Below are 72,089 nucleotides of genomic sequence, written 5' to 3'. Positions count from 1 at the left end.
AATATTTCTTCTGTTACCCAAGGATTTCTACTAGCCCTTGTCTTTTTACCTACTTGATCCTCTGCTGCCTTCACTACTTCATCCCTCAGAGCTACCCATTCCTCTTCTACTGTATTTCTTTCCCCCATTCCTGTCAATTGCTCCCGTATGCTCTCCCTGAAAGTCTGTACAACCTCTGGTTCTTTCAGTTTATCCAGGTCCCATCTCCTTAAACTCCCACCTTTTTGCAGTTTCTTCAGTTTTAATCTACAGTTTATAACCAATAGATTATGGTCAGAGTCCACATCTGCCCCTGGAAATGTCTTACAATTTAAAACATGGAACTCAGGTGATGCTGAAGGAATTAGATTAGGAAACAAGTCACTTAAAGTAGTAGATGAGTTTTGCTATTTGTGCACCAAAATAACTGATGATGGCCTAAGTCGAGAAGATATAAAATGTAGACTGGCAATCTACATCTACATCATACTCCGCAAGCCACCTAATGGTGTGTGACGCAGGGTACTTCCGGTACCACTACCTGATTCCTCCAACCCTGTTCCATTCGTGAATAGTATGTGGGAAGAATGATTGTCGGTAAGCCTCTGTATTGGCTATAATTTCTTGAATTTTCTCCTCGGGGTCAATACGTGAGTTGTATGTGGGGGGAAGTAATATGTTGTCCGACTCCTCCTGAAAAGTGCTGTCCTGAAACTGCAATAGTAAATCTCTCTGTGATACACAATGCCTCTCTTGTAACGTCTGCCAGTGGAGTTTGTTTAACATCTCTGTAATGCTCTCTCGCCATCTAAACGATCATGTGATGAAATGTGCTGCTCTTCGTTGGATCTTCTCTATCAGTCCTACCTCATAGGGATCCCAGATAGATGAACAATATTCAAGAATCAGGCGAACAAGCATCTTATAAGCCATTTCTTTCGAAGATGAGTTACATTTCCTTAAGACTCTTCCGATGAATCTGAGTCTGGTGTCTGCTTTTCCCACTATCTGTTTTATATGATCATTCCATTTAAGGTCGTCTTGATAGTTACGCCTAGATATTTTATGGCAGATGCTATCCCCAGCTGTTTGTCATCAACAGTTTAGCTGTACAGTAGTAGATTTCTTTTCCTATGTATGTGCAATATGTTACATTTATTTACATTCAGGGTCAACTGCCAGAGCCTGCACCATTCATCAATTCTCTGCAGGTTGTTCTGCAAATTCTTACTATCTTCTGGCAGTGCTACTTTGGTATAGACAACTGCCTCATCTGCAAATAGCCTTAAAGAGCATCCAATGCTTTCTTCTAAATCATTTACATATATTATAAACAGCAAAGGTCCTATCACACTTCCCTGTGGTACTCCAGATATTACCTTTACATCTGTCAATTTAGTTCTGTTAAGAGCGACGTGTTGAGTTCTAACTGCAAAAAAAGTCTTAAATATAATCGTTGATCCGCTCCAATACTGCATAAGCTTGTATTTCTCCATTAAACGGCAATGCGGGATGGTGTCAAATCCCTTACGGAAATCAAGGAACATGGCATCAGCCTGAGAGCCATTGTCCATTGTGCTGTGGATCTTATGGAGGAACAGAGTGAGCTGAGTTTCACAGGATCTCTGTTTTGTAATCCATGTTGATTTTTATAGAGGAGATGTTCATTTTCCAAAAACGTCATAATTCTCGAGCATAAAACATGTTCCATAATTCTACAACAGATTGATGCCAATGATATAGATTTATAATTGTGTGGACCTGCCTTACAGCCTTTCTTAAAAACAGAAATGACCTGTGCTTTTCTCCAGTCATTAGGTACCTTTGGTTGCTCAAGCGATCTATGATAAATTACTGCTAGAAGGGGAGCATAATCTTTATAGAATCTTATAGGTATCTCATCTGGTCCTGAAGCCTTTCCACTACCAAATGATTTTAGCTGTTTTTCTATTTAGTAATTGGTTATCTCAATATCTGCCATTTCAATATTTGCATGATGACTGAAAGGAGGGATAGTGTTACGATCTTCCATGGTGAAACAACTTAGGAAGACCGAATTCAGTATTTTGGCCTTCTCTCTGTTATCTTCATTTCAATGCTAGTGTGGTCGCTGAGAATGAATAGATGATTTTGACCCACTTACTGATTTTACATAAGACCAAAATCTCTTAGGGTTTTTACTCAGGTCAGTTGATGTCTTACTTTCAAAATCATTGAATGCTTCTATCATTGCTCTCCTTACTCTCATTTTTGCTTCATTCAGCTTTTGTTTGTCAGCTAGGTTTTTACTTCTCTTAAATCTGAGATGAAGTCCTCTTTGTTTACATAGCGCTTTTCTAACATGCCTACTTAACCATGGTGGATCTTCCCCATCCCTTAAAATCTTACTCGGAACATACTTGTCTAGGGCATATTGAATCATGCCTTTGAATTTTTTCCATTTGTTCTCCACATTTTCGTCCTCATCACCGAATATTTGATGCTGACTGCTGAGATATTCTAAAATTTGTATTTTGTCACCCTTGCTGGGCAGATATATCTTCTCACCTTTCTTAACATGCTTGTAGGACCCATCATCATAGATGCTGTCACAGTCTTATGATCACTGATACCTTCCTCTACATTAACTGACTCAATAAGTTCAGGTATGTTTGTTGCCAGGAGGTCTAAGATGTTACCCTCATGAGTTAGTTCTGTAACTACCTGCTCAAGGTAATTTTTGGACAATACGTCCAGAACAATGCTACACGATTCCCTGTCTCTTACACCAGTTTTGATAACATAACACTCCCAATATATACCTGGCAAACTGAAGTGACCCCCTATTACAATGGCATAATCAGGAAAACTACAAATGGTATTGTGCATGTTCTGTTTGAAGTATTCTACAACTACAGATCCTGACCCAGGTGGTCTACAAAAGAATCCGATCACAGTTTTTGACCGTTCCTTGGTACTCATTTTCACCCAGATTAATTCACATTCGGCTGGCCAGTGTGGCCGAGCGGTTCGAGGCGCTACAGTCTGGAACCGCGAGACCGCTCTGGTCACAGGTTCGAATCCTGCCTCAGGCATGGGTGTGTGTGATGTCCTTAGGTTAGTTACGTTTAAGTAGTTATAAGTTCTAGGGGACTGATGACCTCAGATGTTAAGTCCCATAGTACTCAGAGCCATTTGAACCAATTCACATTTGGAATCCGTGATAACCTTGCTAGATTTTATTGAATTTTTTACTGTAATAAACAAGCTGCCACCATTGGTGACTAACCCATCCTTATGAGAAACATTTCAATTGGAACTTAGGATTTTGTTGTTATTGACGTCTGGTTTCAACCAGCTTTTTTTCCCAATACTATCTGTGCATTGTAACCTTCACTAAGTGATACTAATTCTGGGACCTTTCCTTGGATGCTCCTGCATTTTACTAAAATCATATTAATCTTTTCTATCTCTGATCTGTGAGGTCGCTGTGGCTGATTAAACAGGCAAATCATCTTTGATCCCAAGGGAGGCATTCTCTAATGTTTCTTGTCATTAATTTAAACAGTCCTCCATAATGATCACTATTGCCAACTAGTTTTATGGTTTCACCAATTTTAAAATAATGCTTTTCTGTTGTGAATAAAAATGTAATTTTTTGATTTTTTTTATCTTGTGTTAATAAGACAGAAAACACTTACTTTTAAATTTTTTAGTACACACCATAAATCACTTAAAGTGATTTTCATTTACTGCTGCTTCCATTTCTATGGTGCCTTTGCAAAAAGCCTCAACAGTATCACAATTTGCTGTTATAACTGTATGTGTTGCAGTAAATGGTTAAAGTGTCTTGAAAAATTCGTCAGTATTGGTGGTATGACTTGTTGCACCATTATTTGCAAACCAGCTAGCAGTATCACACTCAGATAATGGAACAACCCAAGATTCAGCAAAGAGAACCATGTTCATATTTGGGGTTTCATCAGCTTCCGACACATCATTTATCTAATGCTTTTGTGAACTACCATCTGCAATCAACTTTCAGCATATCTTGATCATGATTTGGCTTCTTACAATCATAAAAAATAATTTCCTTTTTAGAACTGTCAAGTTATCAGCAGTCCTACCACTTTTTGACATAAGCATCAATCTTGATTTGAATGAAAAATACTCAACCAGTAGTGTGCTTAACATTTTACAAACTAAAAAATAAATCTGGCAATTCTGGATTATTTTCTACATCTTTGGCCATTTCTTGCTCCAAATCATTCCACATATTTTTCAGCTGTGATATATGATTTGCTGCATCATTAGAATGTTTCACAAATTCAAAAAGTCACAAAGGTCATGAACTTTATCTTAAGAAACACCATTAAATAATTAATGCAATTCTGGCCATACTTCTCATGATATATAGGGCCCATTATTTCCTGCAATGTTTCCTCTGTCATATTCATAGTCAATACAATTAAAGCATTGCTGTCTGCCTTAAGATAATTATGCAATGTGTGCTTATGTCTCTTTTACTTGACCAATAGCATCTTCTGCAGGTACTACCTACCTTCAATAACACCAAGCACTCCAGGAATATCACATACACAGACATATGCTTTGTATTACCATTTATTGCAGTTTGATTGTCATTCTAGCAAATCAATGCTTATCAATCTTGTTGAATTCACAGTAAAAATTCACAAGCTGCCAAACATTATGCCGACGTACAAAAATTGCAATAAACTTATTTCAAAATCTACTTCATTTACATATGAAACTTACAACTCATGTTTCTTCAATTAACTTTAAATATGCAGTAGCACACCTGGTCCCATAACTTGTTTGATTATTTTGGAGTAACATGTTTCTCTTCATTCAAAAACATTGGTTTATTATCTACACTTTAACACTTAACAGTGATAAACAACACTTCCATTGCACCAAAGAGCATAAAACAATATGTGTCTGATAAGACAGTGATAGTTAAATGTCATTCTGTTAAATAAGACTGTTTACAACACAAAACGTTAACAAAAGATATTATGAAGTACATACTTTAAATAAGATACAACCATGATCTAAATAAGATACATTACAATGCCCATAGTGGTCGTAGCCTTTATTTACATAGTAAACAATCCTAATGGCCATCTAATTCTACATGCTTTTGCTATTATTTATATTTTTTTCTATTTTTGGTTTTATAAATTATTTTCTTTCAGACTGGGTTTCGATCTTGCCTTTGGTTTGACTTGAGGAGATTAGGATAAGATTATCTTTAGTTACAGATTATTATTTTGTTAAGTTACATTCTGTATATGTGAACATTGCTTGTTGTCGTCATGTTTTTCTCATTTTAATACTGAATAAAGTTTTATTATTATGTATTACATTCAAGTCAGTATTCCATTTTTCACACTATTATTGTGTTATTTTTCTGATATAACACGAAATCAGGGTTGTCATTTTTACATTTCTGCTTGAGAGAGGTTGGATTTTTTTAAAATTTATAAGTATGCCTCACCATCTGATCTAGTTTCATGGGAAACCAGGAGGAAACTGTAAAAAAAAAAAAAAAAAAAAAAAAAAAAAAAAAAAAAAAAAAAAAAAAAAAAAAAAAAAAAGGCGCACAGTGTCATGAGACATTTACTGAGTTCCATCAAAAAAGGACTTTTTTTTACATAACTGTAGTATCCACCAGAAAGATCGCGGGAGACGCACATTGGCACGGCGCGTCACGGACGGTAGTTGCCGCAAGTAGAGTCCCGTCCACCAGAGGGCACGCGAGAATTCGGACGCGACCTCTGCCGGCGTAACAACAAGAACAACAACAACTCCGGCAGCACGGGCCGTGCCCAGTCAGTCAACATCGGGCATGCCTAGGACACAGTCCCGGTCTACACTACGTGAAGTGCGACGTAACGTGAACAGTGTTACTTCACAATTGGCGACGAGTAGGGTCGTTCTTTCGCGTGTTGCGTCGTTGTTCCGATTTCGCAGCTTCTCCACGGCATGGAGGATTTGGTACGGGTTTTGGTGGTGCAGCAGACGGAGCTCATGGCCACCACGAAACAAGTGCTTCCGGTGTTGCTCTCCACGCCGTCTGCTCCGGCGCAGTTCCCTCCTCCCTTTCCCCCGTATGACGAGACGGCGGAGGATTGGGACGCATATGAACATCGCCTTCGGCAGCATTTCCAGGCGTTTCATGTTGCCGATGCGGAGGTATGTCGTGCTCTCTTCTTGTCTTGGATATCTCCCTCGCTGTATCAAGTTTTGCGGCAGCTAGCGCCGTTGCAGGAACCCTCGTCCTTGTCTTTTGACGCATTGTGTTCGTTGCTGTCTTCATATTATCGCCGCCGCACGCATGTTGTGGCGGCTAGGGTCGAGTTCTATCAATGCAAGAAACAGCCCCATCAGTCTTACCGGGCGTGGGCCGCTACCCTGCACGGTCTTAGTCGCAAGTGTCATTTTGTCACGGAGCAGTCGCGAGAGTCGTACGCCCACGTTATGGTACGCGACGTCATTGTTCGTTCGGCCCCTGATAGGGAGGTCCTGCAACGGGCCCTGCAGTTAGAAGACCCTTCCCTCGAAGAAGTCCTGTCCATTGCTCAATCGTATGAAGTCTCTCATGCAGCAGGTCAACAGCTGGAAGCGTGGTGCGACGTCGCGGAGGTTCAGGGCGGCGCGGCCGCGTCCACTGTGTCCGGGGTGGACGACGTACGAGCGGTACCATCCGGCCGCACGGCACGTAAACAGAATTCCGGCCGCCGGCCCCTGTTGCCGTCCTGTGCGTCGTTCTATATACATCATGATCGGTCAGAGTGCCCCCAGCGTTGGGCCGTTTGTCGCAAATGTAATAAAGATCACATTGCTAAAGTTTGCCACTCAGCCTCAAAAGAATCGAAAGAAGCAGGTACAGAGGACATGGACGTTGACATTCAGGAAGTTTCATCGGGCCAGGCTCCCGACGCATGGGCACGCAAACTCTTTATCGAGGTGTCGGTTCTGTCGCGCTGGTTACAACCGCAAGTAGATACGGGCGCGGCAGTTTCGTTGTTGAATGCACAAACTTATTCCGACCTCGGATCGCCCCCATTGGCGCCAGTTTACCGGCGTCTACGCGGTTATGGTAAACAGTTCATTCCCCTACTGGGTCAATTCACTACCGACGTGACTTACAAATCAGTCACTCGGCCTATTACTTTTATTGTTGTCAGTGATGCGAGCTCCGCTAACCTTTTTGGCCTGGATGCCTTTCAAGCTTTCGGTTTTTCTATCGCTGACACCATACAGTTGGTCTCCGAAGACGTTCCCTATCACTCATTGGAATCTTTGATCTCAGACTTTCCAGATATTTTTGAGGAGGGCCTGGGGCGTGTTTCCGACTTTGAAACTCACTTAACGTTGAAGGCGTCGGCTCGCCCGCGTTTTCTCCGAACGAGGCAGATCCCCTTGGCTCTCCGCCCTCAGGTAAAGGAAGAGCTAGACTGACTGACAGCCCTAGGGGTCGTTCTTCCCGTTTCTTCCAGTGAGTGGGCTTCGCCCCTCGTTATTGTCAAGAAGCCCTCGGGAAAATTACGTCTTTGTGGCGATTTTAAGGCCACCATTAATTCCCAATTGGTGGTGGACACCTATCCTTTGCCTCGTGCTGATGAATTGTTCTCCGCCGTGGCGGGAGGCCAATATTTTTCGAAAATCGATCTGTCGGAGGCTTATCATCAGATACCACTTGATGAGGACTCCAAACGGCTGGCGGTCGTCAACACCCCGTTTGGCCTTTACCAATACCAGCGGTTGGCCTTTGGAATATCCAGTGCCCCGGCGATATTCCAGCGTTATCTTGAGCATGTCACGTCGACAATCCCTCATTGTATTAATTACCTGGATGACATAATTGTCACAGGCCGCAGCACGAAGGAACACTTGCACAACCTTCGCACCCTCTTTCTCAAATTCAGGTCTGTGGGCTTGCGTTGCAACCTGCATAAGTCAACCTTCTTCCAACCGTCCATTGAGTATGTGGGCTACACCATATCTCGGCATGGCATCCAGCCACTAGGAAGTTTGGTCTAAGGTATCGTCAACCTTCCTCGGCCCACTTCGCTGAAAGTTACAAGCTTTTTTGGGCAAGATAGCCTATTACTACCGGTTCATTCCCAGGGCTTCCACTATAGCCCACCCCCTGTACTGCCTTCTGCACAAGGGTGTTCCTTTTGATTGGTCGCCTGCATGCGAGCGAGCGTTCACCTCGCTGAAGGGCCTCCTCACGTCAGCCCCTTGTTTGTCTACTTTTGATCCCCATAAGCCGTTGGTCCTGGCTACAGATGCTTCGCAGTATGGGGTGGGGGCGGTCCTGGCCCATTGCAACGCCAATGGTTCCAAGCAACCACTGGCGTTTGCGTCGAAAACGCTTAGTCCCGCGCAGGCCCATTACTCCCAGGTGGAAAAAGAGGCTTTGGCCATTGTCTACGCTGTTACCAAGTTTCACCCTTTCTTGTATGGCACGAAGTTTCAGTTAATCACTGACCATAAGCCGTTAATATCGTTATTTGGCCCCGCCTCTCAGATTCCGGATAGGGTGGCCCACAGACTACAGCGCTGGGCCTTGTTCCTCTCTAAGTACCATTATGACATTCATTTTCGCCCTACAGGACAGCATGCCAACGCCGACGCTCTTTCCCGTCTTCCGGTGGGCCCGGATCCTACGTTCGATCGAGAGGAGATTATGTGTTTTCAATTGGATGTGGCATCCCGCCAAGCAGTTGATGGCTTCCCGATCACTAGTTCTCGAGTCGCCAGGGAAACGGCGGCTGACCCGGTTCTCCGGCAAGTAGTTCGCCTCATTCAGTAGGGGTGGTCATCCCGCCCTCCGGGCCGGGCCTCAGACCCTCTTCGTAATTATTTTCTTCTACGAGACCGCCTCTCGGTCTTGGAAGGAGTTCTCCTTCTGGCTACCGATGATACAGCTCCTCGTGTGGTTGTTCCTGCAAGTTTACGCAGGGAGGTCCTCACGTTATTACATGCGGGGCACTGGGGTGTTTCCCGTACTAAAACCTTGGCTCGCAGACATGTGTACTGGCCCGGTATTGACAGAGAAATTAAGCACTTGGTGGCTGCCTGTTCCCAGTGTGCGAGCCAACAAGCATCTCCCAGGGCAGCGTTCTCTTCATGGCCGCTGGCAACCCAAGCATGGGAATGTGTTCACATCGATTTTGCGGGCCCGTTTCTCAATGGCTTTTGGCTCATTGTCATTGATGCTTATTCCCGATTCCCATATGTGGTTCGCTGCTCCTCAACCACTTCAGACGTTGCAATCCAGGCACTAGCAAAAATCTTTTCTGTGGAAGGTCTGCCAATCACCCTGGTCTCAGACAATGGACCGCAGTTTATTTCGCAGACCTTCCAGGATTTTTGTAGGCGCTTCGGTATTCGGCACGTTTGCTCTCCCCCCTTCCATCCACAATCGAATGGGGAAGCCGAGCGCATGGTGCGTACATTTAAGATGCAGATGAAAAAGTATGTGCACGAATTTCCTGCTGAGGAAGCATTGACGTTTTTCTTGACGGCATACCGGACCACGCCAATGGGAGGACGCAGCCCCGCAGAGCTCCTCCATGGGCGTCAACCTAGGACTCTGCTGCACCTCCTCCGGCCTGGTCCTCGCCAGTCTTCACAAAACTGAGTACCTGGCTTTCCACTGGGTATGTCGGTCTGGGCCCAGGGGTTCGGTCGCAATCCACGTTGGATACCGGCAGTGGTCCTGCGCCGAAATGGCCGCCGGCTCTATACCTTGCAGGTGGGGGGATCGGGTGGTACGTCGTCACCAAAATCAGCTACGTCCACGTTCGGGCACCCACCCTCCGACCTCTCGGACACCGGCTTCCCCATTGCTGGCACCTGTATTGGTTTCACAGGGGACGTTACCTCCTCTCCCCGCTGTGACTGCCGCACTGCGATGGTTCTCAGCCTTGGCAGCCTCCAGTAGCTCCAGCACCGGCATCACCATCTTTCGAGATGCCCCTGCGAGAGCCAGCCCCCCTAGCAGGCCCGGTTTCTCCGGGGGCTAGTTCACCTGTGGTCGCCCCTTCCCCTTCGTCCCCGCCACTGGGTCTTGCCCCTCCCAAGGTGGACCAGGATCCGGAGTTCGACAGCTTGTCGCCCGTTCTGTCCCGGGCTCCGGTTGTGGGATGACGGGGGCCTCTTCGTGTGGGTCACTTCCAGCCGTATTCGAAGGTTCCGGCTCGAGGGTTTGCAGCTCCCATCGACTCCGGCCATCCAATGGATGTGGAGGTCATTGCTCCTGCCCGACGCTCCACCTTCCGACGCAGTGGATCACAGTGGCTTCACCCCCCGAAGGAGGGGGAGTGTAGTAGCCACCAGAAAGATCGCGGGAAACGCACATTGGCACGGCGCGTCACGGACGGTAGTTGTCGCAAGTAGAGTCCCGTCCACCAGAGGGCACGTGAGAATTCGGACGCGACCTCTGCCGGCGTAACAACAAGAACAACAACAACAACTCGGGCAGCACGGGCCGTGCCCAGTCAGTCAACATCGGGCATGCCTAGGGCACAGTCCCGGTCTACACTAAGTGAAGTGCGACGTAACGTGAACAGTGTTACTTCAATAACAATTTCACATAAATTCCAAGTAGATTAGATTAGATTAGATTAATACTAGTTCCATGGATCATGAATACGATATTTCGTAATGATGTGGAACGAGTCAAATTTTCCAATACATGACATAATTAAGTTAATTTAACAACATACTTAAGTTAATATAACAACTTTTTATTTTTGTGTTTTTTTATTTTTTATATTTTTTGTTTTTTTTCTTAATTTATATCTAAAAATTCCTCTATGGAGCAGAAGGAGTTGTCATTCAGAATTTCTTTTAATTTCTTCTTAAATACTTGTTGGTTATCTGTCAGACTTTTGATACTATATGGTAAGTGACCAAAGACTTTAGTGGCAGTATAATTCACCCCTTTCTGTGCCAAAGTTAGATTTAATCTTGAATAGTGAAGATCATCCTTTCTCCTAGTATTGTAGTTATGCACACTGCTATTACTTTTGAATTGGGTTTGGTTGTTAATAACAAATTTCATAAGAGAGTATATATACTGAGAAGCTACTGTGAATATCCCTAGATCCTTAAATAAATGTCTGCAGGATGATCTTGGGTGGACTCCAGCTATTATTCTGATTACACGCTTTTGTGCAATAAATACTTTATTCCTCAGTGATGAATTACCCCAAAATATGATGCCATATGAAAGCAATGAGTGAAAATAGGTGTAGTAAGCTAATTTACTAAGATGTTTATCACCAAAATTTGCAATGACCCTTATTGCATAAGTAGCTGAACTCAAACGTTTCAGCAGATCATCAATGTGTTTCTTCCAATTTAATCTCTCATCAATGGACACACCTAAAAATTTGGAATATTCTACCTTAGCTATATGCTTCTGATTAAGGTCTATATTTATTAATGGCGTCATACCATTCACTGTACGGAACTGTATGTACTGTGTCTTATCAAAATTTAGTGAGAGTCCGTTTACAAGGAACCACTTAGTAATTTTCTGAAAGACAGTATTGACAATTTCATCAGTTAATTCTTGTTTGTCAGGTGTGATTACTATACTTGTATCATCAGCAAAGAGAACTAACTTTGCCTCTTCATGAATGTAGAATGGCAAGTCATTAATATATATTAAGAACAACAAAGGACCCAAGACTGACTCTTGTGGAACCCCATTCTTGATAGTTCCCCAGTTTGAGGAATGTGCTGATCTTTGCATATTATGAGAACTTCTTATTTCAACTTTCTGCACTCTTCCAGTTAGGTATGAATTAAACCATTTGTGCACTGTCCTGCTCATGCCACAATACTTGAGCTTGTCTAGCAGAATTTCATGATTTACACAATCAAAAGCCTTTGAGAGATCACAAAAAATCCCAATGGGTGGTGTTCGGTTATTCAGATCATTCAAAATTTGATTGGTGAAAGCATATATGGCATTTTCTCTTGAAAAACCTTTCTGGAAACCAAACTGACATTTTGTTAGTACTTCATTTTTACAGATATGTGAAGCTACTCTTGAATACATTACTTTCTCAAAAATTTTGGATAAAGCTGTTAGAAGGGAGATTGGACGGTAATTGTTGACATCAGATCTATCCCCCTTTTTTATGCAAAGGTATAACAATAGCATATTTCAGTCTATCAGGGAAAATGCCCTGTTCCAAAGAGCTATTACACAGGTGGCTGAGAATCTTACTTATCTGTTGAGAACAAGCTTTTAGTATTTTGCTGGAAATGCCATCAATTCCATGTGAGTTTTTGCTTTTAAGCAAGTTTATTATTTTCCTAATTTCAGAGGGAGAAGTGGGTGAGATTTCAATTGTATCAAATTGCATAGGTATGGCCTCTTCCATTAACAGCCTGGCATCTACTAATGAACACCTGGATCCTACTATATCCCCAACATTTAGAAAATGATTATTAAAAATATTTTCAACTTCTGACTTTTTGTGATTCTTGAGTTTCTCCCGGCGTATTTGATAATCAAAATATCCACGGGTGTGCTGCCGGTCTATAGTGTCCAACAGTCACTACGGTGGCGCAACTTTTCAAATTTCTTCATGCTGCGATACATCTCCTCCCCGTAAAGGTGTATGATGTGATTCTTGAGTGTCTCCCGGCGTATTTGATAATCAAAATATCCACGGGCGTGCTGCCGGTCTATAGTGTCCAACGGGCATTGTAGACCGGCAGCACACCCGTGGATATTTTGGTTCTGACTTTTTGTTCGTAAAGTTTTCATTCAATTTGATGGTAATACTGTCTTCCTGTGCTCTTGGTTGACCTGTTTCTCTTTTAATAATATTCCAAATTGTTTTAATTTTTTTTATCAGAGTTGCTGATTTCAGACATGATCCACATACTTTTGGATTTTTTAATAACTTTTCTTAATATAACACAGTAGTTTTTATAATGTTTGATAGTTTCTGGGTCACTACTCTTTCTTACTGTCAGATACATTTCCCTTTTTCGGTTAAAAGATATTTTTATACCCTTAGTAAGCCATGGTTTGTTACAAGGTTTCTTACGAGTATATTTAACTATTTTCTTGGGGAAGCGGTTTTCAAATGCATTTACAAAAATGTCATGAAATAAATTATATTTTAAATTGGCATCAGGTTCTGGTACACCTCATCCCAGTCCAACTGCTGCAGGCTTTCCCTGAAATTTGCAATTGTTAAATCGTTGACTGAATGTACTACTTTGGAGGACTGTTTAGTATTGCTGAATGGAGCTACGTCATATATTGTAACTAGCTGTGCACCATGATCAGAAAGACCATTCTCAACAGGCTGAGCATTTGTCTGGTTAAACTTATCTTGGTCTATAAAGAAGTTATCTATCAGTGAGCTGCTATCCTTTACCAACCGAGTAGGAAAATCGATAACGGGTGTCAAATTGAAAGAACCGAGTAATACTTAAAGGTCATTTTTCCTATTACCCTCTTTCAGAGAGTCTACATTGAAGTCCCCACAAATAATAATTTGCTTCCCCCTGTCTGTCGGATAGCACAACAAGGAGTCCTAATTTTTCAGAAATAGATGAAAATTTCCTGGTGGGGACCGATATACAGTTACAATTATAAATGTGCCTTTATTTAATTTAAGCTCACAGGCACATGCTTCTATATGTTTCTCTACACAAAACTTTTTTGTTTCTATACTTTTTGCACAATGATAACTTTTGACATATATGGCAACTCCTCCTTTCTCCATATTTTCTCTCATTACATGTGTAGAGAGTTTATATCCACTTACATTTACCTTATCCATATCAGTAACAATGTGATGCTCAGACAGGCATAGTATATCTATATCATCCTCAGCTTCTAAATCTTCTAAACAAACCAAAAGCTCATCTATTTTATTCTTTAAACTCCCAATATTTTGATGAAATATACTTACATTATTTTTAATTATACTTTTATGAGAACCTTTCCTTATTCTAACATTTGCAGTACTCTCCTGTCTCAGTTTCTCATTGTGCTTAGGCCTAGTTCCTATACCAGTGGTCACATGGTGTTCAGAGAGGCAGATTATTTCAACTGGGTTGGGTGACTTTAATTCATCAATGCAATTACCTAGGACTGAGATACAACTTGGTGGAGATAAAATTTCTGGTGATTGGTGAAAATTTATAATTGAAAGCTGTGATTGGTGATCCAATGTGCTGGAATTGTACTGTTTAATTTCTTTCCTAAACTGAAGATTTGTTTCAATCCTGACCTCTCATAGAACTTGACATCTTTCTGTCTTACCTATCCTAAAAAAGGTGCTGCTCCAATACCTGTAACCACTGGTATTTTACCATTCATGGCAGTGCCTCCCCCCCTTAAATTTCCTGCTATTACCCCAGCCAGTTTCCCCTTCCCCTTCCTGTTGAGATGTAGGCCATGCCTGGTATAGTCCCACCTACTGAAAGAATCAAGTAGTCATAATATATAGATTTCCTTAGTAAATCAGTCGTTTAGGGCTGCTACCATTTCGTGGGCAAATTGGCAAGAATATGTGGAGATAGATATAGTGGGAATTAGTGAATTTCAGTGGCAGGAGGAACAAGAATTTTGGTCAGGTGAATACAGGGTTATAAATACAAAATCAAATAGGGGTAATGCAGGAGTAGGTTTAATAATGAATAAAAAAATAGGAGTGCGGGTAAGCTACTGCAAACAGCATAGTGAACGCATTATTGTGGCCAAGATAGACACGAAGCCCACGCCTGCTACAGTAGTACAAGTTTATATGCCAACTAGTTCTGCAGATGATGAAGTTGATGAAATGTATGATGAGATAAAAGAAATTATCCAGGTAGTGAAGGGAGATGAAAATTTAATAGTCATGGGTGACTGGAATTCGGCAGTAGGAAAAGGAAGAGAAGGAAATGTAGTAGCTGAATATGGATTGGGGGTAAGAAATGAAAGAGGAAGCCACCTGGTAGAATTTTGCACAGAGCATAACTTAATCATAGCTAACACTTGGTTTAAGAATCATGAAAGAAGGTTGAATACATGGAAGAACCCTGGAGATACTAAAAGGTTTCAGATAGATTATATAATGGTAAGACAGAGATTTAGGAACCAGATTTTAAATTGTAAGACATTTCCAGGGGCAGATGTGGACTCTGACCAAAATCTATTGGTTATAAACTGTAGATTAAAACTGAAGAAACTGCAAAAAGGTGGGAATTTAAGGTGATGGGACCTGGATAAACTGAAAGAACCAGAGGTTGTACAGAGTTTCAGGGAGAGCATAAGGGAACAATTGACAGGAATGGGGGAAAGAAATACAGTAGAAGAAGAATGGTTAGCTTTGAGGAATGAAATAGTGAAGGCAGCAGAGGATCAAGAAGGTAAAAAGATGAGGGCTAGTAGAAATCCTTGGGTAACAGATGAGATGATGAATTTAACTGATGAAAGGAGAAAACACAAAAATGCAGCAAGTGAAGCAGGCAAAAAGGAATACAAACGTATCAAAAATGAGATCAAAAGGAAATGCAAAATGGCTAAGCAGGGATGGCTAAAGGACAAATGTAAGGATGTAGAGGCTTATCTCACTAGGAGTAAGATAGATACTGCCTACAGGAAAATTAAAGAGACCTTTGGAGAAAAGAGAACCACTTGCATGAATATCAAGAGCTCAGATGGAAACCCAGTTCCAAGCAAAGAAGGGAAAGCAGAAAGGTGGAAGGAGTATATAGAGGGTCTATACAGGGGTGATGTTCTTGAGGACGAGTTTGACAGAGCACTGAAAGACCTAAGTCGAAACAAGGCCCTGGGAGTAGATAACATTCCATTAGAACTACTGACAGCCTTTGGAGAGCCAGTCCTGACAAAACTGTACCATCTGGTGAGCAAGATGTATGAGACAGGCTAAATACCCTCAGACTTCAAGAAGAATATAATAATTCCAATCCCAAAGACATCAGGTGTTGACAGATGTGAAAATTACCAAACTATCTGTTTAATAAGTCGCAGCTGCAAAATACTAATGTGAATTCTTTACAGACGAATGGAAAAACTGGTAGAAGCCGACCTCGGGGAAGATCAGTTTGGATTCCGTAGAAATGTTGGAACATGTGAGGCAATACTGACCCTACGACTTATCTTAGAAGCTAGATTAAGGTAAGGCAAACCTACGTTTATAGCATTTGTAGACTTAAAGAAAGCTTTTGATAATGTTGACTGGAATACTCTCTTTCAAATTCTGAAGGTGGCAGGGGTAAAATACAGGGAGTGAAAGGCTATTTACAATTTGAACAGAAAGCAGATGGCAGTTATAAGAGTCGAGGGACATGAAAGGGAGGCAGTGGTTGGAAGGGAGTGAGACAGGGTTGTAGCCTCTTCCCGATGCTATTCAATCTTTATATTGAGCAAGCAGTAAAGGAAACGAAAGAAAAGTTCGGAGTAGGTATTAAAATCCATGGAGAAGAAATAAAAACTTTGAGGTTCGCCAATGACATTGTAATTCTGCCAGAGACAGCAAAGGACTTGGAAGAGCAGTTGAACGGAATGGACAGTGTCTTGTAAAGGAGGATATAAGATGAACATCAACAAAAACAAAACGAGGATAATGGAATGTAGTCGAATTAAGTCGGGTGATGCTGAGGGAATTAGATTAGGAAATGAGACACTTAAAGTAGTAAAGGAGTTTTGCTATTTGGGGAGCAAAATAACTGATGATGCTCGAAGTAGAGGATATAAAATGTAGACTGGCAATGGCAATGAAAGCGTTTCTGAAGAAGAGAAATTTGTTAGCATCGAGTATTGATTTAAGTGTCAGGAAGTCGTTTCTGAAAGTATTTGTATGGAGTGTAGCCATGCATGGAAGTGAAACATGGACAATAAATAGTTTAGACAAAGAGAGAGTAGAAGCTTTCGACATGTGGTGCTACAGAAGAATGCTGAAGATTAGATGGGTAGATCACATAACTAATGAGGAGGTATTGAATAGAATTGGGGATAAGATGAGTTTGTGGCACAACTTGACTAGAAGAAGGGATTGGTTTGTAGGACATGTTCTAAGGCATCAAGGAGTCACCAATTTAGTACTGGAGGGCAGCGTGAAGGGTAAAAATCGTAGAGGGAGACCAAGAGATGAATACACTAAGCAGATTCAGAAGGATGTAAGCTGGGAGATGAAGGGGCTTGCACAGGATAGTCGCATGGAGAGCTGCATCAAACCAGTCTCAGGACTGAAGACCACAACAACAACAACATGTGGAGGAGTATGTGAGCAACTGCTGGTAGGCAACAGGTGTATGTTGTCATTTCAGTTATAGCACCCGAACTTTTGAATTACTGCAAGATGTGCCAGGCTCAGTCAATGAAACCTGCCCATGCAACAGTAATACACAGCACCAACAAGGGTATGTCTCCATCGGAGGGGGGGGTCAGTGATGTTGCCGAGTACATGATTAGAATCAGTGCATTGGGATAATAGGTGTGCTGCTATCTTGTATAAATAGCTGTTATTTTTGTAGCAGTTACACTCACAGCCCAGCAGTTCTACCAGAACATGGTGGCTATGCCAGATGAGGGGGCGATATGAAGCTGCCAGCAGCAGTCAAGAGTTTGAGTCTCCATTGCAGTACCAGTTTCCAGCACCAACCCTACCCACCATACTTAGTGCCACAGTGCAGCTGGCCTCCCAGGTTCACTCCAGCAGTGAGCCAAATAGCTGCCCAGGGGGCAGTGTGTCGCATCCCGTGGATGGCAGATGTCTTCTGCCACTGTAGTGGGTGTGCCCCCATACTGTACACCAACAGCCACTGGGAAATAGTCATCCATCACAGAGCTGGCTACCACAGCAAGATTGCCAGCCATCTTCGTGTGCCACTGACTCCATGTGTTCGTGTCACAACTCGTGCAACAAAATCACATGCCATGCACTAAGCACAGACTTTATCAAACCTGGGTGTGCATATGTATCAGCCAGCTGGTCGGACACTAGCTGATTTCTTGTTGTCCACACAGCCCTTTTCTCCATGGAGTACAGATGCGGTAGCTGCCCCACACTGATGTGTTAATGTACGAGCAGAAAATAAAATATTTATTTGGACATCCACATCTTTCTGTGTCACCACCACCTTGCTACTTGGAGTCTGTTAGAAATTCACAGTGCATCTGCTTGAGCTTTCCATGCCATGTGCTGAGTCAGTAGCTGTAATTTGTTTTGTTTGCCACTATTATGTTTGTGTCGCAAGGCAATGTGGGGAGTCTATATAGTTAACGATAACACATAAAATGTAATTTGCTGTTAATTTTTTCAATTTGTGAATTATTGCACATTTATACAGTGTGCGAGTGAGGGGTAAGGGTGTTGAATGGCTGGGTCAGATACGCGGGATGTTTCGGAATCAAAGGCAGTGTGTTTGTTGACAGAAAAGATAGCACAGTTGTCAGCAGATAACATGGACTGCAGGGGCAAATCCCAGTTAATGATGAGCAAATAGTATTGCTTCAGTCACCGGACCATGAGGCAGATGCAGCTGCTGTTAGTCTAATCCTTACCTTTTCTGCAATGTTGTCTGATGGTGTGGTGTCATTTATGGAGGACCTGATGACATCAACAGGTATGGGTGGTAGGTCCAACAATCAGTTATTACGGGTGGAAAAATTATGTTTAGTGGGAGAAGTAGAAACCTTTGGAAGATATACAGAAGCATTGAGGAGTGCAGAAATTTTCAAGCAGTTGAATCAAGGTCTTCTGCGGAGGTACAAGAAGTAGAACAGTGCATGGTTCTTTCAGGAACGAATGAGTCGTGTTACAAAGAGGCATGGAGAACCCTTAGAAGATCTTGCTGATAGAATAAGGAAGGTGAAAATACATGCATATGAGTTGGGAGAGAATGATAAACCAAATAAAATTTTGCTGCAGACGGCTGAGCAAAGAGTGCTGGACACATTCCTAAGAAGAATACCATTGGATACATGAAGAACATTATGCAAAGGTACCCCTAAGGATCTCCACTCTTCTGTTAGGTTGCCAATGGAATGTGAGGAGATTGACATATCAACAGGAGGTGACTTAAAAATAGGTGAACCGTTCTTTTGAACAGACATGTTGGCTTCACTTGCGATCCATTGAACAGTTCTCAACCGATACTGCATGCCTCGGCTGTTCGTTCCTGGCACTTGGCAACACAGGGAGATTCTCTGTGATCAGATGTCAATGCTGCTTCCAACTCCCATCTAAAGAACTGATACATGCAAAACACTATTTCTTTCACTGCTAGTGTAATACTGGGTTAGGTTTGCTTGTGCCACTCTTATTGCTCAGATGGCCTCCAAATAAGTTTTTAAAGAATACTACAGAGAATCTAAAACCAGTTGTAAACTCACTCCACACTGTACAAAGTGAACTTGGGTGCTGCTGACTGCTATGGGTCAGCAGGTCACATGATGTGTCCATGCTTCTGCATGTCCAGACCTCACCTACCAAATTACATGGCATGCACCTTAATTTTCTCAAATGCTATCTGACATTCCTTTGACCAATGTAATGTGACTTGCTTTCTTTGCAGATTCAACATGGTTTTGCTCTTTAGCAGCTGGTGTAGTACAGACCGAAGATGAAATGATATTAATCCTATAGAAGCCTTAATTTTTTTTTATTATCATTTCGGGGTTTGCGGAGTTCTTAATTTCTCTTATTTTACTATTGCCCAGAAGGATTCCTTGAGGTGTGATTATACAAATTTTCGTCTCCCATGTCCAAATTTCAATTCCTGGAGATTGGTAGTTCTGCTGGCCTCCTGAAATTTGTTCAGTACTTTCTGAATTATACAATTGTGGCCCTCCCACATTTGCATCATGATCAAGAGGTCACTGACAAATATCGTCACTATCTCAAATAGCTCTGGGCTGAGCACAGAATCCAGTGTGGCAATAAACACACTGGCACTGACATTAAGACTGCAAGATAATACTGTAAATTGATAGTTATGTCCACCATAAAGAAATGCTGTGTACTTTCGATGACTCCTCATCTAATGCACTTTTCAATAAGATGAGCATTAACTCTCAATAGTGGTTAAGTATTTGACTCTGTCAAACCCTTGTATCTGCTCTTCAGTATTCTCAGGCCTTGTCCAAACAGGTACAATAATCTTATTTATAGCTATCGCAAAGAAGCCACGTTGGGTGCTTTTTCCAGGTTTTGCCACAGCTATCAGTGGGCTACAATACACACTCATAGAAGGCACTATGATATCCCACTCAAACATTTTTCTAGTCTCCTTTGTGACAGATAGCCTTTTGGCCCAGGGGATGGAATAAGATGTGTGGCAGAATATCTCGTGTGGACTGACAATGATGTCCTGTATTATGTCATCTCTCTACTCGGACATCTTGGAATAACTTAACAAAATAGATATTAAGCTTGTACGTTGATCATCACTTAAATAAGTGGATTCCTTTACTTTATTCACTACTTGCCCTTTACAGTGGTAGCAGCAGTTGCCATAGGTTGTTGCTTATAAGTCCCATCTTCAGGCCTGGGTGATATTTACCATGACCAATGTCTGTTTTCACTATATCTAGTTCTACCTCCAGTCTGTCAATTACTAGTTTACATTTCCATGTGGAGAAGTTAATATTTGCCTTTTCCTCATGAAGGAACTCCACCTCTATAATGCAGTCCGCAACTAGAGAATCTATTATTAGGAACATGCCTGAAGTCCCTACATTTTCTATTTTAGTTTGTATGCATACTTGCCACATCACATTTCATGATCTGGTGCCTACTGCTCCCAGAATCTGATAGTTATCAGTGGAAAGGATACAAACATCTACATCTCCACAACTCTTTTGTATAAGTTGGTCAAGATCACACTGATTGCAGCACCTTTATCCAGTGCAACCATGGCTGGAATATTTCCAATGCATTCCTCTAAGGCAGATTGTGACATGGTCATGTGTCATACCAAAGCCAGCGATGGTGGAATACAGCTTGTCTGAAATGTGATGATACCCAATTAGTTGAATTGATTGCTACTGTCCCTATTTCGTATCAACCACCATTCTGAGGCCTAATGTGGTTGCATTTAGTTTTCCTGGGTTGAAGTCAATGGCCAATTAACATTGCCCACCACATTCCTTCTGGAATTGTACCACACCAATTTTGGTTTGGTTGGTACTCCTAATACTGCACCTGATTACTATTATTGTGATTCATGTAACCCTGATTATAGTGTTATCATGATCTTTCTATTTACTCCTATCAACATGGTTATGGCTCTGAGTGTTGTTGCTATTCTATTTATTAATGCACTGATCTCCTGACACACTATGCTGACCATTATGATTTGTGCAATGGTCTTCTCTGTCACATCTCACATTTGTGACATGACTTTTGCATTTTTGTGTATTAAGTCAATAGAATCTAGAACTGACATGAATTCCTCCATGTTCGAATTTGGACACATTTATCAATTTTTTCCCTGCAGTGTATGGGCAATTTTGCCTTAAGTATTCTCACCAAATCTCAGTTCAACATAGGATTGTTCCCGTACATAGTCTTGTTTATTTTTCAAAATATTTCCTAAGGTTGCCTTGGTACGATTCTGGATTAAAAACTTCTTTTTGTAGCTATTTCTGCACTCCAGCTGACGAATATTTGACTAGAAAAGAACTTTCAAATGTCCTGCAGTATTCTGTTACATCTATTGCCCAGAAAGTGGCATCAACCTGGATAAAACTGATGATAGATACTCTTCTTTCTAAATCTGATCAGGATTGCAGCATTCCTCCACAAAATGCTTTTATAAACATGACTGTGTGGGCATTTTTCTTGTCTGGCAAGTACACTTGAAACTGTATGTGCCATATTAAATAAGCCAAGTATGGCACAGCTCCCATATAACACACTGAATTGTGTGATAATGGAGTTGACTGTTCCGCCTGCACACACTACATATTGTGCAGCATAGGTTTGTGAACAAAATGTCCTTGAAACCTTGTACAACTAATTTATCGTCATGTACTATCACTATTATTTCTGCTAGTTATTTCTTGCTCACTAACAGCCTGTTGCCATTGTGATGTATCTTGGCTGAGTTTTTCTGTTGCTTAATACAACTCAACCCAAGTTTGACCACCAGAATGATGAGCTTCCGGCATGGTCTCGTTAGAAATTTTACCAATAGCTTCTTGGATTTTGGCACCGACTAACCGATGGATTTGTGCATCCTTTCCAGACATCCAAGCAGCAAAATCTGTTACCATCTGCCATCATCGTGATTCAGATTTATCGCTTAATGATTTCTCTTATTCAGCAACAATAATGTCTTCTTTATGTGACTACTGCTGATAAGTTTCAGATTGATCGGATTGCATTTTTTAAATTTCATTTACTTCATTATATAGTTTCTGCACAGTCTGAAGTATTCAGGTGTGTGCTAATTTTAAAGCTGTTATTTTGTCTGATAATTCTTTCGCAAAAACATTATGCTTTGTTGAAAGTGTTCCCATTTCTACTGTGATTTTGTCCTGTTTACAAATTATCTCCTCCTTTACAGAGCATGAAATATCACTGTGCACTGCTGGCATCACTGCTCCAAAATTTCACCTACACAGTTCTTTAGATCGCACATCATGGAAGACATCAATTCTAATTACTGAAATAGTGTGCTAATGGATCTATCAATTGGTTTTCCTGCTCCTACTTCTGCTTCAGAACTCAATTCAGCTACATTATCTTTGGTTGCAGTTTTTGTCTTTACCACAACACGCATTTAATAACTTTTTAAAAATAATAATAGCTCTTTCTTGAATTAAAATACTTAATCATGGTACCAACTGCACTATGCATTCACTTGTAGTACTGGTGGTAGTGTCACAATACAAAAAAACACAACCAATCTAACAGTGCCTGATGTAATTGTTGAACAAGATTTCACTGCACCAAATTCCTGAATCTTGGATAAAACTGCTATTAACCTCCTATGTTTAATTCTGAGCAACTCTGATTGGGTACTTAATGCAAGCAAGCTATTATGAAAATGTATTAATCATAACACTATGCAAGTGATGACCATCTGCCCCTCTCATTATGTTGCTGGTTTTATTTTTTATATTGCTTTGTTCTCGTTTCTTTCGCCACTCCGACAGTATAAATGTCATGGAACAGAAAGTACTGCATATACTTTAGTGCATCAATATGTATATAATTAAAATAAATCGTGTCAATGGATGACAGTTACAACGTGTAATACATCTTTAGGCAAAGTATATGGTAGTATGTTTGCGACTTTGTGTGTCCTGTCTGACGGTATGCAGTGTAAAGTAAATTGACCTTCATGGTATACGGAAAATACTGAATCTGTGACAACTATCCGAAAGTTGCAGATACTTAATTTCACAGTGATAAAAAAGATCATATGCCAGTTCAACCCTACGATTGACCAGACTGAAACCAAAATGCATCACACATTATACTGCTCTCATTTGTTTCATGCTGTGAGCTCTGAAGATTATTTACTTAATTATTTAATTTAAATATCAATGACCGAGTTTGGTTTAAATTTTAAAACTGAATCAACTTACAGTATTTAAGATAATTATTTCATAATATACAACATAACCCTCTCCCCATGAACCATGGACCTTGCCGTTGATGGGGAGGCTTGCGTGCCTCAGCGATACAGATAGCCGTACCTAGGTGCAACCACAACGGAGGGGTATCTGTTGAGAGGCCAGACAAATGTGTGGTTCCTGAAGAGCAGCAGCAGCCTTTTCAGTAGTTGCAAGGGCAACAGTCTGGATGATTGACTGATCTGGCCCTGTAACAATAACCAAAACGGCCTTGCTGTGCTGGTACTGCGAACGGCAGAAAGCAAGGGGAAACTACGGCCGTAATTTTTCCCGAGGGCATGCAGCTTTCCTGTATGATTAAATGATGATGCGTCCTCTTGGGTAAAATATTCCGTAGGTAAAATAGTCCCCCATTCGAATCTCCGGGCGGGGAGTACTCAAGAGGATGTCAGGAGAAAGAAAACTGGCATTCTACAGATCGGAGCGTGGAAAGTCAGAACCCTTAATCGGGCAGGTAGGTTAGAAAATTTAAAAAGGGAAATGGATAGGTTAAAGTTCGATATAGTGGGGAATTAGTGAAGTTCGGTGGTAGGAGGAACAAGACTTCTGGTCAGGTGACTACAGGGTTATAAACACAAAATCAAATAGGGATAATGCAGAAGAAGGTTTAATAATGAATAGGAAAATAGGAACGCGGGTAAGCTACTACAAACGGCATAGTGAATGCATTATTGTGGCCAACATAGATACGAAGCCCACACCTACTACAGTAGTACAAGTTTATATGCCAACTAGCCCTGCAGATGACGAAGAAATAGAAGAAATGTATGATGAAATAAACGAAATTATTCAGATAGTGAAGGGTGATGAAAATTTAATAGTCATGGGTGACTGGAATTCGGTAGTAGGAAAAGGGAGAGAAGGAAACGTAGTAGCTGAATATGGACTGGGGCTAAGAAATGAAAGAGGAAGCCGCCTGGTAGAATTTTGCACAGTGCGTAACTTAATCATAGCTAACAATTGGTTCAAGAATCATAAAAGAAGGCTGTATACATGGAAGAAGCCTGGAGATACTGACAGGTTTCAGATAGATTATATAATGTTAAGACAGAGGTTTAGGAACCAGGTTTTAAATTGTAAGACATTTCCAGGGGCAGATGTGGACTCTGACCACAATCTATTGGTTATGACCTGTAGATTAAAACTGAAGAAACTGCAAAAAAGGTGGGAATTTAAGGAGATGAGACCTGGATAAACTAAAAGAACCAGAGGTTGTACAGAGTTTCAGGGAGAGCATACGGGAACAATTGACAGGAATGGGGGAAAGAAATACAGTAGAAGAGGAATGGGTAGCTCTGAGGGATGAAGTAGTGAAGGCAGCAGAGGATCAAGTAGGTAAAAAGACGAGGGCTAGTAGAAATCCTTGGGTAACAGAAGAAATATTGAATTTAATTGATGAAAGGAGAAAATATAAAAATGCAGTAAATGAAGCAGGCAAAAAGGAATACAGACGTCTCAAAAATGAGATCAACAGGAAATGAAAAATGGCTAAGCAGGGATGGCTAGAGGACAAATGTAAGGATGTAGAGGCTTGTCTCACTAGGGGTAAGATAGATACTGCCTACAGGAAAATTAAAGAGACCTTTGGAGATAAGAGAACCACTTGTATGAACATCAAGAGCTCAGATGGAAACCCAGTTCTAAGCAAAGAAGGGAAAGCAAAAAGGTGGAAGGAGTATATAGAGGGCCTATATAAGGGCGATGTACTTGAGGACAATATTATGGAAATGGAAGAGGATGTAGATGAAGATGAAATGGGAGATACAATACTGCGTGAAGAGTTTGACAGAGCACTGAAAGACCTGAGTCGAAACAAGGCCCCCGCAGTAGACAACATTCCATTGGAACTACTGACGGCCTTGGGAGAGCCAGTCCTGACAAAACTGTACCATCTGGTGAGCAAGATGTATGAGACAGGCGAAATACCCTCAGACTTCAAGAAGAATATAATAATTCCAGTCCCAAAGAAAGCAGGTGTTGACAGATGTGAAAATTACCGAACTATCAGTTTAATAAGTCACAGCTGCAAAATACTAATGCGAATTCTTTACAGAAGAATGGAAAAACTAGTAGAAGCCGACCTCGGGGAAGATCAGTTTGGATTCCGTAGAAATGTTGGAACATGTGAGGCAATACTGACCCTACAACTTATCTTAGAAGAAAGATTAAGGAAACACAAACCTACGTTTCTAGCATTTGTAGACTTAGAGAAAGCTTTTGACAATGTTGACTGGAATACTCTCTTTCAATTTCTGAAGGTGGAAGGGTAAAATACAGGGAGCGAAAGGCTATTTACAATTTGTACAGAAACCAGATGGCAGTTATAAGAGTCGAGGGACATGAAAGGGAAGCAGTGGTTGGGAAGGAAGTGAGACAGGGTTGTAGCCTCTCCCTGATGTTGTTCAATCTCTATATTGAGCAAGCAGTGAAGGAAACAAAAGAAAAATTCGGAGTAGGTATTAAAATCCATGGAGAAGAAATAAATACTGTGAGGTTCGCCAATGACATCGTAATTCTGTCAGAGACAGCAAAGGACTTGAAAGAGCATTTGAACGGAATGGATAGTGTCTTGAAAGGAGGATATAAGATGAACATCAACAAAAACAAAACGAGGATAATGGAATGTAGTCGAATTAAGTCGAGTGATGCTGAGGGAATTAGACTAGGAAATGAGACACTTAAAGTAGTAAAGGAGTTTTGCTATTTGGGGAGCACAATAACTGATGATGGTCAAAGTAGAGAGGATATAAAATATAGACTGGCAATGGCAAGGAAAGTGTTTCTGAAGAAGAGAAATTTGTTAACATCGAGTATAGATTTAAGTGTCAGGAAGTCATTTCTGAAAGTATTTGTATGGAGTGTAGCCATGTATGGAAGTGAAACATGGACGATAAATAGTTTGGACAAGAAGAGAATAGAAGCTTTCGAAATGTGGTGCTACAGAAGAATGCTGAAGATTAGATGGGTAGATCACATAACTAATGAGGAGGTACTGAATAGGATTGGGGAGAAGAGAAGTTTGTGGCACAACTTGACCAGAAGAAGGGATCGGTTGGTAGGACATGTTCTGAGGCATCAAGTGATCACCAATTTAGTATTGGAGGGCAGCGTGGAGGGTAAAAATCGTAGAGGGAGCCCAGGAGATAACTACACTAAGCAGATTCAGAAGGATGTAGGTTGCAGTAGGTACTGGGAGATGAAGAAGCTTGCACAGGATAGAGTAGCATGGAGAGGTGCATCAAACCAGTCTCAGGACTGTAGTCCATTACAACAACACATACAACATAACATCCGTATCTCTTCTTTAATAATGAGCAGCCCAAGAATATTAATCAAAATGGGATTCTGTAATGGATGACAATCCTTTTCATTAAGTCTTATTTCTGCAAGCAGAAATCAGAATAGCATGAGAGACTTTCAGAAAGTTTGCACATATAGTGCCTCTGGATTATTATGCAAATGATCCAAGATAATGATAATACAATGTACGTGATCTCAATAACAGACTGAACTGCGATCTAAATAAGATAAATCACAAAGTCACAGCCTAGCTTGTCCAAGAAACTTCACAGTCTCTGGTTTAAGCCTTTCGCTTGATTCGGAATCAGGCAGTCACAGCCTGTTCTGGGAACAATGCTGCAGATTATGAGCTTCACTAAAACTCCATTAGCGAGGCTGGTATTCTCAACCTTTTCTGCCAGTTGCTGGAATTATCCAAGAATGACCTCAGAGCCCAGATGACAGGCATCATTTGTTCCAACATGTGCCACAATCTGCAGCTGGTTAAAGTTTGTTTCCCCAGTGCCTGCCAGAACAGCCTCTTCAACATGCTGAATGAGGCCCCTGGGCATACACACTGAGTGCACAGTGTTCCTTCCAATGCATCGCTGCCATTTTGCCAAGGCATACCTTATTCACTGTACATTTGAACTGCTGACAATTAATAAATCCTTACCCTTTTGTGTTTGCCACCAACCCCCTGATATGGGACACAATAAGTAGTAAAAGGTTACTATTTTTCTGCACTTTGTGAAAATCACAATTTTAAATCATTTAATGTTAAGTTGAAAATCTTTGCAGCACTTGGAAACCTTATCAAGATCTGACTGAATAATGTGCAGCTTCTTTCAAAGAGAACTTCATTATAGACAAATGCATCATCTGCAAAATGTCTGTGGTTACTATTTATATTGCCTGCCTTGTTGTGCAAGAACACCAAGGTTGCCAACACACTTCCCTGGTGTTGAAGACTCTCCATCTGAGATAACACTCTGAACCCTCAATCTACTCAAAACTTTTATTTTACACCTATTAATATCATACCTTTGTGTGGTGTTGATTCAAATGCTTTTTGGAAGTAAATGAATCCTCCTTACATTTGATTGCCTTAATCCATTACTTTCAGAATGTAATGCGAGGAAAGCAGAAGATGAGTTTTGGAATCCACGCCGGTTGGTGTGAAAGCTCTCTCTCTCTCTGTTAGAGGTACCTCATTACACTTGGGCTCAAAATATTTTCTAAGATCCTGTAAAAAATGGATGAGAAAGACATTAGACAGTAGTTTTGTGGACCAGTTTACTACTGTATCAATTGAAGCCACAACTGAGGCCTATAAATACAAAATGGGAAGTACAACATTCCAGTATGTATTGTCGACAAATATAAAGAAATACAGCAGTTTCTTTTGCAGGTGAAGGAGTAGCCAAGGCATTAGTCCTGGAATTCTTATGCCCCACAGTTACAATTGACATGCAGACAATTGAAAAACCTCCTGATCATGATAATGGCAAGTCCTGGGTGGAATATGTAAATAATGGATGCAGTAAAAATAACAACTCACTGTATAGCTGAGGTGTTGAGTAGTCAAAATGCATATTCACAAGACTGAAAACATAGCTAAGTTTTGAGGAAATTATCTTTCTCAAAGCTAGGTGCTCTCTCTATCTTTCCATATGTACTCTGTACTAGCTAGCCCTGTAACAATTAAGAATGGCATTGCCCGAAAGACCTACAACATTTTTTGTCTCGTTCACATAGCTATAACAGCTCAATTATATGGTGAGTTGTTACCTGTACTCCATTATCTATAGACATCCTAATCAATTACATCAATACCTTCGTACTCATCACTCTCCAACAATACATCACTATTTGTCATGTAGTTTTTACAACAACCACTACTACATCCACAACCGGTAGCATTTACTTGGTAGTAGAGTATCTGACTTAATATTATCAGTCTCACTGCACCAGTTAACACCTCAATGCTGAGTGTCGCGAATTCCCAGAATACCAACAGTGCGCTAATAATTGGAAGTTTAACTGTTTTTGAGTGCCAGTGCCGGTTGGTGCTAATTCTGCATGGAGCTACCAATCCTTTTGACAAGTGTTGCTTTCTCCTGGGTGTTTTGGCTACCTCGAAAGTGCCACTATTTTAGAAATTTATTCAGGTTTAAGGGATTAAATGATGGCAAAAAAATGTTTAAGAACATTCTATAATGGAATGCTAGGTCACTGAAATTTAATAACTGTCTCTCACACTAAGCTAAAACACATCTTCAATTTGTGCTATTTATGTAACTTACATCAAGCCTGCTAAGAACTTTCATTTTCCCATACAATGTGCTTACAGCAACAGGAATGGCAATTACAGAACTGCTGTTCTTGTGAAAGAGGATGTTTCTTGTAGTATTCTTGAACTGAACTTTTACAATGCTGACATAAAAGCTGCAGCTATATCTTACTGATGTGCAAAATCCAACATGAACGTACCTATTTACACACCACCTAACACATCTCTACCAAGTGGAGATACTGCTTTTCCAACTCAACACTCTGGCAATCCACCACTTGCAATGGAGGATTTTCAAACTCACCATAAATTCCGTGGATTTATTAATTCATTTTGTTCTATAGATGACATTAACACGACTCAAAGTATACATTAAAAAAAAATGAGGAAATCGCATAACCTTCATCCGTACATTGTATTAACACAAACTATTACTGCACTGCCCAATATTATCAATACTTACGTCAACCAAAAGTAACCTAACAATTAAGAAGGAAAGCTGCTGCTGTCTCTGTTATATTAAACAACTGCTTTTTATCTTTTATTGATAGCTTAAGATTTACTAGAATACATTAATATTTTTCAAAGAAAATAGTTACATACATCTGTAAAAACATGGGTCTCTTTAAAACACACAAGTACTTGCACATAGGTTTTCAATGACCACTGCTACTAGCCATGCTATTAACAGGACAGTTTAAGCCTTCAATCTAAGAAGTCAAAAAACTTGTGCAGGCAGATAGTGAGGTAAGTTTCTAATTCCCTTTTGAATTAGTAGAGATTCCCAGTTTTTTGGTTGGATGGGAGCTTGTTGAATAACTCTGCATGAGAGTACTAACACCATTACAAACATTAGACAGGAAGGAATAGTCTACATGGAAATCATTTTTGTGTTTCATGATGTTATTATGAAACTGATTTTTAATGTTGACAACAAAATCCATTAAGGAGTGAATGACTGAGTGTGAGAATTCCAAGTCCTTAACAAGGGACTCTGGAAGATGTATAGTTATTTACTCAGCATAATATTCTTACTGTTTATTTATGTTGAAAAGACATTTTATTTACTTTGGTTGTGCTGCATCAGTAAATAATTCCACAAGATGACAATGAATGAAAGTATTCAAAATATGGCAACATTCTTGTCTTTAGGTTAAATTAGATTCAGTTTTTGTTCCATAGACCCAAAAAATGAGATGATTCTCGTGGATGTGGAACAGAAAGTATAACATAGAACATTTGAATATAATACTTACTACCATGATCATTTGTCAAGAGATTATCAAAATAGGTGAATACAATGTGGTAAACTGGAACAGCTGATATTTACACAATTAACACACTGTCAGAATGAAACATTGTTATGCACTATTAATACATTTATCACACACAAAATACCTAATCTTGACTGTTGTGACCTAGTGCTGTCGAAACTGAAATCTAATGGACATTTTTACTTAAGCTGGTGTAATAGTCTCTGTTAAGGTATTCATCTATACAGTAGAAGGAGTTGCCTACCAAAAAGCCTTTCAAACTCTGTTTAAAACATGCATAATCCAAAACCAAGTTTTTAATGGTTGCTGGCAATTTATTGAAAATGTCTGTTCCTGAATATTGGACCCCTTTTTGGACCAAGGTAAGTGGTTTTAGGTCTTTATGTAGATTGTTCTTATTCCTAGTATTATGTACTGAGCCATTGCTCAGAAATAGAGATGCATTACTTGCAACAAATTTCATTAAGGAATAAATTTACTGAGAAGCAGTGATTATAAAACAGAATTCCTTGGACAGATATCTACATGATGTTCTTGAATTTACATCACAAATGATTCTTATCACATACTTTTGCACCCTAAGAACTTTTGCTCGGTTTGATGAGTTGCCCCAGAATATGATCCCATATGACATAATAGCATAAAGTAAGCAAAGTATGCAAGTTTATTTATAACTCCTGCATCTGACATCATTCTCACTGAAAATACAGACTTGTTTAGGAGCTTAAGCAATTCTGTGATATGCCATTCCCAATTGAATTCATTATCGAGTTGTAATCCCAGAAATTTAACACTGTCAACCTTTTCGATGTGCATGCCTTCATATGTTGTACGCATGCTGGAAGGAAATCTCTTACAGGATCTGAACTGCATATAGTGGGTCTTCTCAAAGTTTAATGACTGAGTTAGCTTTAAAGCACTTATTAATTCCAGTAAAAATTTAGATTAACAACTATTTCTAAATCTGTACTTGACTTGCTACTTATTGCAATGCTTGTATCATCTGCAAACAAAACAAACTTAGCATCTGGCAATGTAACAGATGAGAGGTCATTAAGGTACACAAGTAAAAGCAATGGACCCAAGATGGAATCTTGAGGAACACCACATGTAATTAATTCCCAGTCAGATGAAGACTGACTGCTTACTGCACAGGTATTTCACAATGACACTTTTGTTTTCTGTTAGCTAGATAAGACTCAAACCATTTTGCAGCACTGCTGGTGACACCATAATATTCTAATGTACTCAAGAGAATGTGGTGGTTCACGTGATCAAAGGCTTATGACAGGTCACAGAAAATGCCAGTAGGCTCTAATTTATTATGTAACGAATTAAATATATTCTCACTATAAGTGTAAATAACTTTCTCTATCAGAACCTTTAAGAAATCCAAACTGTGACTTGGACTATATATTATCTGCAGTCAGATGCTCAACGAGACGCTTTTCAAATATTTTTGAGAAAGCCGGCAAAAGTGAAATTGATCGATAGTTTGATGGTATCTCTTTATCCCCCTTCTTGTAAAGAGGCTTAACTTCAGCACATTTTAGCCAGTCTGGAAATGATCCACTGGTAAGAGATTGATTACACAAATAACTTAAAGGCACAGTTCAACTCGCATGAGCACTCTTTGATTAACTTCATTGATATGTTATCAAACCCACTGTAATACTTAGATTTTATGATTTGGGAGATGTGAGTGTCATTTCCATATTTCTGAAGTTATTTTTAAAGACTGGTCTCAGTTACTCCACTGCACTGTTCACCGAACGTGATAACCCCAAGCTGTCAGTAACAGAAATGAAGCACTTGTTTAATAGGTTTGCAACACTACATGCAGTTGTTACCAAAGTCTCATTTATATTTAGAGCTATCTGTTCCTCTTCCTTTTTGACCCCACCTGTCTCTGTCTTCACTATATCCTATACAGTTTTTATTTTTTTGCCTGATGTAATTTCTCATAATAAAGCTGCTTCGATTTCTGGATTACTTGCTTCAATATTTTGCTGTATTCTCTGTAATGCATAACAATTCTATCATCAGAGCTGTTCCTAGATAGTAGATACAGTCTCTGTTTTGTGCCATATGATATCTTTATTCCTTGTGTAATCCACAGTTTATTTTTTGACTTGTGTGAGATTTGAGTTACCTTCAGGGAAAAACAATTTTCAAAAGTGGAGGTAACTTTATTAATGAATGCTTTGTATTTTCCATTTGAGTCTGAAGTATTGTAAACATCTATCCAGTTCATGTCTTTGAGCAATTTCCTGAATTTTTCAATTTTTGACTTATTTATTACCCTCCTGTACTCACGGATTTAATAGGCCTTTTATCCTAACAAGTTTCAACATTTAACACGAGATGCTGCCTGTCATGATCAGATAGCCCATTTACTATTGGTTTTGTGATATGATCTTTTTTCCCTAGATTTGTCTACAAAGATATTATCAATAGCAGTCTCAGAGCATTTACATATCCTAGTAGCAAAGTTCACAGTACTAACTAAATTGAACGATAGTGTTACTGACTGCAAGGTTAAAATTTCCTGAAGGTGATCTGTATATATCTACTAATATAAAGGACTTATTATGAAATACTACTTCTGTTGCACAAGCTTCTAAGTGCTGCTCTGAGCAAAATTTATTAATATCAATATTCTTGGAATCAAAACTGTTTCTGACAAACGTGGCAACTCCTCCTTTCTCCATATTTTCTCTACAGAACTAAGAAGCTAACTTGAATGCTGTAACATTTTACATACCTAAACCAGTGGTCACGTAATGTTCAGAGAGGCAGATTATATCAACTGGTTTGCTCAACTAATTCTTCAACACAAATAAGCAACTCAATAAGCTTGCCCCTTAGTCCTCGGATATTCTGATGCAATAACAATAACTGATTTTTTACACTGGCTGAATTACAACTGGATGAACCCAATTTTCCTGCCAATTTTTGAGTATCTCTAGTTTCAATCAGAGGCTGTCAGCATGAATTGTGTACATTAAAATAATATAAAGCAACATAATGAGTCTTTGTGAGATTAAAACATGAAATGTTTGCTGTAAACCAGTTGTACACATGCTCAGGTTGTGTCTGATGAGGTTGAGTTTGTTAGCTTGCTTTTATCATTTATGAACATTGCTGTTTTGTAACCATGTTTAAATTATTTCATTGAGATTGAAAAAAAGACTGGATCCAGTACTAATACTTGTGGGGCCCATCATCATGTGCCCTCATTCTAACGTTAGTTTCTCATCACCCAATCTATCAATGCAACAGTGATGCTGAGGTGGGTACATCAGTGTTCATCAGACCACTGAAGTTAAGCACTGTCAGGGATGGTTAATTCTTATGTGGGCGACTGTTGAGGTGCGCTGCTGACAATTTTCGCTTTGTCTTTACAGCAGAGGGGGTGGGAAGGATGATGGCATAAAGCCTCTGATCAAAAGTATCTGCACCAATGTCCTGAAATAACCTCTCCACAGTCTCTCTCCAAATGAGGACAAGTTTATGGTGATCCATCTGTCAGAAGGGAATGTTATGCCTGGTGGTCCCTGAGGTGCTGTCTGAGAGAAGTAAATTGTGTGTCAGCACCAGTTTTCATCCTTTCCTTTCTCTCAAATACAAACATAACACTATGCTATATACACACACCAATTACAGTCACCTCCACTTAACAGATAGACTCGCGCACACTGCTCTCATTCTTCAAGAAAAGAAAGTGCCTGTGGGTGTGAAGAATAGGGACAACCCACTTAGGTGGCTGAACCTGGTGTTTGGGGTCTCCCATCCACTCATGCCATATGATTTTACTTTTTTAAGGTAACATTCTGTTTTCTATTATGGAGGCAAAACATCGCCTGTGCTAAAAGGCATGTCACCAATGCTGTAGCATTTTAACTAGCACAAGTATAATTTTGTGGTTCATGCTTTCTAAGCCTCTGACAAGGTCACAGAATGTACCAGCATGATAATTTTTTTGTTTAGCTCTGTCAAGACTTCTTTTGTGATTTTTTTATATTGTCTTCTTTCTGGATAATCGTTCAGGAAACCCAAATTAAGATGCAGTTAATAACTTCCTCTCCAAAGAATGAGTCAATATTCTATCATAGACCACTTTCTCCATGTTTGTGTAATGAGTGAAATAGGTCTGTAATTATGGGTTTGCTTACCTCCAGTTTCATTCAGCAGAAGATTTTAGTAATCGATCAATAGGAAAATTCTCTTGAACATACTATAAAATTATGTGACTGAACTGCTGGGCAGTACTTATCTCCTGCTTGCCGGCCGAAGTGGCCGTGCGGTTAAAGGCGCTGCAGTCTGGAACCGCAAGACCGCTCCGGTCGCAGGTTCGAATCCTGCCTCGGGCATGGATGTTTGTGATGTCCTTAGGTTAGTTAGGTTTAACTAGTTCTAAGTTCTAGGGGACTAATGACCTCAGCAGTTGAGTCCCATAGTGCTCAGAGCCATTTTTGAACCTTACCTCCTGCAGAAATGACATTACTTCTGACAAACGTATTAAAGTACATACAGTACCCTAGCTTTTGGGACTAATAGTTCGATCCTCAGGGAGGAGGGAGGAAAAGAGTTGGAAAGGTTAAAAAGGGGGACAGGTCACTCAGGCCCACGGATGAGTGTCCCCCACCTGCTAGAAACACCACCATGCCTAGTAGAAACACTACTTTTTACTGATGTGATGTATTTTGTAATTTCTTTGGAGGTTGTAGTTTTGAAAGTAATGTCTCTTGGGGGCACATGTAATGTTTGCAAAAGTGATCTACTATGGAGCAAAGGATCTCGAACATTTAAGCCTCAAAGTAATCAAAGGCACTTAGTCTTAAAACAATTTAAGGATCACAGGGATCCATATGACAAAACACAGCAATTTGTATGTCTCAAGGTGATCAGAAACCAAGTTAACCAAATGTCTTAAGTTATTTTCACAGCCATCTGTACATGAATTGGTCTTTGCTACCTGGTAAATATACATCTTTTCCTGTTTTGTGATGCAGGGCACAGTACACTAATCTGATGATTTTGGAGGGTGGATTAAAAATGTATCCATAGTTTATTGGATCAAATTAAACTTTTGCAGTTTTCTTACAATATTTCAATAATAAAAAAAATCACATGTAATTAATGTCACCTAAGGTTTGGTGGCTGCCAGCGATTACTGCAAGAAGCAGCCACACTCCCCAAAGGGCAGCATGCCAAGGTGATCTGTCCCAGCTAGTGATCTTGTTGGCTCACCATGGTCACTTCAAAAGTATCCACTGGAGCAGCACCATGCATAAATTACAAACAATTTAGCCAGAGCATCAGTTGTTAACTCGCACTACTCAACTGTTTGCACCTTGAAATTGTGTGTACCAAAGTACAATACAATAAAGAGTGTGTAGTGCCAACAGAGCACAAAGTTTTCCGTATTTTTCTTCACACACTAATGGATTTCTCAGTAATCACTGGTGGAACTGCTGTAATTTGTCGGTGGACATCAGTCTTTGATTCTGCAACTGAATATGGTCAAACAAAGTTTCCTGTCTTCAATATAGCTCTAAAAGGAGGGACATCTAAAACCACTGTATCAGGTGAATATGCCGTCTGGGGAATACCATAGGGTTGTAAAACCTAATGTCCACTAGAGTTTTCCAGGAAACATCCATGAAAAACCTAGCTGTACTGTTGAAACCAAATTTCACTCAAATCAAAGTTGTGTGTGGTCACTAGCGAACTTCTCATGAATTAATGGTGGCCCTTTTCAATAATTCTACTTGCTGAAAGATGAAAATGTTCCGTCACTTGAAAGCATAACAGCACCTTGTTGTGGGGAACAAACTCTCATTCTATTCTGATATGCTTATTCACGTTTATATGAGTGGAAATTAAGGTCATCATGAAGAACTGTACTTGTACTCTGATCAGAAAAGCCTAATTTGGCAGCATGCCTCATGCAGAATACTGTGAGATTGAGTCACCAATAACCTTCAAACATCAACATTTCTGACATTTTCACATTCATTTTCTTCCAGTTAGTTCAATTTCTAAAGCAGATGATGTTCTCCGAAGTTATTTGAGCAAAACAATAAGACATTCCCACTGGGAACAGCATTTCACTTCAAATGAAAATATGTTTTCATCGACAGTTGAGCCAGCATACCGATGGATACAAAAATCTTAATTGTTCTGCCAGACCATGCACATTGAAGCATTAATGTGATATAACAAAGATGATTAAACATGAAACGGATAGAAAATAATAGGGGGGAGAAAACACTCACTTGATCAAACCACCTCATGGTTATACTGCTGCAGCTCTCAGAAAATCCATCAACAGTTAAAGAATTATCAGTCTCATTCATAAATCTGAATACAAGGAGGTTTCTGTCCAGCTTCAGTTTACAAGATACAAGGTTCAGACTCAATTAACAACACTGTCATGTGTACGACTTTTCTCAGATATAAGAACACCACACAAAGCATGCTGCATGATCTCATCCACCACTCTGCAGTGCCACAGAGCAAAATAGGCTATCCATTCTCCCTCTACACAGCTGGACTCAACTCAGAAAATAGTACCTTCCTCTGCATTCTCTCCATCTTTCACAATTAGATGAGCTCAAGTTGTTGTTATGACTAATACTTTGCATGCTATAGCTGTGTTCGCACTGTATTAATAATTTAATTTTTGCTTTTCTTATGTAAGTTCATAAATTTTTTGTGGTCTTGCTTTAAGTGTGACTACGTAATCAGATTTTCAATCCAAGAATATCCCAAGTACATTTTCTTTACACTCAAGGTATGAATTAAGAAACGCCTTCAGTCATAATTTTCCATGTTTTATGCAGTACACAATGCATTTCGGACCCTGTGGGTCCGTCTTCAGATGTAATTCGTCTTAGTACATGTTTTATTTTTTCTCCTGAATGAGATGAAATGCATATTCCTGTTATGAAAAGTTTTGATGTTAGGTTACGAATTTCGTAAATGAGACACGGAAAATATGTGCAAAATAGTGGAAAAGATGAACAATGTAAACTTACCAGATAATCCAAGAAGAGTGTTTTAGTTTTAGCAACAGCATAAGTATTTTCCTCCATCATTTTCAAACATATCACTTCATTCAAGAGGCACATTCACAAACATGTTTGTAAGCACTTCACACATGTTTTTATACATGATGTGGTCAAAGATGAATTTCTCATAGTGCTTAATATATAATTATTGAACAATTGGCATATGCAGGAAATAACTTTAGAACAGATCTTTAAAATTACTGAAATAGCTGTGGCTTGCAAAATCTGTTTGTTCATTTCACATCGATTCTGGTATTTGATTTTGTGGAGGTATATCTCCAGTTGTTCTGTTTTTAATTCATACCTAGAGTGTACTGAGTACAGTCACATTTGAAGCTGCAAAATATGGATACATTTTCTTTGTTTCTCTTCTTGTGGCTCTTATGGCAAGTGACTTTCCTGTTTTCCCAAGACAAATCTTCACACCATTTGAAGTTTTCCTTTTTTCTCTTGGCTCCATAAAAATAAGACACTGTTTCAAATGTCTGGCAGTCGATGGTTATTTTTAAGATTTATTATTATTTTTAGCTCCATGCTTCAATACAATATTACAATAATCACAGGTATTAGTTTTTAATTTCTGTATCCCATTTGCTCGTATAGTGTTCATAGATGCTCAACAAAGTATTCAATGTTCAGCATTATCTGATATGCAAATTGATATTTCTCATGGCTGATTTTTAAATTAACATCAACTGCGTTCCAGTTTTAAGTAACTTACTACTTTCACTAAACTTCATTGAAGTTAATAAACTTAAAAGATTTCATATTCACATTCATGTCTTTGCCACATTACAACCAAACTGTCACCTCCAAACTACCCTAAACCTTCATTATGGTGCAGAGCAGACTGTTACCACAACCTACATTCCAAAACATGGTAAAAGTCAATGCTTTATTCTATTTCTGTGTGTGCGTGCAAGGCATCAAACATCACACCATAGGTTAAAGCCCTTGCCTGGTATAGGTAGGTCCATATTTTCTTACTTCTGAAGTTGGAGTAACACAACTAAAAAATTATGTAACAGTTCCTTATGACCATCACTGGTTGCTATTGGAGCTCTATATAATGGTAGCCAATTTTGAAAGAGGTTAAGTTCTGTTACTCAGCTAATGTGTTATGAAATAAAACTGCCTGAAACTGTACAGACCACAATGATTTCCTTCCACTGAAAAGAAATTTTGAATGCAATCTGCAGCATTTATTACATAATAAACATTTAATTACTATAACAAATTAGGAAATAGTTTTGAATAATGTTGTATAACAAAACAAAATCATTTTCATTACATTATATTAAAATAACACATCTCATAAACTTAAAAAGTGATTGCAGCACCAGACAATACTTTGTAGAAAACTGCTGTACTAGCCAATAAATAGTTAAAAGAATCTATATTATACTTAGAACTAACATTCTTGGAGGCAGATAATATTTGTATTGTTAAACCCATACGCTTTGAACACAGGTATCTAATGTGCAGCCATTACTGCCATGTACAGCATCAATCTCCAACTGATGAACGATTGTGAAATAAGTCGGTAGAATTAATACAAAACAATATAAAATGTGGGAAGTGTTTCTGAATAAATGTACTATGACACTCAGATCCAAGAACGTCTATAATTTTTAAAAACGTCAGGTTTGAATGTGATGAAATTACACTATATGACTCTCAGAACACAATCTTTGATTAGCACAAACAGTTATTTGTGTGTGCCTCTCATACTGTAGTTTCCTGCTAATTCAAAATGGTACATGTGTCTGTTTCCATCTTGACAAAGTTTTAATTCCAAAACATATGTCGCATGACAAAGTTCATGAAGCATTTAAGTACACACATTTTCTCCGAGTAGCTTCTGGTAAAATGACTCATTAATACAAATGAGCTTAATTTCACACAGCTAACAGAGCAATAGATGCAAACAGTACCACCAGTTTTACATATAACAAAAGTATCTGTATTTGGATAACCAAAGAAAGTGGCTCCACATGCCACAAATACTTCCAAGTTGTGAAGACACAATGACAATATGCATTTCCTTTGGTGTTTGTAGCCAGTGCTTACTTACTATCTCCATTATTTTGCAGGTGCTTAGTTCAAGGCATATTTTTTGTAACTTACGCAACACAAAAATTGTCTGTCTGTTCCCAGCTACTCAAATTTGCGAACTAAAAAAGTAACCGTGTGATGAAGTTATGTTGCTAAAAGTGAAGATGAATTCGGTTCTCACAATAGTAAGATTATTAAGGAAAAAAATTAAATTAAAAAGAAAGTATTTTTTTTGTTTCTCTGGCTGCAAGTATCTGCAGAGGATACTCAATTGGTGAAATATATTTTCCAAATTGGGAGGGAGAAAGAACCAGCAAATGCAAATATAGACGGTGATCTCTCTGGTGTTCTCCGCATGACTGATTAATAATGCGCTTCTGGCGCTCTACTGAGCTATTATTTGCATTTTGTGCACAAGATGCAGTCAACAACTTGGCAGAATACCTGGAAGTATGCTACTGGTGATAAAGGCATTTGGTTACAAAAACCTTACATGCAACACACAAAAGATACTGGAAATAATGTAGAACCTGATGGTTCACACTGACCATTATGGAAACATGGCAAGAAGGAACACCCTTGTCAGTAACTGCATTACAGTGATATGTATGATAATGTTCGCATCCAAGGAAAAAGCATACCAATAACTGCTGATTACAATATAGGAAGCTCAATATCAAACACATTTCTCAAGTATAAGAATAGAGAAAAGAATACCTGACGCTAGTGTAATGACACAGACAGTAGAAATAAAACTAAAGAACCAAAACATTTCTGGATATTTAATACAGGCAAAAGAAACTGAATGCAGATATTCAGTAAGGAGGATGGTTAATCACTGAGATCTCCACATAACACATTATTCTAGTGGAAGAATTATGAAGCAAGTGAAACAGGTGCTCACTGTTGTGGGAGCAACTTATACACATTTTATGTCTTTTTCATACTGTCTATTCATTTATGGCTTTTTTTTTTTAACTGGCCATTCATGCCTGATATTCATCTATGAAAAAACATTACAAGTAACAAAATATAATTGCTACTAGTGACACAATCATTCCATTTATCTGATAAGTACTATAGTTTTTTCTCCAAGTGCCATTATTCTCTCACTGAATTAAGTAAACCATTCGCGAAAAAAACCCTTGAATACCCATAAAACCTGTTTTAGTTCCTCTTCCCATATGATGACAAACGCTCATACGAATAAGCACCGCTGTTTGAAATTAATTGGTAGAATACTATAGTGGAATTCTACTATCTCTGTAAATATTCTCTTGCTATTGTCTTAACCACTGAACAGGACTCATTTGATGTCAAATTGTATTTTAGAAAATACAGCAATTTTTACAGCATGAGGTACAAAAACAGTCATCACAACTTAAACCACACATTAAAACTTTTTACAGCTTTGAAATAAACAGCCACAGTCATACAACAAATCTCAATCATGCAATTCATTTTTTCTTAGAAGTGGTATATGGTATAAGTAAGTAGCATACATACTACTTAAAAATACTGTACAGTAAATGCACCAAGTTAGAAACTATGTCTGTAATGTGCTTCTTTAATCAGCTTCTTTGTAAACAAGAAAATAAATTAAAAAATAGCAGCCAATGTGACAATTATTCTGAATTACTTCACATTTAAGATACCTTTACCAGGAATGTTTTCACCCCACTGAGTTTAGCAAAACATGTTTGTACACACTGGCTCCTATACTGTAATATTTCTAACAAACAGAAATAGAATTCCATATGGTAACTTCTTAGATACAAATAATTTCATGAAGTATTTTTTCTGAAACTGCTTTATATTCGTACACAATCGTAACATGAAGTTCACACATATTCACATGCAGTCTTGATAATAATAAGACTACTAAAATGAAAGTATATTAAATTATCAAACATCTGTTACAAAACTACATGTTAATGAAACTTCATCCTTGAGTCCAACGATGTGCATATATGTAAGTGAATTTAAGTTTACAGTTTCAGTTTCATGCAAACAGCATGACACTAATGAAATGTTTCTGTGCACTTAACACTAGTGTTTCACAATCATATTCTTCATAAGTCGTCATCTCTTTTCAGCTAATCCCACACAGATGACTAACATTTGGCATAAAACAAGCTCAACCTCAATTTAAACAGAGGTCGTTACGTTCTTTGCACCTTAAGCTGGAAGCTGTAGTTTCTTTCCCTTTAAAACTGAAACAGAAATGATTACACTGTGAGAATATGATGTAGTTATTAGGTAAGATTTAATATTTTTATGACAAATATCTAATTTATTGTTGTCTTTCATATCAAGGAAAGTTTAGCACTGCTTTCTGACAGTGTGTATTTCTCAATTTAACCCCTATGGGCCACACTGCCATTAAACTGCTTTTGTCTAAAGACAATCACATCACTAAGCTCTAAGTACAATTTTATTTTGTAACACATGTATACATTTTCGACAATATTCGTTGTGAAAATTTACTGCAAATCCAGTACTTCAATTTTCAAGACAGCAATATGTGTTCTTGAGCAAAAATTACTTTTGACTACGATCATTTACAGTTGGAATTTCAACATTTGAGACATATGGCCAGGGTAAATGGTTACAGCAAAGGAGAGACTGCAAAAGCTCTCTGGCGACACAGACGAAAGACGTCTCATGAATCAGCGGAAGAGCCCAAGCTGGCTGCATTGCTTCCATACTGAGGGGAAATGATTACCGAGACAGGACATGTGTTGCAGAGATGCCGACTGAGACTGTTGTTCCAGCTCGTCTTTAAGATGTGCGATATGTTACGCCCCATAAATGACAAAGTAGGTCTGAGTTCCTGGTGCGTATGATGTAATGCAGCAAATGATGTAGCATTTAAATAGGACAAACTATTTGCACTATTGATAAGTGTTGTGAACAGTACTCATAATATATTAAACAAAGAGAACTTGACTGGGTCAGGCCTTAAATTGCAAGCGAAAGCAAAGAAAAGATACTTGCATAGAGGCATGAACAAGTTTCAAATGTGGCACCTGCCCTTTGTGGCAACTGACATCCCTCTGTCCCAAGGTGGGCTGCAGCTTCTATGAATTGCCCAACTTGTCTTCCATGCATACATAACTTTGGCCACCCATGGAAGATTTCAGACCTTGCTATCACACTTATATAAACAGGACTCTGTGCCAGCCCGAGCAGTCAGCGATTTTAACTCCCAATGACGATCACGCAGATGGCTATTGGAAGCTCGAGTGATTTATTTGAAAAGCCACTGTTTGCAAACCAAGAAGACCTTACTGAAACAACATGTTTTATCTATCATCAAACGATATATTCTTCAGTTTTGCTTCACATTATACAATAAGTGCAGGTTGAGTTCAGACTGTAATAAGTTTCTAACACAATCCAAAAGCTCCAGAAAAATCGTCACATGTTGGAATGTATTCTCTCACAAGTAGCCAGTGGTGAAAGTAGTATTATTACACTGATTAACTAGCAGTATGTAAAGTTATTGTTGGAGGATACTGAAGAACTGCATATGATGATGATGTTGAAACATCATGGTGTAAACCAGCAAGTTATGGCAACTAAGACATAAAAACATAGAATAAATCTCTCTCTCTCTCTCTCTCTCTCTCTCTCTCTCTCTCTCTCTCTCTCTCTCCCTCCCTCCCTCTCCCTCCCCCCCCCTCCACCCAATACTGTCAACCAATCTACAACAAGCATAAAATTAAAGCCTTTCTCAATACAAATGTATTTCAAATTTCAACACACTTACCAAAATATGTAACTCTGTGTTTTCCATACCAATTATGCACCTGTATTTATGACACCAATTTCTCCGACAAACTTCTCTACAGTGAAGTTAAATTAACATTATCTATTACTCATTTTTGAAACAAGCATGAGGTATTCAGACAACTGAATGGATATGCAGGGGGAGGTCACCCATGTTTGTAATGAAGAGTATAATCAAAGACAACAATTTACTGATAAAATACTTGCAGCAGCAATTCAATAAAATTTTCCTGTGCTGAGGTTTGCATCATAATATACAATGTTAAACCAACAGGACAACACAACTTACTTCTTATATACTGTTAGGACAGATCAGTATATTTTGTGCTTTCCATGGAAGTGTTTATGTCTGCAAACAGGGCGGTCTGATGGGCACAAACTGTAAGCTGGTTACTACTGGCAACCAAGGAGATGAAAGCTTGTAACCTTCATTGCAATTTGCATTGAGAGGTGACCTGACTATCGCCTCTTGTGAGTTAAGATGGCTGCCAGGGTAAAGTTCATAAAGTACCACCATGAAAAATTGTGAATTGGGCATTGAAAAAGCAAGTGTGTGAAAAGTGTAAAGATGAAATTACGAAACTTAGTATGCAACTCGTTATTAGTGAATTAAAAACTGGTACCTCTAAACTTCAAAAAGAAAAAAGTGAGTCACAATCGCAATCAAATCTTCCACAATGTAGTTATAACAATGCACAAAAGTAGACAAAAATATCATTTAAAAACAGCACACGTAAAGTAAAAACCATTGAAGACACTGTAGTATACAGAAATTTAGTGAATGACAATCACTATCAATTACTTTCTAATATGGACTGTGAAAAAACTGAACAATGTGAAACCATATGGCATGATCGAAGACGGCAGAAACAAGACAAGAGAAGGAAGTATTTCGCCGTAGAAAAACAACCTATACAACATGAATGTGAACAATATTCATTTACCGACCGGTAGTAATTCTTGTGTGTTATCACCATCTCACATTGACAAAAAGAAAAAAGAAGACATAGAAAATGTGAATCAAGACACAACAGGTACTTGTGATTGTAGACCAAATAACAGTGATCTTCCGGCAACAAATAGGCCCACAAGTAAAATGGACATTTACACTGATAGTCAGGGGTGAGGAATACTGGCTGAACTGCAAAGTATATGCAGACAAAGTCAACAGCATAGTGAAACCAGGTGCAAATTTCAAGACAGCAACTGCAATCAGTCATGAAAAAATCTTAGGTCTGAACAGTAGCGATTTTTCTGTCTTTCTTGCGGGGACAAACAACGCAGCTAAAAACAAAGCAAAAGATTTCGTGCTCTCCCTTGCACGGACTCCGGAACACGAATGTGATTGTTTTTTCTGTACCACACCGTAAAGACTTACATAATTAAAAGAAGCTGTGCAAGATATACACAGGGAATTCAAAAATACAACACACACTGATATAAGCACACTTGGGAAATGATTTCATACATCAAATGGTTTGCACATCAACAGACTGGGAAAAGCAGTTGTTAGTTGCAAGATCTTGGATATAGTTCATGCAAAATCAAACATGCAGTGAGGTATAAAGCATGTTATACCTTTGAAAGACAAAACTGATGTATCTTTAGAATTTAACATGCAACATGATGAACCAGTGATTTGTACCAAGAGCATTGATGAAAATGCTTTTTTTAGCGGAAGTAAATATTACAGCAATTCCAACTCAGAAACAAGATGTGCAACTGTGATTTGCCACATGCAGACCAGTGCTCACTTGAAAATGAAAACAATGACAAAATATTAAGGTTACTGCAAGTCAATATTTGTTGTTTAAGAAATAAAGTGTTAGAATTAAAACATTTTTGTAACATTAAGGATGTAGATGTGCGATGTGTTCGTCAGAACACTGGCTAACAGAAAATAAGCTGACAGTTTTGTTCCTCAAGGATGTTTTAGCTGACATAATGTGCTGGAAAAACAGAAAATATGGGTGTGCTGGAATTTATCTCAAGCATGGCCAACAATTTTCAAAATTAGATATAACGCCATATTGTTCAGATGTAAATGCTGAGTTTAGCTGTGTAAGACTGACTGAAGAAAACATGGTAATTTTTAGCCTGTATGGGTCTCCAAATGGAGACATAAATGTTTTCTTTGAACAGTTTGAACTAGTGGTCATGAAACTTTTTAAGTTTAAAACGAAGACTGTTATTTGTGATGATTTTAATATTAAAATGGGAAATTCAAGGCAGCAAGACTCCAGAACATTTTTAATATATTAAGATCTTTAAACTTGCACTGCACAAACAAGTGTCCTACTCATAATGATGCATGCCTAGACAATATTATTGTTAATTTGCATAGAGAGGAATAAGTGGTTAGCTTGGCTGATTGTGTTTTTGCAGATTATGATCCATTGCTTTTAAGACTTCATCATAATAAACCATCTTATACCAATGGGTAAGAGGTCAGAGAGAGGTGCACATTATGTCAATTATTAACAAGTTAAAGGACACAAACTGGAACTCTGTTTATGAGTGTCATCCAGGAGCTGAAAATGGTTTTGAAGCTTTCTTTAAAAAATATAGACATATATGGTGCTCCTGTTCCCCATTAATAAAAGTTAGGTCCTCAGTTGAACATAAAAATACCAAAATAAACTGATATACAAAAGAACTGGCAGAAATTAGACAAAATATGCTCATCTCTATCGAACATATAAAAGCAAGGACAATCAAGGGTCTGAACAGAGGGATATGGTCTACAATGTTTACCTTAGAAATAAAAAGTATTACAAAGCTAAGCTCAGAGAAGCCGAAAAAGTAGCTTGTGAAAGGTATATAGAAGGTGCTCCAAATAAGTGTAAGGCAGCATGGGAAGTTATTAGACAAGATAATTGTTCCAGCCAAGTATGTCAAACTCTGCTTGATCCAAGAGAACTGAATGACTACTTTGTCACGTCAGTCAGAGAACTCAGAGACAAAATTAAGGCCACAGACACATCTGCAAGGGATCTGCTTGGTCCCCAGCTGCCCGAAGGACCTTTGTTTCACTAGAACAATATCACGCCTGATCAAGTTCGTAAAACTGTTGCTAAATTATCGAATTGCAAATGTATGGACTGCTTCTGGGTGTCCAATTATGTTGTTAAAAGAACAGTCCACCTCATACGTAAGCCACTAAGCTTTATGTTTAACAAATGTTTAGAGAATGGAGTTTTTCCAGATTTGCTAAAAATCTCGAAAATTATCCCCGTATTCAAAAAGGGTGATAAACAACTCCACTAGAACTACTGAGCAGTATCTATTGTGCCAATATTTCCAAAAATAATTGATCACTCATGTACTTTCATTTAAGAAATTATTCTGAAAACCATGATCTGCTTTGCAACAATCAATATGGATTTAGAAAAGGTAAAAATACCACTTCAGCTGTTCTGGAAATTTTTGATCAGACTTCAACAGCTTTTGAAAATAAGATGATGTCACTTGTATTATGTGGTCTAAGTAAAGCTTTTGATTGGATTCCTTTGAATATATTATTAACAAAACTGGAGTATTATGGTGTACAAAAATCTACATAAGCAATAATTTCTTCCTATTTGATCAACAGAAAACGGTTTGTCTCAATTACAAATAAGCATTCCCCCTTTGTAGAAATTGGTACAGGTATGACAAAGGACTCTGTCCATGGCCCCTTCTATCAATGACCTGCCCCATTCTGTATCACAGTCTGTAATCAGCTATGCAGATGATACAACTCCGCTTACTTCACACCATGACATCCCAACGCTTGAGAGGATTACACAATAAACTCTTGACTCTGCATTGAATCGGTTTGCAGCCAATAAACTTGTGTGTAACCCAGACAAAACCCAAATGGGACTTAACACCTGAGGTCATCAGTCCCCTCCAAAAGCTTATGTTAGGATGATCTAAGAATATACAAAATAAAAGTGTCAAGCTCTTAGGAATACATATTGATGCCAAACTAACTTGGGAAGAGCATATAAGCCAAATCCTCAAAAAAAAATCTCAATAGTGACCTACATCATGTGGAAACTGAGACATGGTAAATAATCATTATCCCTGTATAGCATATTTTGGACTCTTTCAGTCACATATATCATATGGCCTACTCATATGGGGACATTCCCCTCATATCAGAAAAAATTGTTCGTATAATGTGTAATGCTGGTCCTGTAGAACACAGTAGCCCTCTTTCTACCAGGCTTAGGATACTAACAGTGGTGAATCTGAATATCTATGCGGCTGCACTCTTTGTCAGGAACAACATTAAAGAATGTATCGCCAAGGAAACAATTCACAAACACAATAATAGAAATAAGGCAAACATTGACATTCCAAGGCACAGGCTAGCAATAATACGAAACTCCCATAAAGTAAATGCACTCAAAATTTTTAGCAAATTTCCTCTTTCGATTCAATCCTTGCCTTTTAAAAAGTTCAAAATAAAATTATGTGACTGGCTAACAAAAAACCAATGTTATCATATAAAAGAGTTCTATGATATTGACAATATTGATATTAATAATTAAGATTATTGCTGTATAAAAGATATTTAATTTTTACATGTAACATGATTGATATTTGTATCTTACTATCACCTACTCAACTGTATGTGGTCAGTGGCAATAAAGAATCTGAACCTATATCCTTCCGTTAGAGGTAGCTGGTGGCCTAGCTGGCATGCAACACTCTTTGAACTGTATATCTTTGCCACACAAATTTTAATGTTCAGTCACTGGGGGTCTATCAGGCTATCCAAGTTGTATGGGATGCTTCCAGTCTTTTAGCCATGTCCTGACAGGCTGCCAAGTGTAAAGCACTTGCAGCTAACCTCATAAACTCCTGGTATAGATAGCATCTCAAAAGTACCTTTGGTCTCTAACTTGGTTTTTCCCCAGCAGAGCAACTTCATAGCCACATTGTGATAAACCACATCCAATCAGTGACTCCCTGCATGTATGAGACAACAGTGGTACTCACATGTTCCACATTAACTTGTCTATCACTCTTGTTCTTGGTAGAGTTTATTTTACTGATTGTTTCTTTTTCATGTTAATAAGCTCTGATTATGGTACACAGTTTCTGAAGTTCATATTGTCAACATCACAGACTTGAGGACCTTCTTGATCAAATTATACTAATATACAAATTAATACATGGCTATTATTTCTTAATAATTTTATGCGATTCTTATGGTTTTTTGATAAGCTAAGAAATGCCATAATTTTTTTTCAAAAACTAATGATGAAGATCCAGAAAATTCTTCTAAAAGACATTCGAAAAAACTATATTAAAAAGTGATAAAGACACTACTAACTTTATAATGAAGTATTATGTTCTTCGGATCTAATACAAAGGCATAAATCTTAATGTGCCCCCCCCCCTCCCCCGCCAAAATGTTTTGATAGAACATGCTCCCTGTTCCTCACTCACAGCACCCAGAATTTTCTAAAAAATAGCTGAGTGGGAGGCTGGAAAGCGCAGCTTCATTTTTTTAAGACGTTTGATGAGCAGCAACATGTACGCTACATATTTTCGTATTACGAAGGTATAAATTTGAATTCCGCCAAACAACGGATGTCACTTTCTGAAGCATTGAAATCGAGATTATGATGCGCTTTTGTAGACCAGTCATAGCTAATGTCACGTGATCTCGCCAGCTGATGACAGCATAGGACACGAGATATAGTCAGCCAATAGCAAGATCACTCTTAAGCAGTGCGAACACACAAATAAGAAAAGTTAATAGTTTAAATTAATATACATAGCATTCACATATAATATTGATCTCTAAGATTAATAAGCTGGAAGAGAAGTCAAGCTTCCACATACAGGGTGTTACAAAAAGGTATGGCCAAACTTTCAGGAAACATTCCTCACACACAAACAAAGAAAAGATGTTACGTGGACACATGTCCGGAAACGCTTAATTTCCATGTTAGAGCTCATTTTAGTTTCGTCAGTATCTACTGTACTTACTCCATTCACCGCCAGTTGGCCCAATTGAAGGAAGGTAATGTTGACTTCGGTGCTTGTGTTGACATGTGACTCATTGCTCTACAATACTAGCATCAAGCACATCAGTACGTAGCATCAACAGGTTAGTGTTCATCACGAACGTGGTTTTGCAGTCAGTGCAAAGTTTACAAATGCGGAGTTGGCAGATGCCCATTTGATGTATGGATTAGCACAGGGCAATAGCCGTGGCGCGGCACGTTTGTATCGAGACAGATTTCCAGAATGAAGGTGTCCCGCCAGGAAGACGTTCGAAGCAATTGATCAGCGTCTTAGGGAGCACGGAACATTCCAGCCTATGTTTCCGACTAGGGAAGACCTAGAAAGATGAGGACACCTGCAATGGACGAGGCAATTCTTTGTGCAGTTGACGATAGCCCTAATGTCAGCGTCAGAGAAATTGCTGCTGTACAAGGTAACGTTGACCACGTCACTGTATGGAGAGTGCTACGGGAGAACCAGCTGTTTCCGTACCATGCACAGCGTGTGCAGGCACTATCAGCAGCTGATTGGCCTCCATGGGTACACTTCTGCGAATGGTTCATCCAACAATGTGTCAATCCTCATTTCAGTGCAAATGTTCTCTTTACGGATGAGGCTTCTTTCCAACGTGGTATAACATACTGATGAAACTAAAATGAGCTCTAACATTGAAATTAAGCGTTTCCGGACACATGTCCACATAACATCTTTTCTTTATTTGTGTGTGAGTAATGTTTCCTGAAAGTTTGGCCGTACCTTTTTGTAACACCCTGTATAATGTTGATATTTTCTGTGTGTGATACACTTTAAGATACATCACACAAATGTGCCAGTAAAATTTTTAATTACGACGTAAATGTGTGATCTTCTGGGCTCGAAATTCTTCTAAACAGTCGTCCTCAAAGAGTTGATTTTTAAATCTGAGTCAAACTCATTGTGATTTAAGACATTCATCGTACATTCTCGCACATAGTTCATATTGCGTAAAAGGAAATTTGCTTTGAATGTAATGCTTTTGAAACCACCATTCGCAATATTTTCCCGCAACGTGTTAGAAATAGGTTAGTTTCAGCATTTGCAAGAGAGCACCAGATAACAATCGTTACCGCGCTTGCGCAGCTACGATGACGCAGAAAGCCCATATGTTCGTACGTGTAAAACATTAAAAGATCTTACATTATGTCATAAAAGAAACAAGACATCAGAGGATACTTCAAGAGCGTCGGAATTTTATGAACCATACTAAAATGCATAATTTGGCTTAAAATGCACACTCGTATGTAAATTTTCTTGGGGTACCAGTACTGTATTATCTCATGTTTGGTTCTTTATTATGGCATAATGCCATATGTGCACTTGAAATGCACAGAACAGTTGAAACTAGCCAACAGCGTGAAATTAAATATGTGTGTGCGTGCGAGTGTATACCTGTCCTTTTTTCCCCCCTAAGGTAAGTCTTTCCGCTCCCGGGATTGGAATGACTCCTTACCCTCTCCCTTAAAACCCACATCCTTTCGTCTTTCCCTCTCCTTCCCTCTTTCCTGATGAGGCAACAGTTTGTTGCGAAAGCTTGAATTTCGTGTGTATGTTTGTGTTTATTTGTGTGTCTATCGACCTGCCAGCACTTTCGTTTGGTAAGTCACATCATCTGTGTTTTTAGATATAAATTAAATACTTCGTTTCAAATAAATTGGCTGCCCCAGCAAAAAAGATTAATGAAAGCCAAATCTCTTTAGCAAACCGGCAAAAATAACTTAATTGTTCTGCAAGGCGATTAAGCTTGTCTGTCAGAAAGGTGGAAATAATATCTGAAACTAATAACATATTTTGACCTTCCGTAATTATGCGAACGTATTTTAATTCATTTGATAGCTCCCGGTCACTGAAATCCGTTTTGTTATCATTTAATGTGAGAGCGACAAACGAAGAGGAAACAACAATGTCACTGAACGTAAACACAGGTCACGTTGAGACGACCCACCTCCCCATCACAAGTCAGACTGCTCTGTGCATCAGCCCCAGATTTACTATTATTTCCCAACCGGGGCAATATTAAATAGTGGTGCCCAGCCACACTTCTGTAACCAGAAGCGGGAGAGGTACTACTCATACGCGACTGAACTGCGCATGTGCAAGAACCAGACCACAACTGCTCAAACGACTAATTCAAACAGTTGTCACATCACGCTCATCGGAGGCAATTTGTTTTTATGAAGCATTGCAGTCTTCCTAAAGCCTTGACACACTTTGCTGTTGGCAGACGCTTATATGAGTACTGTTTTGTTGTTGTATATGGCTATATGGTTCATTTCCTTTGCAACTTAAGTTTTTTTTTTTCCCCCCCTCTCGTTCATGTTTTGTTGCTGCAGTATAATCCTGCAGTGGCGGGATACAGTAATATCCTCTGTTAGAGTATTGGTTCTTACCAGTCAAAATCACAAAAATTTAACTGAAAACTAAAACAATGAAGAATTCCCAGAATTCTAAACAATTCCCGGGTTTTTCCCGGATGAAAAAATTCCCCGAGTTTTTCCCGGATCTCCCGGTTGTCCCGGGTCGTATACACCCTGTAATATCAAGTTTTATGCAAAATGAAGGCAGAATTTTTTCTAGGGTCCACCTATGAAACGAATAGAACTGACCAGACTTTTTGAGATCAGTGCTTGTCTTTTGCACATCTGTTCAATTTACATAGGAAGGTGTGGCCCTTCCTCACAGCTGGAACCCACTTGATATGGAGCCATAACTTGTCAAGAACCAAACCTTTTGCGCCTAAGTATAGGAAATATGCTACTCTGACAAACTCTGAGACTTTCTGTTGGCACTATTGCACTACAAGCTTGATACATATGTATCAAGCTTGTAGTGCAATAGTGGCAATTAATATCACCACCTGAAATTGTAAAATTTGCACAAGCAGGCACCAATCTATTTACCATTCATTGATTAAGTTTGTATGAAGAACTATATGTAAAAGAAAGATACAAGCCTCAACGTTACAATATCACCATAATATATAGGTAGCTGTAATATAGACTATTAAGGGTGTATATGTGGACAAGAAACAAAAATGTCTGGATTTTTCCCAGATTTTCTGGTTAAAAATGCACTATAACCCCAGTGCAAGTACATTTTTTTCTGTGTTAAATGGTGATATACTTCCCGTTGGAGCTGCAAAACTTATCAATCAATTGAACGGTGAAGGTTTTATGCACTGGCAAAGAGCTTCCAGGCACTTTCGGAAATTATTATTATTGTTGTTGTTGTTGTTGTGGTCTTCAGTCCTGAGACTGGTTTGATGCAGCTCTCCATGCTACTCTATCCTGTGCAAGCTTCATCTCCCAGTACCTACTGCAACCTACATCCTTCTGAATCTGCTTAGTGTATTCATCTCCTGGTCTCCCTCTACGATTTTTACCCTCCACACTGCCCTCCAATACTAAATTGGTGATCCCTTGATGCCTCAGAACATGTCCTACCAACCGATCCCTTCTTCTAGTCAAGTTGTGCCACAAACTCTTCTTCTCCCCAATTCTATTCAATACCTCCTCATTAGTTATGTGATCTACCCATCTACTCTTCAGCATTCTTCTGTAGCACTACATTTCGAAAGCTTCTATTCTCTTCTTGTCCAAATTATTTATCGCCCATGTTTCACTTCCATACATGGGTAGCCATACAAATACTTTCAGAAACGACTTCCTGACACTTAAATCTATACTCGATGTTAACAAATTTCTCTTCTTCAGAAACGCTTTCCTTGCCATTGCCAGTCTACATTTTATATCCTCTCTACTTCGACCATCATCAGTTAATTTTGCTCCCCAAATAGCAAAACTCCTTTCCTACTTTAAGTGTCTCACTTCCTAATCTAATTCCCTCAGCATCACCCGATTTAATTTGACTACATTCCATTATCCTCGTTTTGCTTTTGATGATGTTCATCTTATATTCTCCTTTCAAGACAATGCTCAATATACAGATTGAATAACATCGGGGAGAGGCTACAACCCTGTCTCACTCCCTTCCCAACCACTGCTTCCCTTTTCTGTCCCTCGACTCTTACAACTGCTATCTGGTTTCTGTACAAATTGTAAATAGCTTTTCGCTCCCTGTATTTTACCCCTGCCACCTTCAGAATTTGAAAGAGAGTATTCCAGTAAACATTGTCAAAAGCTTTCTCTAAGTCTACAAATGCTAGAAACGTAGGTTTGCCTTTCCTTAATCTATCTTCTAAGATAAGTCGTAGGGTCGGTATTGCATCGTGTGTTCCAATATTTCTACAAAATCCAAAATGATCTTCCCCGAGGTTGGCTTCTACCAGTTTTTCCATTCGTCTGTAAAGAATTCGCTTTAGTATTTTGCAGCCGTGGCTTATTAAACTGATAGTTCGGTAATTTCCACATCTGTCAACACCTGCTTTCTTTGGGATTGTAATTGTTATATTTTTCTCGAAGTCAGAGTATTTGGCCTGTCTCATACATCTTGCTCAACAGATAGTACAGTTTAGTCAGGACTGGCTCTCCCAAGAATGTTGTCTACCCCTGGGGCCTTGTTTCGACTTAGGTCTTTCGGTACTCTGTCAAACTCTTACGCAGTATCATATCTCCCACTTCATCTACATCCTCTTCCATTTCCATAATATTGTCCTTAAGTACATCGCCCTTGTACAGACCCTCTATATACTCCTTCCACCTTTCTGCTTCCCTTCTTTGCTTGGAACTGGGTTTCCATCTAAGCTCTTGATATTCATGCAAGTGGTTCTCTTTTCTCCAAAGGTCTCTTTAATTTTCCTGTAGGCAGTATCTATCTTACTCCTAGTGAGATAAGCCTCTACATCCTTACATTTGTCCTCTAGCCATCCCTGCTTAGCCATTTTGCACTTCCTGTTGATCTCATTTTTGAGATGTTTGTATTCCTTTTTGCCTGCTTCACTTGCTGCATTTTTGTGTTTTCTCCTTTCATCAATTAAATTCAGCATCTCATCTGTTATCCAAGGATTTCTACTAGTCCTCATCTTTTTATCTACTTGATCCTCTGCTGCCTTCACTACTTCGTCCCTCAAAGCTACCCATTCTTCTTCTACTGTATTTCTTTCCCCCATTCCTGTCAATTGTTCCCTTATGCTCTCCCTGAAACTCTGTACAACCTCTGGTTTAGTCAGTTTATCCAGATCCCACTCCTTAAAGTCCCACCTTTTTGCAGTTTCTTCAGTTTTAATCTACAGTTCATAACCAACAGATTGTGGTCAGAGTCCACATCTGCCCCTGGAAACATTTTACAATTTAAAACCTGGTTCCTAAATCTCTGTCTTAATATTATATAATCCATCTGATACCTTCTAGTATCTCCAGGCTGCTTCTGTGTGTACAACCTTCTTTCATGATTCTTGAACCAAGTGTTAGCTATGATTAAGTTATGCACTGCGCAAAATTCTACCAGGCAGCATCCTCTCATTTCTTACCCCCAATCCATATTCACCTACTATGTTTCCTTCCCTTTCTTTTCCTACTATCGCATTTCAGTCACCCATGACTATTAAATTTTCATCTCCCTTCACTATCTGAATGATTTCTTTTATCCCATCATACATTTCATCGATCTCTTCGGCATCTGCGGAGCTAGTTGGCATATAAACTTGTACTACTGTAGTGAATTAAACCCAGTGAAAAAAAACATGTTTATCTTTCATGGCTGGCAACATTTACGGAGTATATTTTCATATTATGAAAGTATTCCACCAAATACGGCACAGCAGCTTCTGAATCACTGAAATTGAGATTGCCATGCTCTTCTGTCAGTCAATCATAGCTCATGTCATATGATCTTGCCAGCAACTAGCAACATCATTGTTAAGTAGCACGAACTCACAAATAGGAGAAGGTAATGGTTTAAATTAATATAGATACAGCACAGCTACATGAAAAGCTAAGCGTTCACACATATAATTAATTTTGGTCATCAAAAATTCTTTGTTGGTTTTTTTTCCCGGAGGGTGTGGTTAGGTGGATCCTAAGAGCAGCAGCTGAATATTTTATGGGTTACCTGGCTGAGTACATTTTCCACCTAGCACTTTGACTTTTCCTTAGAAAAGCCAGTTACACGAGAAATTGCTCAGGAACTCACTTCACACTTCGTTTATTGAAGGATAATTATACTTTCTGCCATAGTTATTGCATAATTTATAATCTATGGAAGAACTAAAATAAATACAAAAACTAACCATGAAGCTTGGTCTGTTCTAGCATGCGTTTATGTTTATGATATATCAAACAGAAATGTGCCAATAAAATTTTAAATAGTAGAATGAATGACTGGTCTTCTGGACCCAAAATTTTTTTAAGTATTTGCATTAGCGGGCTAAAGCCAAGTTCTTTGTTATTTCTTACCAGTCAAATTTTCAAAGATTTAACTAAAAACTGAACCAATGAAAAAATTTCCCAGAATTAAAAAAAATTCCTGGGTTTTACCCCAGATGAAAAATTCCAGATTTTTTCCTGGATTGCCTGGTTGTCACTGGGTGCATGCACCCTTCTATTGCAATGAACATTTTTTCTGTAGCACATTACACTGCAAACCTCAACACAAAATACTGTTGGTATTGTAACAATTAAATACCTACATTTTCCATACCTTACAAAAATTCTAAATTTCTGTCAAAACTGCATGTGATTAAATATTCTAAGTATTTTACCTGAAAACAGCAGCCAAATATACACCACAAAAATCCCTATGTTTTTGTAAAACATTTCACTGTCAACCAGCATCACGTGACGCTGAGTTCATTCATGTGGGTGCTAATAGTGGGATATAGAATGCAAAAAGCTATTACTGTTCGTGGGCTTGCTGGAGATAGTGTGCCCAAGTGTTATCATCCACACCCTGTTTCCAACATAAACCGTATGTTTTGGTGCTGTACATTGAGATACTGGTAGAGTTTGTGAACCAATTTCTCTACGAGATCAAATGAGAAATGTACTTTCAATTTAGGAAGCAAACATTTTTGTTGCAGAAATGACAAATTAAATGCAAATTCGTTTAATGTTTCCCTAAAGATGTCACCTGTTAATGATGAAATAGGCAATGCCACTGCTACACCGTCCATCTGCTCATAAGATTTTCCTTTCAACTTAAAAGCGTTCATCAAGCAGTGTCACATAAGGTTACATACATTGTGGGTAATTTGCTCTTTTAGTATTTTCCCTGTCTTTTCCAATACTACATTTATGAATAGCAACTTCATGTCAAGTTGGCGATTCCATTGGCAAGATGGACTCGTGTTCTACAAGTCTGATGAAGTGTACTGAATATGATGGAATATTTTCCATGAAGTGCCAAAGCATTTTTGGTCAGATTTTTGGCCAGGTCGTATGATGATGTACTAGAACAGGATGACAAGCAAAATTGTGTGTTACATTTCTCATAATGTCATTTCTATGTGAATAGTACACTGTGATGTGTTTTGGACTGGTCTTGAGGATAGGGGGTGGATTATCAAATAACAAAATACACAGTGCTATTCAAAAAAGATGTACTACTGATCATATCTTCATAAAGAACAGAGTTCAAGAAAGGCAATCATGTTGCTCGAAACATTCTTTTATTTTACTTTTGAACACAAATTATTTTGGATGGCTGAGATAAATGGGGAAATAGCGTCATGGACAAATATGTCATCATATTCACTGGAGTCAGGTCGTTTCTGCACATTTCTAAACAAACACTCTGCCTTGCCCACAGTGCACATGGTTGATTCTGATAATGTTGCCATTCACAAATGTACCACTGGAAGAGACAGTGAACAGTTTAAATACGCAAATAGCTCCAGACATAATGTAAGTTCAAGCGATGCTACTTGACGATCACTTTTTTCATGTGGAAAGGAACATGTGCAAACGGATTACCTAGCAATGAGATTCACTGTTAATCACTAATAGTAGACCCCTTTATGGCAGCCTTCAAGGAACTGACACTTTAATTCTGCACCACTGCTATTTTGAAATACCTTTGTCATGTGGCCTCCATGGGAAAATTGTGCTCTATGAATTCCTTCAGAAATAGAAAAGAAGTCTGTGTTGCCATTTCATGATGTGCAATTGTACAGCTCACCAGATGGTACACTTGTGTTCTATCACCAGAGCTTATCGATCACTAATTGGACTGATCACTAAAATCATCTCTACTAACAAGGGAACCTCCCCATCGCACCCCCCTCAGATTTAGTTATAAGTTGGCACAGTGGATACGCCTTGAAAAATTGAACACAGATCAATCGAGAAAACAGGAAGTAGTTGTGTGGAACCACGAAAAAAATAAGCAAAATATACAAACTGAGTAGTCCACGCGATCATAGGCAACATCGAAGATAATCTTAAATCAGGAGCGCCGTGGTCCCGTCGTTAGCGTGAGCAGCTACGGAACGAGAGGTCCTTGGTTCAAGTCTCCCCTCGAGCGAAAAAAATTTTTTTATTTTCACAAAGTTATGATCTGTCCATTCGTTCATTGACGTCTCTGTTCACTGTAATAAGTTTAGTGTCTGTGTTTTGCGACCGCACCGCAAAACCGTGCGATTAGTAGACGAAAGGACGTGCCTCTCCAATGGGAACCGAAAACATTTGATCGCAAGGTGATAGGTCAACAGATTCCTCCACTGGAAAACACGTCTGATATATTCTATACGACACTGGTAACGGCATGTGCGTCACATGACAGGAATATGTTGTCAACCCACCTAACTTGTACACTTGGCGAATGGATAAAAAGAATCTTCTACCTTGCCCGATTTAGGTTTTCTTGTGGATGTGATAATCACTACCAAAAAAGTGATGAAAACATAAGAGTTTGTCACATAAACTGCAATAAATGAATCCAAAAGTCTCACAGTCACACACTTTTCCCTGTGCTGTGTCAAAACATATGTTTTTAACGTTTTCAAATTTTTCCGTGTGTAAACCGTCAAATCCTGCATATGTCCAAGCAAATCTGAAGATGTCCTGGAATTTTTGAGAGCGAAGTTGATTATGTGTGAGTGCCTGAACTTTGATAATTGTCTGAAAATAAAGAATTTAAATTTTTGCTCTAAGGAAGACTTGAACCAAGGACCTCTCGTTCCGTAGCTGCTCACGCTAACCACGGGACCACGGCGCTTATGACATCTGTCTATGCTTAAAACTGCTTATGTTGCGCATGGACTACTCAGTTTGTATATTTTGCTTATTTTTTCATAGTTCCACACAACTTCTTCCTGTTTTCTCGATTGATCTGTGTTCAGTTTTTCAGGGTCTATCCACCGTGGCAACTTATAACTAAATCTGAGGGGGGTGCGATGAGGAGGTTCCCTTGTAAGAACACGAAAGTCAGAGATGAAGAGGTGGAACTACCACATGTGCAGGAAGTCACCGAGCACACGGAGAGATTTTTTTCATCAAATGAGCATTAAATGTATCTATCAGAGAAACAAATAATAAACCTGTTGTGACCACCAGGTGCTACCAATACATTGCACACACCTTTAGTTTATTAGGTCAGTTCTAAGAGAATGTAAGTTTACATTGGTGGGACAGGTTGACCGGTCAAGAAACAGCTAAAAGAGCATGAGTGCCACATATAAATCTGACATGATAAATCCACAGTGGCAAAACATAAAAATTTATGTGACAAATATTCATGGTTTGAAGAGGTGTGTGCAATAGCTAGGTAGCCAATTACTCCTAAAAGGAAGATACAAGGGACAACTGGTGTACTCATCAAGTGGCCCATCAACATGAACAACTGTTAAATGGGATCTTCCATATTAATGTGTTTTCAAACATGATCAATACATGTGAAAAGAACTCAAACTTGACAATCATATACTGTCAATGCCTGCACCCAACTGGGATTATATTTTGTGGACAAATGTTTCTTCTCCCAAGCAAAGAGTTGTGACTGGAGGTTTGTGTGCAACATCACTGAAGTATCAAGTATCACAACTGTCAGGTACACAGGTTTGGATGTTTTCTGATTCAGCTGTTAACTGATTCGGAAACATTCTTGATGCGTATGCTGAGTGGACCCATTTGTTACAGCAATCACTGTTCACTTTGGTTCTCTCCAGCTCTCATTTCATTTTGAGCAAATAATTCTGGAGTATTCCAATCTTTCCGAGACAATTACCCCTAAGTGTGATCACACCAACAGATGTGCCTTACTAAACTTTAGAATGAAAAAGTTCTCTCTTCGAACACCATTTAAAAAATAACAAAAGATAAATGATTATTTAGCTTTTGTAGGTGTTTTATTGAACAATGAACTACTGAGTCAGTGACACAATTGGAACATTTTCTTATAGAATGATGAAACAATTCTGAGTCATCAAGAGTGTTACCTACAGCTCCTTCTCAGAAAAGATAGACAGCTCCTTCTCAGAAAAGATAGTTAAGTATCTACAGGGTGTTTCAAAAATAACCGGTATATTTGAAACGGCAATAAAAACTAAACGAGCAGCGATAGAAATACACCGTTTGTTGCAATATGCTTGGGACAACAGTACATTTTCAGGCAGACAAACTTTCGAAATTACAGTAGTTACAATTTTCAACAACAGATGGTGCTGCTGTCTGGGAAACTCTATAGTACGATATTTTCCACATATCCACCATGCGTAGCAATAATATGGCGTAGTCTCTGAATGAAATTACCCGAAACCTTTGACAACGTGTCTGGCGGAATGGCTTCACATGCAGATGAGATGTACTGCTTCAGCTGTTCAATTGTTTCTGGATTCTGGCGGTACACCTGGTCTTTCAAGTGTCCCCACAGAAAGAAGTCACAGGGGTTCATGTCTGGCGAATAGGGAGGCCAATCCACGCCGCCTCCTGTATGTTTCGGATAGCCCAAAGCAATCACACGATCATCGAAATATTCATTCAGAAAATTGAAGACGTCGGCCGTGCGATGTGGCCGGGCACCATCTTGCATAAACCATGAGGTGTTCGCAGTGTCGTCTAAGGCAGTTTGTACCGCCACAAATTCACGAAGAATGTCCAGATAGCGTGATGCAGTAATCGTTTCGGATCTGAAAAATGGGCCAATGATTCCTTTGGAAGACATGGCGGCCCAGACCAGTACTTTTTGAGGATGCAGGGACGATGGGACTGCAACATGGGGCTTTTCGGTTCCCCATATGCGCCAGTTCTGTTTATTGACGAAGCCGTCCAGGTAAAAATAAGCTTCGTCAGTAAACCAAATGCTGCCCACATGCATATCGCCGTCATCAATCCTGTGCACTATATCGTTAGCGAATGTCTCTCGTGCAGCAATGGTAGTGGCGCTGAGGGGTTGCTGCGTTTGAATTTTGTATGGATAGAGGTGTAAACTCTGGCACACGAGACGATACGTGGACGTTGGCGTCATTTGGACCACAGCTGCAACACGGCGAACGGAAACCCGAGGCCGCTGTTGGATCACCCACTGCACTAGCTGCGCGTTGCCCTCTGTGGTTACCGTACGCGGTCGCCCTACCTTTCCAGCACGTTCATCCGTCACGTTCCCAGTCCGTTGAAATTTTTCAAACAGATTCTTTATTGTATCGCTTTTCGGTCCTTTGGTTACATTAAACCTCCGTTGAAAACTTCGTCTTGTTGCAACAACACTGTGTTCTAGGCGGTGGAATTCCAACACCAGAAAAATCCTCTGCTCTAAGGAATAAACCATGTTGTCTACAGCACACTTGCACGTTGTGAACAGCACACGCTTACAGCAGAAAGACGACGTACAGAATGGCGCACCCACAGACTGCGTTGTGTTCTATATCTTTCACATCACTTGCAGCGCCATCTGTTGTTGAAAATTATAACTACTGTAATTTCGAAAGTTTGTCCGCCTGAAAATGTACTGTTGTCCCAAGCATATTGCAACAAACGGTGTATTTCTATCGCTGCTCGTTTAGTTTTTATTGCCGTTTCAAATATACCGATCATTTTTGAAACACCCTGTACTTTGGGACTGGACACCCATTACTAAACATGCTTCCGTTGCACCATTCCTTTCTCTAGTGAAACCTAACCCACACTGCACACTACCACTTAAAAGCAACCAAGTTAATATGTGTGCACTACACTCACTCACTGTTTGTATGAAACTTTATTACTACTTCAGAACAGGAAGAAATTAGAGACATCATGCTGCCAATAAGTTGTAACTGACCACTGCCAATAATAATAGTAGTAATAATAATAATAGCAGCTAATCCCAACAGAAGCATAGTGGCCTTTACATAGTTACTGGTGTGCTGTGCTATCAATTAGTTCATTTATCTGTTGCGAAATACGCGATGAAGCAATTTCTGGTCCACTGTAGGAGATACCTATAACTTGAAGAATGCATTTATGGATATATTTAATGATATATAACAAGTATGTCTTGATTTTACTGACATAGATGCATGGTACAAAGAATGTGCGTAGAGGATGAATTGTGTGAGGAAGAGGATGTTCATACATTTCTTTCACAAGCTGTAACATCTCTGACATTGTGTTACACGTTATTGCTAGTATTTGAAAAGAAAATGTAATTACTGGGAACTCACGTAATCAGTATTGTAAGTCTTATGTAGCAGACATAACACTAACAATATTTTAAAACTAATTTTGTTTTGTGACCTGACCAAAACATAGTTGAGCCCTTTTATTTTTATTATCCAAACAAATTTCATCTCCGTTCCCTACTGGTGGTAATTATCCCCAGGTTGGGAATCACTGCATTACGGTGAAGTGGATTTGTGAGCTGCGGTCACTCAAACAAAATAGGACTGAAGACTTTGTCATAGTGTACTGGTCCAAATGAACGTGAATCAAATGCTGCTACAATATACAAAAAAATAGAATGTGAAACAAAAGCTATGGGCAGAAATCCTATTTATGGCTGGTTCAAATGCTGTCAAAATGTGCTTTACATGGTCAGAAACAGTCTCACACGGAGCCAGTCGAACATAAGGAGAGAGTATTGGAGAAAAAACAAAACAGAACAGTATTATTCCTGTGGATTGTCATAGCTGTTCTGGGAAAGGACCAGAGCTCAACGTGCTCCTAGAAAGCATTATAGGTTCTTTAAGTTGGCTGATGTTAGAGAGAAATTCAGCCAAGTTTTTATCAGGAAACTAATGGTGTACAAAAAGGATAAACTAAAATGGTGGTGGTGTGTTCACAGCTGTTGGAAGCAGTTTACGTTATAGACAAACTGAAGTTCATAGCTGCTGTAAGTTAATATGGGTAGAAGCTATACTCGGCTACCACAATGAATTAATAACTTGTTCTTTTTACTGACCCTCATCTTAGATGTTAAAACTATTGAAAGGTTCGTGGAAAATTTGAGGTTCATTTCAAATAACTACATACAATTTTAGTTGACAGGGACTTCAATCTGCCTTTGATATACTGCCAAAAATACATGTTTAAAGTCATGGCATGCATAAATCATCATATGAAACTCTACTAGACACTTTCTACAAAAATTACTTTGAGCAATTAGTTTAGAGCCCACTAAGTGTAAGTAGTTATGATAATATGTGCTTCTTATGTGCCAAAAAATCCTGAGCAAACAGTATCATGCAAAGTCAGTCATGTGATTGCACACTGTAACATCCAAATAAACCAAAAACAATGAAAACTGCATCTATTTAAAAAGCAGATAAAAATTTAGCTTGACACCTTCAAGTGTCTCCAGTCCACCCACACCATGTTAGTGTCCACCAAATATGGCTCAAGTTGCAAGAAATAGTGTTGACAGCATTAAGTTTTATACAGAGTAAATTAATGATGATGATTATTATGTGTTTAAAGGGACTAAATTACTGGGTCATTAGTCCTTCCATTTCATGAGAGAGGTGGGGGGGGAGGGGGGGAAGGGGGAGTGGGCTTCTCCAACTATATAAGGAAGTCACAGAGTTTTAACATAATAGGTAAAAGAAAACTGAGATAACCTGTGCAGGATCATGCACAAGAGGGTCTAAAGGCACAACACAGTAAGAGGGGAAGAAGGTAATCTGCAGTCACATGGAGGGTATCTCCCCCCCCCCCCCCCCCCAACCCTGTCGTTGACTTTCAGTCTGTCTGTGTAGATGCATACTGAATTAAACATGGAGGATCAAACAAAACAGGTGTCTGACAAGGGTAGAATAAGCAACCTTCTTGGGGCCACAAAAGAGGCCCATCCATATCACAAGACAGGGTACAGACCATGGGAGGAAACCCTTGGAACACAGACTGAAGGAGGCTGCTGGAGGTCCTTCTCTAGAGTACTGAATCAAATCCCAGCTGGTCTACCCAGTTTTGGGTAGTGCGCAGTCAATTGTCGAACACTGTTGGGTGACCTGGGTGAGTAGGCATCTGACAGATAATGACTGTGTAATTAGCCAGAAGCTGCTGTCATCTAAACCGCAGCAGTGGGACACCGGCTTCTGCCAAGAGGCTGTCAAAAGCGCTTGTACGGAAGGCCCCTATTGCCATTCGCACAACAGTGTTGTGAACAGGATCTGGCAAGCACAGTACGGATGGTGCTGCCAACCTGTATGCAACACATCCATAGTCCAAGTGGGATAAAATCAGCACTCTGTAAAATCTCTGAAGAACAATGCAGTCTGTTCCCCACGACGAGTTACTAAGAACACAGAGCATTTAGCTTCTTCATGCAAGTTGCCTTGAACTGGCAGACATATGGAAGCCAAGTTACCTTGTTGTCAAATAAAATACCTATGAATTGAAAAGTTTAAATGACTTCAAGTAAATGGTCACCAACATAAATTTCTGGGTGCACATGCATAATCCGGAGTCAGAAAAAATGCACAACTCGTGATTTTGCAGGAGAAAATTGATAGCTGTGACTTGAAGCCCAGTCATGCACTCTCCACACAACCCGCTGAAGCTGGTGCTCAGTGGAGTGCAGTGATGCAAAGGCATAGTACAGGGAAAGATCATCCACATAAAGTGATGGAGAGACTGCGGGGCCTACTGCTTTTGCAGTGCCATTGATGGTGATAAACAGCATTACACTCAGAACCAATCCCTGAGGTACTTCAGTTTCCTGTACATATTGGTTGCAGAGAAACAAACCTATCTGGACCCGAAAAAGTCACAGAGATCGGAAATTAAACTGCCCCAGAAATGCCACTCATGAAACGTAGATAGGATGAGATGTCACCTGGCAGTCACAGCAATCAGATGTTGGTGATGAGAGAAAGCACTGAACACTGCAGATTCCAGATGAACCAGGTGATCTGTAGTGGATCAGGAAGCCCGAAAGCAACTTTGGAATCACGATATACGCCCTCCGGCTTCAAGGCACCAACAAAGACGGTGGTTGACTATTCATTTAAATAGCTTACACAGCCCATTTCATGGAGATGTTGGTCATTAATTAAAATATGTGGGTTCTTCCCTGGTTTCAGGGCAGAACAGTAATACCTTCCTCCCATTGAGAGGGAAACTCTCCTTACCAAGTAAATGAATATGAGATTGAAAAGAACTACAATGGTATACAAAACAGGTGAGAATATTGCTAAAGAAACAACAGACGAAATATTCCAGATTTAAAAGAATGCAAAATTATGAGGTTTAGCTACAGTTTACAGATGCCTGAAATCTGTTGTATACTTCAATGTGGGATACCTCTAATAGTATCCACAACAAAACTTTGTCTCAAAGCCTGGCAGAAAATCCAAAGAGGTTCTGGTCTTATGTAAAGTTTACCAGCAACAAGATACTATGTGCATGCAATGGTAAAGTTCCTGATGGAAATTCCTCCGATGCGGAATTACTGAACATGGTATTCCAAAATTCGTTCACCAAAGAAGATGCTGTAAACATTCCAGAGCTTGAATCAAGGATTGCTGCAACATGAGTTATATAAATTTACATATCCTCAATGTTGCAGGGCAATCTAAGTCACTTAAAGGATTTCCTCCCAGTCCAGACCGTACACAAAGTGCATAATGTACGAATTTCAAAAGTTTTCTTTCTTAAATTTATTTCTGTAAAAAACATAACATTTCTTTAAGCAACTAAACCACATTTTACGTAAGTATCTGAAATTTACTTACAAAAAGGACCTATCAAAGACAGTCAATCTCACATGAGTGTTGTTCAATGGTCTAAATTATTATGAGTAATAGTCACAGTGGAGGAATATAACAGGAAATTTAACTTGAGAAAGACTGAAATACTGTCTATATATAATATTTTGTTTAGTTATCACTTACCTTTGGTAATATACAGGTAGAAAAAGTCACAATATAGTACTGTCTGGACAATACCAGCTACAATGGCAATGAGATCGTAATGTTCTTCGGTGTAGTAACGGTATATCCAGTTCAGTAGGTAAAGTGCTCTGTAAGCTCCCAGAGCAAACAGGTAATGTGATGTTATGCTTTCTGCCTCACCAGTCTTTGAGACCAGAAACAGTTGAGGTAGGATTGCCACTGATTCAAGGTAGATGCTAAAAGTCCACAGTACCTGTAATGGCACAAAACAATTGCACACTGCTGCATGTAAGGGAAAATTTGAACTCTGTCATAAAAGATGAAATAAATGTAACAATATGAGAGACACATTCACAGGCTGCATATAATCTATAAAATTTTCCTTTGTCTGCTAATGGATTCTCCCCAAACTTGATTGAAAACATAACATCTATTTGTTCAAAACAAAGTGTCCACATAAATCTGTAGGACACCACAATTACAATAGTCTCCAAATGTAGGGATTATATACACACAATTTAGCGAATAAATAAATTTCAGCTGAGTAGTTATCTGCGAGTCGTACTGGAGCTCTTTGATTTATTTCTCGCAGATCTACATTATCCCAACTTACTGATTTATTGATTTCTAATTTCATTAATCTGAAATGCAATATTTGTTTGCATAGTTTTAACTATGAGGTTAATAGCTGAATGCTAATTCTTACCTCCAACACTGTAAATTCATGGTTGATTAGGAGCGCCAGTGCTACAGCCGGAATTAGCAGAAATTCAATTCTGTAAAAATGAAAAGATAATGAGTGACAACAGCAATGCAGTCACGGAATACCATGTGAAGAATACAAACAATAGTATGAACAAAGACACCCACTTCTCATAATGGATCCCTCCCCACCCCAAAACACACAAATGAAAGATGGAAGGGGGTGGGGAGGTGGGAGGGGGTGGGGAGGGAGTGGGAATGTATACCATTCTCCTGGTGGAGTTCCGGAAGAATGCGTGCATGTACCCTTATTTATACGCAGTTCTACTGTTTAACATTCCCTCTAGAAGATGGTCATCCACACTGCAGCTGTTGAAAATAATGAGTGAACTGAAGTTAACTTCCATTAAAATAATTCAAAAATGAGGAAAATTCAAATCAAGTAATGAAACAGTATAATAAAAATATATTTTTGTGCTAAAAAAAGACCAACATGACACTAAACCATCCTAGAAATATATATCTGAGAGTGGATTCCGAACGTGTGTTAATGAGGATGGGTAGAACAAACATTTCTGCAATGTTGAAATAAAGTATTAATGGTATGGTGCCTGCCTCAGTCACATCGATTTATCATCTAGGTGTAATGTATGAAAGCAGGGTCTCACGACAACGTGACTAAGGGAAATTTTCTTGGGTTTGCAGCCATTTCAAGCAGTTATACATCTCCTCTGCCATTGTCATGAAGTAACTGACTGCTTCTTGGTTGCTGCCATCTTCCTTATTATGTAGCTGTGATACTGGTCGTGACAGCATTGACGCTCAGTCCATTGGAGATACTGAAGCACTCATCTCTGGAAGAATGTATTACCAAGAATATTTTCCTTTCCACATGTTATTCAAGGTGCAATATTAAAAATATAAAACAATGAGAACAAAGTCACCTGTAGGAAATTAATCATGTTTTGAACATTTGGTACTGATCTTATCACTGTATTGATTATGTGCACTTTGCATTTTCAGCAACTTCCCATATCTGTGCAAGCATCGGCAATGGTCATATCCAGAAACTGCATCAAAATTGACATTACTTGTATCTACCACTTTGGAGAGAAGAGAAAAAACAGAAGGGAGGCAACGAGAAAAATATCCTCATATAGCACGAGTTGTTTTGACATTTACTGAGTGACTAGTCAACTGGTCTATTAAGAATGCCATTTTACATTTACAGGTGGCAAAATGTGAAAAATGAATATATGTACTGATTTGCAGAAGACACTGTGTCATGGCAAGCTTTCAGCCATTCGCTTGACTGAACATATAAATAAATAAAACAATAACTATATATCTGACTACAAACAACTTTACAACTATATGAACCATGATTTAGTACAGTCTTGCATTTCCAAGTTTGAAAGCAGATGATCAGCAATGTACAATGGATTGAAGAATATATGAGCAGTGAGAATATACAGTTTAGGTGATGTAGCAACTGACATCACCCAATCTCAGATTAGCTTAAACAGTTGATTTACGGTATTTAACTTTAAACAGCTGGAAATAAAAATCTTATTCCATTTAGTGAACAAGTGTGACTTGGGGAAAATAGTATATCTACATTACTTAAGTGCCATTTATAAACTATTACTTAATACAGACATATCAGAACAGTTTCGTGATGTTTCAGCATCCAAAATTTAGACTGATTTATATTTGTCCACGTTACTGCAGTGAAGTCATGCTTTAGATGCCTGTAAATTACATATCCATGGAGGAAACATATACAATACAGAATTAGGTAGGAGTTATATAATCTCTCCCTTGCCTTTTTCTTTGTGTTAGATATTTGTATTATATTTTCCTAATTCATCTCACAACCACAATGTCACCTAACAATTGGACCTAGGTCTTGGGCTATGCTACATGAAAGTCTATCACCGCAACTAAAATACCGAGAGGGAGAGGGGAGTGGGAGACACTAAACAAGCAGTTGGTATCGGAAGTAGGGATTAACTGAAACGTTCATTACTGCTTTGCCAATTCACAACTGAACTGTCATGTTCCAATCAAACATAGATCTCTGGCAATGCTACAAGATCAATATGCCACCCCCACTTACATTCCAAAAACTAATACAGACACAAAAGAAATATCATCAGTGTTCTGTTAGCACATATATGACATCATGCACTATCACATATCATATTATGGGACGAAGTTGATTTCTGGTATCAGTTGATTCAACTGACCCAGAAAGAGTCTGGAACATGATACAAGCCATCAACGTTGAACAGCATCTCTATCAAAAAAGTAGATATTTGCCAGCACAAAGTATCTACTAAGGTGACTACGAAATAATACAAATATGAGTGTTTTAACAAATCAGAGTACTAATGCCTTTCAAACTTCAAGACATCACTCACCAGTGGGAAAATTGGGGCTTCCTATACAAACATCGGATGCATGCACTATACAATAGATACAGTGCTGTTTCAGGGTGGGAAAGAATTTCTGTACAAAGCTGCAACTGAATCTCCACATATATTACAGGCATTACTTGGAGGTTACTTTTAGTGTATTTATATTTAATGCTGTATGAAAGACATAGACTGCCACAGATAACTTGCCAAAATTAATGCCAGATTGAAAGTGTAAAAACTTGACCTCACATAATCCAAAAGGAAATATTTTCCGGACATAAATACAATATTAATGAATATCAATTGCAAAAGCTATGCAATTAGCCAGATCACAAAACAAAGGTCTACTGTTGAAAATAACAGGCACAGTATCCACTTGCAGGATACAAACTCACCGAAAAGTGTCGTGATTGTGGTCGTATGTTGCCTTGAATTTGACATACATCAAGTACACTGTTGCGTAGGAAGCAGCGATGAAAAATATCTTCATGGCAGTGTTGTATGCTGATATATAAGACGTCAGGAGATCCAAGTATCGCGTTGTGTACACCAACGCGAAGAGTATTTGGGATTTTCCAGAGATCCCTGAAACAGATTCATATTTTCGATTACAACGTTATGCACATTAAGAGTCTTTATTGGCAAGCGAAAAATCAAACGTGTACACTAGTCAATATCCCATTGTGTGACAGTTAATCTGACCTCACACATAATGTACACAAAAGCACGTGTAATCACATCTAATGGCGTATTATAACAATGGAGAAGTAATTTAGAAGTTCGATGCAGAAAGTTTCAAAATTTATCGTTCTAATTTGCATTATTATGGTGGTTATCGGTAGACGAACCGGCTACCAGCCAACTAACAATGTCTATATGATACACGTTACAAAACATACCTGCACAAGAACGAGTCTTCCATATTTTCAGCAGTAAGATTATTATTGCTAATAGATGCGATAAATCTCCCACTAGTCGAAATATATTCATTTTGGTAAAATAAACTGAAGAGTTTGAGTCTCAAAATATGACGTGGCTTAGCCGCAGATGGCACCACCGTGGAAACTCGTAGCCTTCTTTACTACGTTGTTTATATGACAACATTGTGTACATGGTTATTAGGTTGGCAACAAGCTAAACGAATGATGGGTGACACGAGCTAAAACTCTTGATATTGTAGAAAAAAATGTTTTAAACCAAATATTGGAACCTTTTCGATACAGAAATAAAGCAGGAAATAATTTATCATGAAATGACAGTAAAAAAATAATATCTATCTAGGTTTCTCCACACAGACCATGCTGTATTCAAAGGATATCTAATCGTGGTGCGTCTTTCCGTCGAAGTGCTTTGATGTCTACGACAACAAGCTTGCGCAGACAGATCGCGGGAACTCATACGTCAACAAAACATGAACGTGCGAGGGACCAGTAGCACACAGTTGCGATACTTGGGCTGAGGTGGTTGGTCGCATTATAAGCGCGTCCGTCCAGACGATTTCGTGAACTTAATAGTTTTAGCAAACGTTCAACAACAGTTCATGCGGTTTCCTCCGTGCTGGGAACTTTGTCTGGGAGTGACGTTTACGGTAAAGTAATGCCGTAGTTGTATCTGAATTGCCGTATCGTGTTTTAGTAGGAATTTTTTTTCGCCTTGTTCTCTGCATACATCCTTACATCTTTCTGCTTGTAGTGTGCTTTTTTTGCTTGTTGTCAGTTCATTTTGTTGTCGAATTTCATCTGTGCGCGTGTTTGTCTTGCCACTAGTTCCGCGGGAGGAACGGAAACAACCTTTTACTATGTTAGGTCTGTAGAAAAATTAGTTTCCTTCACGCATCAAATTGACATGAGTTGTAGGATTTTGTTTAAATATTCTGGACATTCACAGCTGTGCATTATTTTTGATTATTCGCGAGACAGCTGACCGATGAAACGGTTAATAAGTCTATTCACGAATTTTAGATTAGTGTGCCTTTATAACTGGTTCATATTTTGTTTAGGAAATGGTTCTCATAAATATATTGAGAATTACGTGTGACACTTCAGTAATTACTAATTTCTGTTTTATGAGTTGCCTAAAAATAAGAAAGTGGTACGAAAAATTGATTCCCATTCTTGGAACTAATCACGAAGAATATTTCCTTTCAGTTAATTACTAAACTCACTGCGCATCACTTCTCTGGTACACTGCGAAATCTGTGTTGCAACTCTCTTGCTTTTGTCCATGTAGGTACTTAATGGACTTCGCCTTTTTTCTACTTTACGGTTCATCATTGCGCCTGTCTTGCCGTAGTCTTTCTCAGACTGTTATTGGGTATTAAGCCCAAATAACTGGGCTGTGCTTCTCCTGGATTGGAGAAAATACACTTTCCGTGAATTGCATAAGAACCGAACTGGGACGCTTAGAGCCTCTTGGAGTGTTAGACATATTTCCCATAAAAACTTGCTGAATTGATAGAAAACAAAGTGTATGAAAATCTTCGAACGAAGAACGCAATTGTCTATGGTCACTTCAGCCTCAAAGATTCACTTAGGTTTCGCGCGCTATTGGGAAAGACTGTTTCCAGTCACGGTTACAGGGGTGGAGTCCTTTAATAGAATTGAAAGCGAATAGTTGACAGTTTATTTGTGTAAATCCTCTTTGCATTATAGCAGCGACTGTATTTTACGACGTGGACGTCCGTCCCTTAGTTAGCGCTGTTACCCTGGTGCCACTAAAGAAAAAAGAGCAGCTTACACTTTTTTAAGGTAAGTTTGCTAACCTGTTAACAACAATGAAACATTTGGGTAAATAGTGTAATGTTGAAGGGGTAATTTGGCAAGTATATTGACTTTGTCAAAAGGCTTTTGGTCCAACGAATATCCATATTTAACATCGCCAGAAAAATGTGTGTTAGAACTTTACAGAGTACTTAGTCACGCAGACAATTACTTCATTTAACAAGTATCGGCCCATTGATAAATTTTGGAGTAACAGGAAATCAATTAGAGCTAAACCAGGAGAATAAAGTGCGTGAAGAACCAATTCACACCACGTCTGATGCACTGTCACCGTCCTACTGCTGTTTGTAGAATGGAGCGTTGTCATAGTATGTTTTGTAACGAACGCCAAACGAACCAAAAATGGAAAGTAATAGATGCTGATTATGACAATTCTGTGGTCCTAGCAATCTGTCGGGACTGTGGCCTTGTAGATAAAATGCGATCTTCTGTCGAAACGACTAAATGCTCTTCGGCGAGTAATTGCACACGGTCTGTGGCTGAGGATAGGCAGTGTATCATTTTCTCTCCTTCCTTTATCACTGGCAAAGGATGCGCAGGGAGGAAAGT

The 72,089-nt window shown here is 39.1% G+C and overlaps 1 protein-coding gene across 1 annotated transcript; it reads right to left on the bottom strand.

Annotated features, from left to right (window-relative positions):
- Window positions 1-38,752: 38,752 nt before the first annotated feature.
- On the bottom strand, window positions 38,753-69,839 carry LOC126236258 (ER lumen protein-retaining receptor). Its single transcript, XM_049945412.1, has 5 exons — window positions 69,660-69,839; window positions 69,156-69,345; window positions 66,345-66,414; window positions 65,639-65,891; window positions 38,753-41,819 (listed from the first exon to the last, which is right to left on the bottom strand). The coding sequence occupies exons 1-5, from the start codon at window positions 69,748-69,750 to the stop codon at window positions 41,785-41,787; spliced, it is 639 nt and encodes a 212-aa protein (XP_049801369.1). The 5' UTR covers window positions 69,751-69,839; the 3' UTR covers window positions 38,753-41,784.
- Window positions 69,840-72,089: the final 2,250 nt, after the last annotated feature.

This window comes from Schistocerca nitens, chromosome 2 (genome assembly GCF_023898315.1).
Source record: "Schistocerca nitens isolate TAMUIC-IGC-003100 chromosome 2, iqSchNite1.1, whole genome shotgun sequence".
NCBI classification, from domain to species: Eukaryota; Metazoa; Arthropoda; class Insecta; order Orthoptera; family Acrididae; genus Schistocerca; species Schistocerca nitens.
This window is presented reverse-complemented; position numbering and strand designations above follow the sequence as displayed.

Coding starts and splice junctions, on each gene's coding strand:
- LOC126236258 (XM_049945412.1), bottom strand. CDS start 69,750: ATGAATATATTTCGACTAGTGGGAGATTTATCGCATCTATTAGCAATA. Junction 69,346..69,659: donor GAAGACTCGTTCTTGTGCAG/GTATGTTTTGTA, acceptor AATCTGTTTCAG/GGATCTCTGGAAAATCCCAA. Junction 66,415..69,155: donor CACAATCACGACACTTTTCG/GTGAGTTTGTAT, acceptor TCATTTTTACAG/AATTGAATTTCTGCTAATTC.